Source organism: Panthera uncia (assembly GCF_023721935.1).
Source record: "Panthera uncia isolate 11264 chromosome A3 unlocalized genomic scaffold, Puncia_PCG_1.0 HiC_scaffold_11, whole genome shotgun sequence".
Lineage (NCBI taxonomy): Eukaryota > Metazoa > Chordata > Mammalia > Carnivora > Felidae > Panthera > Panthera uncia.
In genome coordinates, this window is record NW_026057578.1 from 21,074,393 (window position 1) to 21,145,163 (window position 70,771).

The 70,771-nt window shown below is 51.6% G+C and overlaps 2 protein-coding genes across 2 annotated transcripts in view; one reads left to right on the forward strand and one right to left on the reverse strand.

The window, feature by feature from the left end:
* Window positions 1-6,216: 6,216 nt before the first annotated feature.
* TGM2 (transglutaminase 2) lies at window positions 6,217-38,480 on the forward strand. The gene is made up of 13 exons (XM_049650814.1): window positions 6,217-6,342; window positions 9,922-10,101; window positions 14,729-14,971; window positions 18,835-18,953; window positions 21,430-21,558; window positions 22,616-22,793; window positions 26,420-26,555; window positions 27,251-27,354; window positions 29,144-29,386; window positions 31,695-31,967; window positions 35,458-35,618; window positions 36,182-36,318; window positions 37,023-38,480. Exons 1-13 carry the CDS (start codon window positions 6,333-6,335, stop codon window positions 37,171-37,173), a joined length of 2,064 nt encoding a protein of 687 aa, XP_049506771.1. The 5' UTR covers window positions 6,217-6,332; the 3' UTR covers window positions 37,174-38,480.
* Window positions 38,481-66,915: 28,435 nt separating this feature from the next.
* The window catches only part of RPRD1B (regulation of nuclear pre-mRNA domain containing 1B), a 50,742-nt gene continuing 46,886 nt past the window's right edge, over window positions 66,916-70,771 (reverse strand). Inside the window, exon 7 of the mRNA XM_049650815.1 lies at window positions 66,916-69,608. Coding sequence (XP_049506772.1) covers window positions 69,459-69,608 — 150 coding nt within the window. The 3' untranslated portion in view covers window positions 66,916-69,458. The remainder of the gene's footprint in view (window positions 69,609-70,771) is intronic.

The following is a 70,771-nucleotide window of genomic DNA, read 5'->3' on the forward strand; positions in this document are numbered from 1 at the left end:
TGCTTTGTTTTAGAATATTTCCCTTTGTATAAAAACTTGATTCTTAATCTAAAATGGGGTATTCTCTTCTTTTGAAAAATTAACCTTTAATGACATAACGGATACATAAAAACATCTCCCCCTGTAAAAGTGTCCTCAACTTTCAGGGAATACTGAAACCACTTTAAGTCACTGGTACCCACCCTCCGAATCATGGCCCCAACACCCCTCCTGCCATCATCAGCAATTTGGAGTGGATTTTTTCAAACTTTCTGTATAACTTACATTTACGTACTCTACGTATATTTCCTTATTTGTTCTCAAGAAAATGAACAATCATGTGGAAGTCATACCCCACATAATATCCTGCCATTTCCTTTTTTTTTGCTCAACATTATGACTTGGAATCAATTCCATGGCTGTATGCTGAGATTACCTCTTTTTTTTTTTCAACTGCTGCTTAATATTGCCATGCATTAAAAATAAACAAGTAAAAATAAGTAAATCAACCAGTATTTTTACAAACCATGCTATTGAGATACACTTCATGCCCAACAGGATGCATCCGTTTAAAGTACGCAGGTCACTGGGTTTTACTATATTCCCAGATTTGTACAGCCATCACCAAATCTGATTTTAAGATATTTTCTTCACCCCCCCCCAAAGAAACCCCACACCCATCAGCGGTGGCTCCTTAACCCCCTCCCTTCAGCTCCTGACAACCATGAATCTCCCATCTGTCTCTATGGATTTGTCTCTTCTGGGCATTTCAAATACATGGAATCACACAATATGAGGTCTTCTGTGACTGGCTTCCTTCACCGAGCATAAAGAAATTCACGCATGTCGTAGCAGGTATCAACATATCGTGCCTTTTTATTGTCAAATAATCAACCCCCTCTTTTGACGTCTTACTTTCTACCATGCAGGGTGTCAGTTCCCACAGACTGCCCATCAAGCATTGCTCCTGTGATCATCCCCCTTTTACAGATGAGGAAACCAGGGCTCGGCGAGGTGCTGTGACTTACCCACGATCACGCAGGAAAGTAAGTGGCAGAGCGCTGGAGATGAGCCCGGGTCTGTTGAGCTCCCAAGCCTGTGTCCTCGTGGCTGAACCACGCCGTCACTGCAGGAAGCAAGAAGGGAGTGGAGAGCGTCTTGTGAGCCCAATGCGCAGATCACAGAGTCCTTTTTGCTCACATGATGCCTCTGGGTCGCTGTCATGATTGCTGACGGTTGCCCTGTGAGGCTGAACGGAGTGCGAGGGACGTCTTACCCAAGGCTAACCTGACCAAGGTCAGAGCTCCCACGCTGCTTGCTTGCACAGCTTTTCAGCATGTCTCCCTCTCTCGCACCTCCCTCGTCTACTGCTTTTTCTCTCTGATCCTAATTTCTCAGCTTCTGATCTTCGGGGGCTATTACATCAGGCTGGTATGTTACCTCTTTTTTAGGGCTGGATGCCAAGAAAGTGATAATGGGTTGTAAGTGGGGTCGAAGTGGGTTTTCCCATGAGTAGGGCAAATCTTGCTGCCTGAAACGGTCAAGACTCCACTCTCGAAAAGTCGTGCAACTCCCCATCCGACTGTAACCGCCTAGCCGGGACAACAATAATAGAAGTGACTTTCTCCTTGGGAGAGGCTTTCGCCTCCTCTTTGGATCTCCTCCTCTGAGCCCAGTGGGCTGGGGGTTTAGAGTCTCTTTTCATAGGAGACTAAAGCTTGAGGCCACACATCCGGTAGGAGGGGGCCGGGGTTGGAGCTTGGGGTTGCGGGACCCGAGTCAGCCGCTGCCACACCAGCTCACCACTGGTTCCATCAGGCATGCCTCGTGTCCCACCCTGCTCCCTGGTACGATGTAGTACCCAACTGCAAGTTAAATAAAAGCAGCTTCCTACATTTTACAAATTGGGAATAGAGGTACCGGGCCAATATTTACTTTTGTGTAGCATTTGAAGGCTCAAGGGCAACTCTGCTGTTACTTGCTGTGTGGCCCGGGGAAAGTTGTTCACCCTCTCCAGCACCTGGCTGGCTCCTGGTCCCGCCAGGGGCCACTGGCACCATAAATCCTGCCAGTCAAGTCTCTGGGTTTATCCCAGGCTTGAACAAGTCTCTTTCACTCTCTCTTTCTCTCTCTCTCTCTTGCTCTCGCTACCACAGGTCACTTATTCACACAACAAACATCTATTGAGCAGGTGAGTGGAGAGAGATAGATGCACACACTGGTCCTGATTCAAGGCGGGCTGTGACCGTGCCCTTCGGGCGCTGCATATGAGGGAAAGGAAGTCCTGCTCTGGATGGGTTCCAGGAGCAGGTGGCCTTTGGGAGGGGGGCAGAGCCCGGGTGCAAGTGACAGGTAAGAGGGGAGGGCATCCCAGGCAGAGGGCGCAGCTCGAGCAAAGGCCCAGAGGTAGATAACCCTGGGGTGTGTCTGGGGCCAAGCGGTGTGCCTGGTGAGGCTGGAGGGTGCAGATGTGGGCGACGCAATTGGAGGGTATGTTGGGCCAGACCTGCAAGGCCTCGAAGGCCAGGTGAAGAGCTCGACTTGGCCCTGAGGTGTTTCAGCAGGGAGGGAGGCTCACGCAGCCTCTGAAGGCTCCCCTTGGCCCCGCGGCTCCCCACACCGTCAGAGCAGCCCCGTGAGGTCTGCGGTGTGATTGCTGCTTTCACAGAAACAGAAACCGAAGCCCCACCAAGGTGAATTAAAGTGCCCACCGTCACAGAGCCGAAGGGGCATTGCGAGGACAGAGCTGCAGACAAGATGGCCAGGTCAGTTTTTCCATCTGTAAAATGGACATATTGGGAGGGCCCTTCCCAGTCAGGCGCTCTGCTCTCTGGTCCCCACCCCCGCCAGCCACCCAGATCCCAGTCCCAGACAGGACACCCGTTGAAAGGTCACGCCTATGCCTTGACATTTTCCGTGCGTCTCGCCCCCCCTCGTCTTAACACCCCTACCTCATCCCATCCCACCTCAAGGGAGTCTGGCCCTGCCCTCTCTGGGCTCTCTCATGCCAGACACTGTTCATCTGCCATTAGTCACCAGTTGGTAGAGAAATTGAGGCCTTCAAATGCCCTATCATGGTCCCACCCACTACTCCCCTGCCCTGCCCTCCCCGGCTCCTCCCAGCTCAGGCCATCTCTGGCCTGGGAGTTCCTTGTCCTTGGAGAACAGCAAAGCCCAGCCAGGCCCTGGGATCCCAGTCGTGCTGTGTGACCTCAGGCAGTTTCCCCGACCTCTCTGAACCTTATTCTTTTCTTCCTTTCCTTCTTTCCGTTCTTCCTTCAACTCTCTCTGACTCATCCCTCCCTCTCTTACACCACAAACGTTTATTGAAACTACCAGGCACCATGGCTCAGAAGCACTGACAACTGCCCTCGGAAGCCTCACTTACAGAGAGCTGTAGGACTGAACCTGACCCAGGCCCCTGAGGCCCTACCCCTGGGAGGGAGGGGGTGGGGAGCAGGTGGAATAGGACTGACCTCTGAACCATGGAAGAGTCAGCACAGGCTTTTGAATCAACCCCGGGTTCCAAGCTCCCACTTCCTGGGAGCTGTGTGACTTTGGGCAAGTCACTTCACTGCTCTGAGCCCCAGTTTCCTTATTTAACAAACGACGAGCATCGTATTGTGAGATTTAAATGGCACGTCTGGCTGGTACGAGGTTATTCAAAAGTTCTAAGAATTCACTTCTGTCAGGGTTCCTGGGTGGCTCAAGTCGGTTCAGCATCTGACTCTTGGTCGCGGCTCAGGTCATGATCTCACGCTCTGCCCTGGCAGTGTGGAGTTTGGAATTCTCTCTCCCTCTCTCTCTCTGCCCCTACCCCACTCATATTCTCTCTCTCTCTCTCTTTCTCTCTCTCTCAGATAAATAAATAAGCTTTAAAAAACTTTAAAAACCCTCACTTTTGAGGCCTGGAACCTTAGAGAGGTGAAGGACTGATCTCCCTAACGGTGGAGTTTAGGGAGTGACTCAACCTCATCAGTCAGTGACCCCGGGTACAAGATTTATTTGGGAGGCAGAGACTTCTTCTGAGCACCTCTAGACAGTAGACAATATTCTCCGTTGTCTGCAGCCTGTTTTACTCACACATATTAAAACTATTAAAATGGTATTCTTAGTATACCCGTTTTATATAGGAGGAAACTGAGGCTCAGAGAAGTCTAGTAACTTGCCCAGGGTCACACAGCCAAGAGTGAGCCCAGATGCTCCCCTCTGACCATTGCACTGCACTCCTCCCGCGTGGAGGTGAAGGACCCCTGCCTACGCTCTCTGAGGACCTTAAAGCCCATTGCCACCCTCTCTGGGTCTGCCTTTCCTTTAGTAAAATGGACTTTGAATCTTTACTTGTCCAATAAAGTAAGACAAGGCAGGATTTCCCAGCCCCTCTGAACAGATGGGAAAGAGTGGGGCAAGGGTCCCCTGGTCCCCAGGCCTGGAATCAAGTCTTTAAGCCCAGCCTGGGCTCTGGCCACTGCTTGTCACTTCTTGGAAGCCGGTCCCGACCTTTGATTGCTCAAGTCACTGTGTCACTAAGGTGGCCGCGGTTCTATGGAAAGGGCAGAGGAAGGAACAGGAGGCAGCTGTCTGGGTTGCGTACAGGCCCGGGGCTCTGGGCCAGGTCCCCTACCAGGAACAACCCGATGGGTATTCTAAAGAGAGTCGAGTGGGTTCCTGTCCTGGAGGGAGCGCCCAGACGGGTTACAAAGGAAAATTAGTACCAAGTAGAGGAGAAGGTATTATTTCCAAGTGGAAGAGAATGGACAGAAGCAAAATGCACCCTTTCGCCTGGGGCAGGGCTGACATGTGTAGAAACATACAGCCTGCAGTACCCCTTCTACCAAGCCTGACAGTCCCCAGCCCTCCTGTTTCTCCTTGAGGTCCCTGTCCCTCAGGGCCAAGTGTTTTGGGACCCTTGGCTATTTTGCTCCAAAACTCAGGGACCCCCAGTTATTAAGTGCTCGTTACCTATTAGGTGCTCAAAACTCCAGGCCTACAAGAAAGGAATTCTTGCCACCATTTTGCAGAGGGGAGACTGAGGCCCGGAGAGTCAACCTACCTGCCTGTGGTCACACAACTGGTTGGGGTCGGAGCAGGAACTCCAAACCTGGTTTCTTGGTTGCTGTCACTCACCCTGCTTCTTCCTCCGAGCTCTTGCCAGCTGCAGGAAACAGTTTTTGTTACCGTATCTGTAAAAGGGGGCAATTACAAGGTTCACTCACAGGGTTATATTTTACAGGTCAGCAGGACCCATCACCGTGTCGCGAGTTTGCTCCCCTAAGACCCCCGACAGGGCCCATTTGACCCAGGGACAAACAGCCACTAAAGCCACGTGGATGTATTCCCTGCACTAGGTCACACAGGAATGGAAACTAAGGCCAGTTTGGTAGCCCAGATCCATCAATACGTATGGAACTTGTTCCAGAAAAAAAAAAAATTGGGGGAGGCCCACAGGCTCCAGTCTCTCCGGGGACCCTCCCTGCTCAGGCTTCCCAGTGGGTAAGAAGCATAGGAGCCTGGAGAACCAGAGAGACCAGGATGAGTTCGGCCAAGGTGCTGGGTTCCAGGGGTCAGAGGCTGAGTCCTTGGAAGTTTGGCTTTGTTTCTTTCTGGCACACAGTGGATCCGCAGGGAAACTCAGTGGAGGGAGCAGAGGGGAAGAGAGGGAGAGATGGGTGGGGGAGTGGACGGGGTGCTGGATGGACGGACAGATGATGAGATGGGCTGAGGGGTGGACGGGGAGAGGCAGATTATCAGTTTTGCCACAGGAAGTGGTGTGGGTGTGCCTATCTTTGTGGGATGTCTGCATGCCTGCACACGAGCCCACGTCTGCGTGGGGGTCTATCTCAGAGTTTCTGCAGTTTTGTGCGTCTGTGGGTGCCCCGCTCTGCTTGTGTCCACACCTGATGATGTGTGTGTGTGTGTGTGTGTGTGTGCGTGTGTGTGTGTGTACTTCTGTGCCCAGGTGCCTCTATCACCCAGAGTCTGATGATGTGTCCAGGTGCCTCTGTGTGTCCTGATCTAATTCTGTGTCTCTGTCCATTGCCGTCGCAGCCTTGAGTGCTGTCCGCTCCCCCAGGGGGCGCCCTTGCCCAGCTGCCACTCCTCTCCTCTCAGGCTCCTGCCCCCGGGGCACCCTAACTGGCGGAGAGCAGGGCCCAGAATGGGCAAAGGTGGCCCCGCCGTGGCCCCGCCTTCTGGCGCGGCCCCGCCCCCTGCCCGCCCAAAGCAGGCTATAAGTTCTCTGTCCCTCTCAGCTTCAGCAGTGCTCGCCTTCAGTGGTCGCACTTGGAGGGTCCTGCCACCCGCACTTGGAGGGTCCTGCCACCCGTCAGAGGAGCCACCGCCACCACCTGACCATGGCCGAGGGTGAGTATCAGGGTCAGCGCTGCCGCCACGCACGGGCCCGCGCCTGGCCACCCCTCCCTGTCTCAGGGGTCCCCCCTGTGCCATGGTCGGCTGGGGGTCAACACCTGGCAGGCGCTCTCCCCAGTCTGGAGAGCAACAGGAAGGCTGGGCTGGGTGTGAGAAGGGCCTGGCTCCCCCTCAGGCCTGGCCCCGCTGGGGCCTTTCCATCCCCAGGGCAAAATCATTAACCCCTGCCTCCCCGAATCAGACAAAGCAGTGGAACATGCAGGCGTGTTGTAAACTGTAGAGCACTGGACTAGCGGGCCACTGTCACTTGTCCTCGGTCAGTTAGCGGGGCTGGGTCCCTGCTGTGGGCCGGCCGGCACGAAGCTGTGCAGCAGGGTCTGGCCTGGCCTCAGGACACTTAGCTTTGGTTGGTCCCTGCCAGCCGCGGGGAGGAGGCGTGCATGTCGTACCTAGAGGTGTGCAAGTCATGCCTGGCTGACTCCTTGGCCCTGGGGCCAGAGAAGAGGTTCTAGCACCCTCTGGGCTGAGAGCACACATGTTCTCTAAGGTCTCCTCCGGCCCCCAAGTTCTGCAACCCCAGTCTTTGGCCACTTGTCGATTCTCAGTTTCCCCTCCCATAAAACATGGATGGGTTGCCCTCGGTACATCCGTGAGGGCCAAGGGGAGTGGAGTCGGGGTCCGATTAATTTCCTACCTGCTCCCCCACTCCACACACACACACACATACACACACACACACACAGTCGCAGCGGTGGCAGCACTCCTGTCCCAGGGGAGGGGTTTCTGCAATGCAGGGTGTCCGTGGACTAAAGCGGCTGGACCCCGTGACCCGGCTAACTCTTGGCTCGAGTCCATGTGGAGAGGGCCTCCACACCACACTGCAGCCCGGGAAGGAGGCGCTGGGAGAGGGGCTCTGAAGAGGGACATGGGGCATGTGGAGCAGGGACGGGAGGAGGGAAGCTGACCTACCGAGTGACCTCGGGCTACCCTTGTCCCTAGCTGGGATCTGGCTCCCCAACACATGAGATCAAAAACCAGCTCAGGGCTGGCTGTGATGGGTCCTCTAGGTGGCATCTCGGATGCAGTTTCCCATCCCTGGCCCCGAGGGAGGCTCAGTGGGGCTGGGGGACCCTGGAGGTGCCAGCTGTGGATGACCTACCTGCCCCATTACCACAGTGGCCGTCTCCTACAGGGGTCCCGCTGGCCTGGGAGACCTGGGGTCCTTTACTCAGTGCAGAAATCCTGTGATCCTGGAGCTCAGTGCTTCTGCACCTTGGGAGCTGGGCATGACTTCTGGAAATTCTTCTTTAGATAATAGCCCAAGAAAGCACCCCACCTGTCCCAGCCCAGGAACTGACAATCTCTCTATGGTCTTCCAGGGGGGACGATGGTGGTCTCTTCCTGCTTAAGCTCTCTGGAGTAAAAGTTTTCAAAAACAGTGTTTCCTCACCCTAGCAGGCCAGCCAGAAGCCCTCCCGGGCGGTGGGGGAGGTCTCTCCTGCTCTGAGCCCCAGGGGGCAGCTCCCTCGGGTCTCTTCCCAGGCTCAGAACAACACGGGAGTGTTAGGGAAGGGAAGGAAGGAGTGGGGGAGATGGGGAGCAAACCCTGAGCCGTGGAGCGAGGGGCTTCCAGTGCAGGCTCCAGAATCCACAGCCCGGGTTCAAATCCCAATGCCGCAGCTTGCCTCGGAATATCTCCTCCCAGTGGTGATAGTATCTGCATAGGTGGAGTCGTTGTTGTGAGGTTTTGGGGGAGAAAAGCCGTGTCAAAGCCCTCTCTCAGCAGTCACCGGGCACTTGGGGATCTTCCATGGCAGAAGCAGGGCACCCGAGTCGATGGCCCAGTGGAAGGACCCACTTGCTGGGTGACTTTGGGCAGATCCCTGCCCCTGGGTCTCAGCTGGACCGCGTACTCTCCAAGGGCCCCACGGCTCTGAGAGTCCACTTTGCCCACTCTCCCTACGCTGCGGTCTTCTTAATCTTAACCTTGAGCTTGCCAAGATTTCTGAGGTGTGTGCTTCCCTCGGACTCCCCATCCCCACCCATGACCTCTACCCCTGCCTTGGCCTTTAGCTCCCTTTGAAACTACAAATAGAGCTTTCACATAACAAACTTCTGCCCTGGGCTAGGCCCCACTTCCTCTGCTCGTCCTCTCAGCAGCCTTTTGAGACTTCAGAGGAGGCACAGAGAGGGAGAGAGACCCGTCCAGGATCACACAGCAGCACTGCAGAACTGAAAAGCGTAGGTCCGGAAGTCTCCAAACCCTCTGTCATTTTCAAATCTTTTTTATCATGGAGAATATTGAAGACTCATCAAAGTAAAGAGAAGAATATAATACATGCCTGTGTTCTCATCACCCAGCCTCCTGTGGCCGCTCCTGCCTCCCGGTACCCCTCACCTCCCCACCCCTGCCCCTGTTATTTGGAAGCAAATCTCAGACATCACCATTTCACCTGCCGATATTTCAGTAAAACATAAGGGCTCTCTCTCTTTAAGACATGAATAAATTAACCAAAAGTCCTTACTATCGCCACGATTCCACGGGCATTCAAATCTGTGATCGTCTCATGAGTATAATAAACGTTTTAGAATACTTTTTAAAAGACCAGGATCCAGATGAGGCCCGCATAACACAATGGGTCGAAATGTGTCTTCAGTTTCTCTTAATCTATAGTTTCTCCCTTCAACTAATTTTTTTCTTTTTTTTCTTGCAGTTTTTTTTTAAGTTTATTTATTTATTTTGAGAGAGAGAAACAGAACGTGCCTGCAAGCGAGGGAGGGACAGAGAGAGAGGGAGAGGGAGAGAGAGAGTCCCAGGCAGGCTCTGTGCTCTCAGTGTGGAGCCAGACGCAGGGCTCGGTCTCAGGAACCGGGAGACGGTGACCTGAGCTGAAATGCAGAGTCGGACGCTTAATGGCCTGAGTCACCCAGACGCCCCACCTTGCGGTTTATTTGTTGAGACAACCAGCTCCTCTGCCTCTTGTCTCCCAGAGTGTGAATTTTGTCCGATCGCATCCTGGTTCTGTGTTTAACATGTTCCTCAGTCCTCCGTATGCCCTGTAAATTGAAAGCCGAACCTAAAAGGCAAAATCGAACCTCCGCCCAATACTGCCCCACCTCACTTTTAACAAAAGAACCCTTTAATCGTGACCGTGACCGAATAGCTCCTGTTGAGTGAGCATTTGTTATGTGCCAGGCACCGTACTAAGTGGTTCACAGCAGTCCCGTGACAGGTGAGGAACGGGAGTCCAGAAAGTGGACTTGCCTGAGGTCACGATGCTGGAAGGCGGCCAGGACTTCTCCCACCACGCCACAGTGAGCACGACATTGTGACTATGACAGTGAGCACGGCGTTGTGACTATGAGGAAGAGAAGAGTCGTCGGGGAGATTCGGCCCCGGCTGACCCCAGGGTGACAGGGGTGGGTGGGGGCTTGGGAGGGGGCAGGGCGGGTAACCATTATCCAGAGAGGCCTGGCTCCCGGGGATCCCCACATCCACGGAGCCCCGAGGGCACAACTGGCTGAGGGAGGCCACCCCGGCTCAGGCTCACGCCCCTCCTGCTGTCTCCGCAGAACTGGTTCTGGAGAGATGTGACCTGGAGCTGGAGGCCAATGGCCGTGACCACCACACAGCCGACCTGTGCCGGGAGAAGCTGGTGGTGCGGCGGGGCCAGGCCTTCCGGCTGACACTGCATTTCAAGGGCCGAAACTATGAGGCCAGTGTGGACAGCCTCACCTTCAGTGTCACGACCGGTGAGTACCACCCCGTCGCCCCGACCTGCTCTGTTCTGTGATCTCCTGGCCCCCTGACAATGAGGCAGGTGGCCCCGTTCCTCTTTGCTCCCCACCCCCCGCGAGAAGGTCCTAGCGGTCACTAGCCCCATTGTACAGATGAGGCAACTGAGGCCCAGAAAGTGGAAAGGGGACGCCCCAGGCCACCCAGCCTCGTAAACAAGTTTGCTGGGCACCCGGTTCCAGAAAACCTGTTATCGCCCTGGATAACAGCTTCCTACCACAAAGGTCATCAAGATCCTGCCCAAATCAAAACAGCTTTCCAACTCTTATCAACAGCTACTTCCCCCAGTCCACATAACTTGAAGTCCTCTGGGATCGGGCTCACGTTGGCTCTGGGTAGTGGAGAGAACCCAGCTGCCATCTCCCTGAGGGGACAATTTTGTGTTCCCATAGTTCCTTCTCCAGGCCTCAAGAGGGCTGCCTCAGGCTCAGGGGGTGGCAGACCTGGGCTCTGGTGTGGACTGGACTGCCTACCCGCTGTGTGACCTTGGACAAGTTGCTTAGCCTCTCTGGGCTTGAGTTTTATCTTGTGAAAAGCACTCCTGGTAGAAGGTGTTAGGTGAGAAGGGCCAGACATGGCGGGGTGCCTTGTAGACGTTAGTAGCCGTTGCTGCTTTTGCTCTGGGGGGCCCAGTGACGGGTGAAAGGACATTGAGGCCCCAGCCACGTCATCCCCACATGCCCAGTACCCAATCTTCTTTGCTTGCCATTCCTGGGAAAGTGGCCTCGAATGCCAAATCTCTGGATTTGGCTCCTGGTGGGAACCACTCCCTTGAGATCAGCTAGGGGCCACCTGGCTGGGACTCTGCCCAAGGGTGAGAAAGGCCAGTTCTTTCTGAGACCACCGAGGGCAGAGAGAGCAGCAAACAGGCTGCGGCCCATATTTACCTGGGTGGCCGTTTGATAAGGCTTATCATGGTGTTGCAGACCGGCCACGGATATCTCCCCCCGTGCCTTTCCTTCCTTCCCCTCTGCTTCTGGCACAGATACACCTACTACCCAGGGGCAGCCCCCCCCCCCGCAAAACCAGTACCCTTGGGGCCCTTTCTAACTGAACTGAGGAGCATCCGGGAGCCTCTGATCTTTCTAACTCAGTTTCCCTCTCTGTAAAGTGGAAGGTTGTAGTATATGACAGTTATGTGCTGGGTAGGATACCCTGAGAAGAGTCAGGGTCAGGGTCAGGCTTGGGATGATGAGAATCACAGCATCCTACTGTATGCATGCTCGTTCTCGATCTGCCCATCTGGGAAACATACTGAGACCCCATTTTACAGATGAAAATACTGAGGCTCAGAAGGGTCAAGTTACCTGCCCAAGTCCCACAGTAAGTTAAGGACAAAGCAGGGTTCAAACCTGCCCCCAGAATTGAGGCTTTTCACTGGTGAGCTGACAGCAGACATATTTACCTAATCACCATAAGGGCCTGCTGGGCCTCAGTTTGTTCTTCTGTGAAATGGAACAGTAGAGAAACTGCCAGAGGAGGCTACCACTGACTTCCCACCTTCTTTCTCTTCTTTCAAGGCATCTCCTTTCTTTCTTCTTCTCCATTTATCTAGGTGGCCTGGTGCCAGGTAATTAGGCCTCAAGTTCAGGGTTGGGGGAGGGGGTGGGTACAGCTGACCTTCCCATCCCAGCAGCTAATCTCTGTTCTCCAGTCTCTACCAATTTATCTCAAACCATAGCCGGTCTGTGCTGGTCACCTCCACAGCCCTCGAGCAGACACGGAGGGCACTCTATCTCTGGATGCACACAGCTTCCCTGTCTGGGCCACCAAGACCCTCCCATGGGCTGAGGAAGCCTGAGGGACAATACCAGGAAGCCAGGCCTTTCATCTCAAGGCCTGGTTTGGATCAGCACCCAGCCCCAGGCCTGGCCTGAGCACCTTGCTCTTGTGCTGCAACATTCTAGCTTGTGATCAGCCTGTCCTGCCTCCTAAGGGAAACTGAGGCCCAGAGAGAGGAGAGAGCTGGCGAAGGTCACTCAGTGAATGGAGTATGTGGCCTGATCCTACACATACCCGGATGCTGTGTATTTCACCCAGACAGTTGGAGACCTGACAGGCTCTGTTACGGGACACAGACCGCAATAGACAAACACTTTATTATGGGAATAAAGCTGTTTCCTTCCAAGAGGGGACCGAGCTTTGGAGGGTGAGTGGGGTGGGAGTGAGGCCAGCCTGAGGGAGTGAAAAGAACCTTTATGAGGTTAATAGAGGGCTTTCCTCTGGAAGGTTCCCCTCATCCACCCCCCTACTCCACCCAGTCATGGTCTGGGATAGTCCCCAGGACTCCTCAGGTCTCCAGGTCATTTAGGCCCACAGGGATTCCCCGAAGCATCTCTGGCCCCACAAAGATGTGAAACCAAAGCTGATGACTTTTTGAAGCCAGCTTATGTGAGCAGTGGTGGTGCGGGGGCCGGGGAGGGGGGGAACAACCTGTTCTCTCCCCGATCCCCCATCCGGGGACCCTTGGAAGAAAGCAGTGTGTGTGTGTGTGTGTGTGTGTGTGTGTGTGTGTGTTTGTGTGTGCACAGCTGCCCCAGGACGGGAGAAAGGGAAATGTTTCCTGACCTGTCCTTGAGGGTAGTATGTCAATAGAGACAGTGGCTATGGGACCTGGCCCAGGCTATTCCCATGGTGGCCAGATCACTGGATGTCCAAACAGGGACATTTCTGAGAATGAAAGGACACCATTAAGAATTATGCTGGGGCCGCAGGTATAAACTGGGGCTGTCCCAGGCAAACAGGTCTCCCCGCCTTTGTCCCTCGCAGCCTCACTTTCCATATCTGTAAAGTGATTCAGTTGAACAAGACAATTTCTACATTCCACCCCAGTCCTCAAAATCTGTTGTTTGGCCTGGGGATTCTGACTTTTAATAGTCCCTTTTGACGACGCTGAGGAATGCCCACATTTACTGCACAATTACTGCACTAGTCACTGTTTTGAATGCTTCCTGAGAAGTCCTTTGCCGGTCCTCTAAACCGGGCCAGGAAGTGATAGTGACAATAATAAACCAGAGCTATCATTTATTGAGCACTTACTGTGTGCCAGGCACCATGCGATGTACCTCAACTGCTTTAGGCTTTATAATGACCTTACGAGGAGGTAGGTATACTGTAATTGACCCCATTTTACAGATGAGGACACTGAGGCCCAAAGAAGCTAAGTAGCTTGTCCGAGGTCACAGAGCCAGTTTCAGACACAGGATCGACCCTCCTCACGCATGTGGTCCAAGCCTGTTTTCTTCCTGGATGAGAAAATTGCAGATCGGAGAGGCCTGGTGACTTAGCCCAGCTCACGGAGCACTCAGAACCTGAGAAGGGGGACCAGACCCAGGCTGGCTCTTGGGGCCCTGTGCTGCCTGACTTCTCAGGCTTATAGCTGACTCCTGGCACCCAGTCAGGGCCTCGGAGGCCTGTGTCATGCCTGTTAGCTCACGGTTATATTTGGGCTCGGGTGTGGCCGGGGCTGTTGGGTGGGTAGGAGGAGGCAGGGTGCTGGGAGGGAGCCCCTCAGTGAACAAGCCCCCATATTGTTAGCAGCAGGTGGGCAGAGCTACAGGGAGGGAGATGAAAGGATAAAAATAAACTTTCCCAGGCAGCCGCCCAACCAGGCAGAGAAGGTTCTGTTTCTCCTCTCGGCCACCCAAGTCCAGAAAAGATGACCAGCCCCTCCTCGCCCTCCCATGACTCAAACCTGCCTGCCCAGGCAGGGCCCTCCCCGTACCAGGAAAAGCAGGCTCCCTATCTCGCTGAAGCTTCCAGACCCCTCACAAGAGACCATGGGAATGAGAGGCGCCCTGGAGGACAGCCCAGAGCCTAGAGATCTGGGCTCAGACGCTGACGTTGCCCCAGACCCCTACGATATCCTCGGGAGACCCCCTCCTCTCTGAGCCTCAGTTTTCCCATCTGTACAAGAGGTCTCAGGGAAAGCAGGCGGTGGGGGGCGGTGGTTATAACTACCTCCTTGGAGCTGCCTTTGAAGATACAGAGGCCAAAAGCCGGAGGGGGCCCTGGGGAGACAGACACCTAGAGGCTGGATGGGCCAGCACCTACCAGCAAGGGACCTCCCAGACGGGTTCCTGTGGGGCATCAGAGGACCAAGGTCTTATCCTACTCAAAGTCTGGGCTTCTTCTTCTGAAAGGAAGAGCTGGACCCTTGCAGGTAAAGGATTTAGGAGGAAATGGAGCATCCATTGGTGCTACAGATGGACAAACCGAGCCCAGAGAAAGGGCGTGCAAAGTCACGCCAGCCCAGGCAGCGCGACGGAGGCCCTGCCCCAGGTTGAGCGGTCCCCTCCCCCGGGAGACATCTGTCCGGTTGGGAACCTGCTGTGGGCGCGAGACCTGTCACATGCTCTCGCAAAAGCGCCCTGCGAGGTCGGGGTCTGACCCTCGCTTTACAGACGAGGAAACCCAGGCTCAGGGAGGTGAAACCTCTCGCCAAAGTTCCCTCAACGGCCGGCAGCGCACCTCGGCCTCCGACCCAGGCCCGTGGGACCCCCGGCGTGTGCCGGCCCCCGCCGGGTCTGCCGCCGTCCCTCCCTGCCCACGTCCGGCTCACGGCCACTGCCTCTCCTCTGTCAGGTCCAGCTCCCAGCAAGGAGGCCGGCACCCGGGCCCGTTTCCCGCTGTCCGATGCCGTGGAGGAAGGTGCCTGGACGGCCAAGGTGGTGGACCAGCGGGACAGTGCCCTCTCGCTGCAGCTCAGCACCCCGCCTAACGCCCCCATCGGCCTGTACCGCCTCAGCCTGGAGGCCTCCACCGGCTACCAGGGCTCCAGCTTCGTGCTGGGCCACTTCATCCTGCTCTTCAACCCCTGGTGCGCAGGTGAGCCATACGATCCGTCAGCAGGGTACGGAGACGGGCAGGGCCGGGCCCACCCACGGGGGCCACTGAGGGTGGGGGCAGTGGGGCAGAAGAGACATCAAAGCAGGTTGAGCAAAACCCCCTCAGCGCCGCGCCGAGCTCCGGCCTCGCCAAAACCTTGCGATGTGAGTACTCTTATTATTATCCCTACTTATGGAGGAAGAGACAGGCACTCGGACACAAAATGACTTGCCCAAGGCCACACAGCTACCAAGGGATCTCACCCTGTGCCGGAGCTCATGTGTTCCCACCGCACTGTGCCGGGGCACAGACGCGTCTCCGGTTCAGAGCCCCATTCGGGAATGCGGTGCCCAGGGGAGGCCCAGGGCCATGGCTCCACTTCTGGTTGTGTTTCGTGGGGCTCTGTTTGAAATCTCCCCAGACCGGCCTGGGGAGGGGAACCTGAGGGAGGTGGAGGGGTAGGGTAACCAGGAGAGGCGGGCAGGAGCAGTTTGGTTAACTACGTGCCCCTCAATTCTTCCTCTCAATAATCCCACGGGGGAGATTGTTATTGTCCTCGATTCCCAGACAGGAAGCAGGCTCAGAGAGGTCAAGTGGCTTTTGAAGGGTCCTCTAAGTAAGTAAGTGGGCAATGCTGGGCAAAACTAGCAAGTTGCAGGGGACAGCTCAGAAGAAAGGAGGCTGGCTCGAGGAGGAAGGGGGAGGCAGGGGCTGCCACATCCCTTCCCGGGCCTCAGTTTCCCCATCTGACCGACAGGGCAATCAGATCCATTTCTTTCTTGCTCCTGCATAGCACGGCAGAGAGAGATGCCTTGTGGGCAGGCCTGGGAATGGGGAGTCCCTCCTCAACGCTGGGGTCCAGCCACACTTTCCAGCCTCTCCAGCATCAGACGACCAGTTTCTTACTGGACCACTGCTTTTATTTTTTTCTTCACCATTTTGGGACATTTTATAACACATTTGAGGGGAAAGGTTTTTTATTTTCTCTTGTACATATCTTGGCTTTAATTTTTTTTTTTTTTAAGCTTATTTACTTGGAGAGAGAGAGGGCGAGCAGAGGAGGGGCAGAGAGACAGGGAGACGGAGAATTCCGAGCAGGCTCCGCGCTGTGAGCGCGGACCCCGACGCGGGGCTCAAACCCATGAACCGTGAGATCATGACGTGAACTGAAATCAAAAGTCAGGCGCTCAACCTACTGAGCCACGCAGGGACTCCGGCTTTTATTTTTAGGTATAACAGTAAGACATGAGAACATCCTCTTCATATAAGCTTTAAGCATTACAGGGAAACGGCCCCCGTGTTGACTCTCCTCCTTGGGGAGCACCATTATTAGCTGTCTTGGGGGGCTCCTCTCCTTAGATTCGAGTGCATGTGCCTGGAGACATCGCTGCGTTAATGGGTTTCTCTTAAACATAAAAGGATCCCACAGTATACATCAACCTACAACTTATTCCACTTTTCCCCTCTACCATACATCCTGAGGATTTTTCCCCATCAGTGTGCATCCATCTGCTTTTTCTTCTTAAGAGCTCAGAATGTTCCACATCTTGCCAGTGAGGACAGTTTATTGATCTGGCCCTCCACCCAGGGACATGAGGTCGTCCCCGGGAGGTCCTCACAGGGAAGATCACTCATCCTTGCTCACATGCCCTGGGGCCACATGAAATGGTATCTTGGGACAGAAGTGGCTTCTCTGGACCGCACTGGAGATGTGTTTTGATCTCACCAATCTGCAAAGCTTACGGCTAGTCGCCAGCCCTGCCCGTGGAGCAGGAAGACGCCAGTGTCCCCCACTTGTCGACACCACAGGGTCTCAAAGTTCAGGGAACAGGGAGCGGAGTTCTGGGGATGTCCCCTTCCTTTGGCCTTTCCTCCAGCCCTGCCCCATCCCCGCCCCGCGGATTGGGGTGGCTGTCAGCCAAGCAGCTCAGTGACTAAAGTGACCCACATCCCAGGGCGGGAGCCCGGAGGGGACAGTTGGAGCTGGTGATGCTGAGGCAGGAAGTTGGGCTCAGTGGAGGTGTGGGTGTGGGTGGGATAGGAAAATTGCTGTCCCTCTGGGGCCTGCCTCTGGAACCCGAGCCTCCTATCCCCGAGGGGGGTGGGAGGAAAGTTGGGGAGGTGGGGGGCGGGGGTGGGGTTCTCATCCCCACCTTGACCAGCAGAGCTGCGAGGAGGGCACGGTCCCTGCCTGCTGAGCCAGGGTGGGGCCGAGCTGACATGTACTGACACTCGCCCCACAGTGACGAAACACCCTGGGTTTTTCTTTCTCTTTCGTTCTCCCAACCTATCTGCTGACTTACCACTGCCTAGTTCATTTACTGTAAGGCTATTTTTATTGCAGTCCCGGGAGCCAACAGTGCAGGATATACAAGGCAAAAAATACTCGGCCACTTTCACATTTGCTTTCCTCCGTGCAATAAGAGGGGGTTTGCGGGTGGGCCAGACAGCACCCGGGGACCCAAGGGGCCTGAGCCCCTGCATTCTGGGCCAGGGCCACCATATTTTTAGGGACCCATACAAATATATTTTTTTTAACGTTTATTTATTTTTGAGACAGGGAGAGACAGCATGAACGGGGGAGGGGCAGAGAGAGAGGGAGACACAGAATCGGAAGCGGGCTCCAGGCTCTGAGCCATCAGCCCAGAGCCCCATGCGGGGCTGGAACTCTCGGACCGCGAGATCGTGACCCGAGCCGAAGTCGGATGCTTAACCGACTGAGCCACCCAGGCACCCCAAAAATATTTTAATTTCTTTTAAAATCATGAGGAAAAAGTGAATGTTTAGGTCAGAGGATGTGTTTTGACATGTGATATTAATATATTTGTCATTGTACCAATGCAGTCATAAAGTATATTTAAAAATTTTTTTTTTATGGAAGAAGGGGCCCACAGAAGCAAAGATGCCCAGGGCCCACCAAAGTCATGACGTGGCCCTGGATTTCCTCTCCCCAACCTCAGCTTCTTCACCTGTGAAGTGGCGAAGGTAAAGGCCAACTTGACCTTTACGGCTCCTGCCCTCTGGCCCCGACTGCCGCAGCCCTCTTCTCTGCGGTCATCAGCCACAGGCCACTGAGTTCCAGGCATTTCCTGGCAGCTGCACCTTTGCTGTCTCTGGTCCTCTGCTTAGAATGTCATCCCGCCAGGCTCCAAGTATCTAAATCTTAGTCCTTTATCAAGGCGGCATTCAGAGGTCACCTGTTCCAGATGGCCCTCCCGGACCCCCTCAAGGCGGACAGGATCCCGACTCCCCTGAGCCTCGGTGACCCTAGTGGGCTTTCTCTCTGCCTTGAATTACGCTCCTGCTCACACCGGCTGAAGGCTTTAGCTTGCAAAACACCTCCCAGATCTGCATTCCATGTTACTGTCAGGGAGCAGACTTCCTATGGACTAAAGCGGACGAAAAAGGAGAAGTGGTCTCCCCAGGGTCGCCCAGCAAGTGAGGATCGGCTAGGAGGTGCCTGACTCCTGGTCCAGTGTTCCTCTCTCTCTTGTGTTGGCATCAGTTTTTCCACCTGTAAAATGGGGCTCTCAAGGTCCCCTTCTCATAGAGCTCTTGTGGAGATGAAACGTTAACATGTGTGTCATATGCTTTTCGCAGGCCCCGGCAAGGGTTGCATAAATGGCAGCTGCTGCTAACACCTTATTTCATTGATACAGGATTATTCATGAACGATTAATTAATTAATTAAATCATTCCATCCAGAATTGATTAAGTGATTGAATCCTTCACTGATGATTAAAAGATAGAAGGGCCTCCGAGGCTCTGGCCCGGCCCTAGCTTTCAGCGCCTGGCTGCCCTATCTGTGGTGACCCTGTGCCCTGCCAGACCCAGAGCTGAGGCCCCTTCTTTCCCATCCCCAGAGGATTCTGTGTACCTGGACTCGGATGAGGAGCGGCAGGAGTACATCCTCACCCAGCATGGCTTCATCTACCAGGGCTCGGCCAAGTTCATCAACAACATACCCTGGAACTTTGGGCAGGTAGGGCCACATGCTGCCTTTTCCACCGTGTGCTGGGCCCTGGGTCTGAGACACTGAAAGCTTCAGAGGTGGGAGCTGGTCTCGGGGTTGTGACTGCAGGCTGTCAGGGATTCAAGGGCCCCGAAATGGCTGGAGGCTCAGAGAGGGCCCAGGCCAAGCCCGAGATCATACGGCAAAGGGTTGCCCTACCCACCGTGGGAATGGCAGCCCCAGATTCAAGGTGGGGAAAGAATCAGGAGAGCCTTTGGGAATTGTAGGGCCGGTCGGTGCTCCAGGAGGGAGAAAGGGAACATTCAAGGCCATATAACTAAGTAATAAAAATGCTCACTATGTGCTAAGTAAGTCCCGAGAGGAGGCTTTAAACCATCGTCTCGATCAGTGGTTTTCAAACTTGAGTGTACATTAGAAATCACCAGAAAAGTGTGTTAAAGCACAGATCACTGAGTCCCCACCCTTAGTTTCTGATTCAGTAGGGCTGGGTGCGGGCTGAGAATTCGCATTTCCAACTAGATCGCAGATGATGCTGATGCTGCTGACCGGTGGTCATACTTTGCGAACCACTGGTTGTATCAGTCAGCTGCTGCTGAATAACAAACAAGCCTGAAATGTACACACTTAACAACACGTTTACAACTTAACAACAACCATTTATTATTTCTTACAAATTCATGGGTCAACCAGAGCCTAGCTGTCTAGGCTGGGCTTGGCTGACCTCAGCTAGATGGCTCATCCCTGTTCCATGTGGTTCCTCACCTTCCAGCAGGTCATCCCAGGCTGGGGGTTCAAACTAGTCATCTTACTTCCTCTGCCATCCAGCCTCCCATGAAAGTTCTTGAGACATTGCTGAGAAAACTCATGAAGCAAGAGTCCTCCCACTCCTGGCCCTTCAACCTCCTGGTGTGTTAGGGGCTGTTGGCCTTCTGACATGGGATTCACCTTGAGGCTTTTTCCAACAGCCCCTGGGGTGGGGTTTCCATATTTGGGCCTCCAGAATCCTGCCCTGGGGCCACAAAGAAGTCTTCTCTGTGTGCTCTGGAGCTCTGACCTCAGTTTCCCCATCTGAATATTGGGGATAATGGTTGTAAGCATATCTGCCCAGGAACCTGTAGCCTGCTGTGGGATGTACATGAAATGGTGGTATGACCGGGATATATAACATACATCAAGAAGTAAATTGGCTTTTCTTTCCCAGGGCTCTGTATTTTACCCTGACAAACAGAACAAAGCCAAGTCCTTCCTTTCATCCCCCGAGTTCCTGTTTTGGGTCCAGGCTTGTGTTGAGCCACTGGACACAGCCCTTGTGAATCTTCGGGAAGCCATCACAATCCGGGATGATAAGACCTAGAGAAAGGAAGTGAATAAATTGCCCGTGGGGATCAGGGAGATTCCTGAAATAGGGCAAGGTCTGAGCTGGACTTTGGAGGAGGCGGAAATGCGGTCTACTAAGCAAGGGGAAGTGCCTGAGCAAAAGCTCAGAAGAGTCATGCTTAAGAAGAATTTTGTAGCCTTGGGGAGCACTGTATGTGCGAAGGAGCCCCAAGAGATGAAGAGAGAAAAGTCAGCAGTGTCCGGGTTGTGAATGTCAGGCTGATGGCACTAGGGAGCCACAAAAGGGCTCAGAGCCATGGGGAAGCTGTTCTGCAGCATGGAGGGAGGCCTGAGATAAAGTCTGCTTTGGGACAAGACCACAGAGATGGGGAGGAGGGGCCAGGTTGCCTTTGGACTTGTCAGACTAGGTGGTGTGGTGTAATGAGACAAGGAGGGAAGATCCTACTTTTAATAATGACAATGAGGATGAGAAGGTGTGAGCCATACAGAGAGTAGCAGGAAGAACATTCCAAGCAAAGGAAATAGTAAGTGCAAAGGCCCTGGGGCAATGAGTGTGGGTGAGAGTGGTGATAAGAGGTCAGAGATGGGGTGTGGCCCGGATTGTGAAGGGCCTTGCAGCTCACAGGGAAAGTCTAAATTTTATCCTGGGTGCAGTGGAAACGGGAGTCATAAGACTAGATTTATATATATAATTGACCTCAGTTCCAATCAGAGCAGTGTGTGGGGGTGGGGTGGGGGCAGGAGAGGAATCTCATCAGCTCTGCAGGGTGAGTCAGGCCTTAGGGGAAGTGGGATATTTGGCAGAGCAGAGATGGGAAAGGGGCGGTGGCAGGGCCTGAGGTGACTCTGAGGAGAGGGACGCTCCAGGGACACTGTAGTTTCTCCTCCAAATTCCCAGGACCCCCCTAGCCAGGCTCTGAATGCAGGCACATCCCCTTCCTCTTTCTCACACTTTGTCACTGTCCCACCCCACCCCGTCCCGGGCCAGACAAAGCTGGCATCACAGAGATGTGGCAGACCCAGCCTGGACCTCCCTAGTGCGAGAGGTGGACCAGAGAGGACGTAGAGCTGCAGAGCTTCAAGGCAGGCTTCCCGGAGGAGGTGACTTCTCATTTCCCTCATCCTCCTCTTGTTTCCTACAACACAGTTTGAAGACGGGATCCTGGACATTTGCTTGCTGCTCCTGGACAAGAACCCCAAGTTCCTGAGGGATGCCGGCCGCGACTGCTCCCGCCGCAGCAGTCCCGTCTACGTGGGCCGGGTGGTGAGCGGCATGGTGAGTGAGTGGCTGGCCCGCCCCGGGGTCGAGGCCCACGATGGGCCCCAGCGGACTCCTCCCTTCCTGTGATATGGAGGCTGCGCTCCACACTGGGCTCGGTAGGGGAACTCTCAGCTAAGAGTGCGTGTATTTGGAAAGGCAGGATTTACACCAATAAGGGTAATGTCGTGTGGTCCCTAACTCACTCATTCATTCATTCACTCATTCAACAAATAGTTACCAAGTGCCACCTGTGTCCTAGGCACTGGGGAAACAGCCAGGTATAAGCCACGTATGGTCTCTAAGTTCATGGAGCTTATGTTCTAGTGGGTGGGTGGGAGGAGACAGAAATGTCATTAACAGAGACATTAACAGAAATGTCAAGTGAACGAGGGCACAATCCTAGACGATAACGCACGTACTGAAGGAAGCCAGAGGGTGTGAGGGGGTCTAACTGCGGAGTCCAACTTCGGGGAGGAGCTGTGGAGGCCTCCCTAAGTGGTGATCCTTCAGCTGATATAGGAACTCGGAGACGAGCATCCCAGGCAGGGGGCAGTTTGTGCCAAGGTCCTGAGGAGGGAAAAACTTTGGCAGGTTCGAGGAGCAAAAAAAAGAGGCTGGTGCTGCCGGAGTAGAGTGAGCAAGGGGGTGCGGGGTGCCCGACGTGGGCAGGGGTTAGACCACGCAGACCTCATGGACCCCGGTCAGGAAGCTGGATGATATTCCCAAGGCAACGGAGTTTGAGAGGAATGACACAATCGGGGCAGGGGCCAGAGGGGGTCTTCGTAAAACTCAGATCACCTCTTATCACCCTCCTGCCACCCCATGGACAAGTTCACATCTCCAGGGTCACCTTCGTAACCTCGACCCCTCTCCACCTCCTCCCTTCCCCTTCTCTGTCTCCCACCTGGGGCTCCGGCCCCAACCGTCTCCCACATACCGGCCTGTCATACCTTGGTATCTTTGCATGGGCTGTTCCCTCATCCTAAACTCCCTTCCCTGCCTTTCCCCACGCACTGAACTCACAGCACCTGCTTCCCGGGCTCAGTCCCTCCGATGCCCCCGCTGGTTGTAGGTCAACTGCAACGATGACCAGGGCGTGCTGCTGGGGCGCTGGGACAACAACTACGGGGATGGCATCAGCCCCATGTTCTGGATCGGCAGTGTGGACATTCTGCGGCGCTGGAAGAGCTCCGGCTGCCAGCGTGTCAAGTACGGCCAGTGCTGGGTCTTCGCGGCTGTGGCCTGCACGGGTGAGCTGCACGCTGGATGCAGGGAGGGCCTGGAACCGGCGCCGGAGGGGGGCAGGGAGAGCTCTCCAGTGGGAATCAGCAGCCCCCAGTTCTGGTCCTGCTTCTGCCTCCAACACCACCAATGTGCCGTGTGGCCTGGAGTCAGCGGCTGCCCCTCTCCGGTCCTTTGTCCAACAACTAGCCCTCAGGTGGTCATTGGGACCAAGGGATGTCATTTAGGAGGCAGCCTGGGCTCAGGGTTGACGATGCGAGCTTTGGAGCACACCCGACTTAAATATCCCCAGTAATAGTCACCTGCTCTGTGACCTTGAGCAAATGACTTCTTTCTGAACCTCAGTGTCCTCATCTGTAAAATGCGGGTAAAAGGACCTATCTCCTACGGGGGTTGATATAAAGCTGCTCAGCAGAGAATTCGGCCTAGGGCAGCTCTCAGTAAATATTAGCTATTAATAGCTTGACAGTAACAGCAATATCAATGTCAAGAAAGAGAAGGCACTTTGTAAAATGCAGACGAGGAAAGACAAAGCAACGTAAACCCAAGAAGTAAAATGAATCTTTAAGAAATCTTAAAAATTCGAGCCCAGAAAATGCTGAAGGTTGTTCTGGGTTGATGATGGTCCGTATGGGAGTGGATGAGTAGCCTGAACCAGTTAAAAACACAGACGCTGGATCCATGGCCTGAATTCAGATCCCCGCTCCGCTCTACCCGCTGTGTCCCCAGACAATCACGACCTTCTCTGAGCCTCAGCTCTGCCACACGGGACGTAACAACAGTGCCTTTATCCTGGGGCCACTGCGAGGATTGAAAGAGTTAACATGTGCGAAGTGTGTGAAATGATTTCAGATGCATAACAGTAATAACAGTAATTATTTATCTCCTGCTGTATTATTCTCACTACAATTACTGTGCAGCTGTCATTTCTTAGGCTCAGGAAATCTAAGAGGCAGGTCCTGGTTCCCAGCTTCTCTGACTCCGGGACCAGGCCCCAGGCCCAGAGAAGGGCCTCCGGGAGCCCCAGCGCTGTCCTCCACACCAGCGATCTGGAGGCCGTGTGGCCCGGGCTCCCAGCTGGGCTGTCCCTGCTCCCCCTTCTCCACGGCCACACCACCCGTGACTGCCAGCTCCTGAGACCTATGCGTTCCCTTTTCTTGTGCAATCCCAGACCCCTTCTTCTGAGGGGCCCTCGGGTTTTCTGGAGACACATCACCAGCCATGTCCTGGGTCCCCCAAGCTCACCTTGCAGACACCTCCCACCCCTGGGCTGTGATCTCCGGAGGGCTTAGCTGTGGATCTTGCACTGGACCCCTCTCTCCCCAAGGCGAGGGCTGAGTCTGGGTCCCTGCAGCCTTCTCCCAGGCCTGGCCTGTGACAGAACCGGGGAAAACGGGTTCTGGCTTACGTTTGTGCGCAGGCCCTGGGGCCTCTGCCGGGAGCTGCAGGTGGGTGGGGGGTGGGCGAGGCCCAGGGACTCCCCTGGGGTTGGGCTGCCTGTTTGGAATCCCAGCTCTGCCTCCGGCCCCTGGAGGGGTCCTGGGTGGGCTTGGGCAAGACAGCTGGTGTCTCCAAGCCTGTTTCCTCACCTAGAAAAGGGACACAATGGTGACTGACCAAATTCACAGAGAGCTCTTAGGACCCGGGCAGATGTCACTGGTTCAGGTCAGGCTCGGGTTTGTGGAGGAAGGTGGAATTCCTCAGCTGGATCCTGGAGCATTTTTGGAATGTCCACGAGTCAGCCAACGGTGACTGGCTGGGCGTTTGCAGGGACGGGCACCACTGTGCTCTTCTGCCCTGGGCACCGGGGCAGACGATACGGCTCACACCCACTGTCTCTCTGAATCACCACAGCGTTCCCCCAAAGCTGCTATTTATTAGCTCCCCGTAGAGGAGGAAATGGAGTCCCGGAGACCGGAAGTGGCTGCCCAAGGTCACACAGCTGGTGAGCAGCACAGCCAGGGTTGAAACCAGGGGTCCTCGGTTCTGGGGCAGCCTCGCGGCCTGAGACTGTGATGGTGAGACCTCTTGGGACACTGTCTCTTGGACACCGGTGGGCTCCGTGCTCCTCAGGGACAGGCTTCCCCCCACGTCTGGTCTATATTCTGAGGCCTGTGATGTGGTGACGGGGCAAGGTCCGGGGCTGGGACACCAGCCTCTACCTAAGGGCAGCAAAGAGCCTACTGCCCAGGTCCCAGGACAAGCAACCAGGCTGGAGGCAGAGGATAAGCACTGTCCTTCCTCTGTCCCCTCCCAGGGGCCCTCGTGTCTCCTGGCTGGCGTCCAGGGCCATCCCAGAGGCTCTTGTCCGGCCTGATGGCCGGCCAAGGGCGACAGAGCCAAAGTCACATCCTGCCCCCTCACCCCCACCCTCTATCTCAGAGACTCGGTCTCAATCAAGACTAAAAGACAGAAGTCCCCCAGGTTACGTTTAGTAAGGCTTTCCTCACTTTTTAAAAGAGATATTTACTTTCTTTATCCCACCCCGAGAATATGTTACTTTCACAAAACACATAAAAAACACAGGAAAAAATGAGGGAGTGAGAAGACACCCAAAATGCCATGTGTCAGGAGCACCCTGCCCTCTCAGGCATGAATTGTGCCCCCAGCTTCCCTCCCGGCCAGCGGCTGTCTTGTCACCGCAACCTGGCCCCTCCCCCGCCACTAAGACCTCTGTAAACCGTGCCTGGGCGTGAGCACAGGGCCCTCTTCTTCCCCGATGGTGTCCCAACGCAACTGCCGGCCCTGCGTGCGTACCCCAACCCCGTGTCGTAGAGGAGGACACAAGGCCCGGAGAGGTGGGGGGACTGGCCTCGGCTCACGCAGCCCACAGCAGCTGGGGCTTGAATGGAAACCTCTCCCTGCTCCCCACCCCCACCCCACCCCGACACTTGTTCCCTCCTCTGCCTGCTTCACTGTTTGCTCCCTGCCCTGAATCTCCGCGGTTCCTTTGCTCCTTCCCTTACCCCCTTCCTCCTTCCTCTCTCCACTTCATCCATTTGACAAAATTGTCTGTGCCAGGCCTGTCCTGGGGTCTGGGCACCTAAAGGAAGACAGATCCCTCGCTGCCCTCAGAGGACTAGTTACATAATCCCTCACACGCCCTTACGCCCTTACGTTGAGAATGACGATAAATCCCCAGTCTTGCTACGAATGCAAATGAAACAATCTAAACCTGGCAGGTGGCCTTCCAGGCTGAGGGAACAGCATATGCCAATGCCCTGTGGCTGGCGGGAGTGTAGAGAGTGCCGGAGGGACAGCAAGTGTGACCGGAGCGAAGTGTGCAGGAGGCGGTCAGGGGCCAAACCTTGTACGGCCAAAGGCCACAGCCCGAAGTCTGGCCTTGACCTCAGCGGCCATAGGGAGACATCAAAGGCTTAGCAGGGGAGTGTTGATGTCAGACTTGCATTTTGGGGTCTTCTTCTGTTAGCTGTGATGTGAAGAGTCAGAGCGGACATGGGGTGACCGGCGAGGTGGGCACCACCATCCAGCTGAGGGGATGACGCCCGCTCTCACTACCTAGACAATGGGTACAATGCTGCCTGGGATACAGATGGGCATGTGGAGGCCCAAAGCAGGGCAGATGTCTCCAGAGCCTAATCCCTCTCTCCATCACGTCCTCCTCCCACCCTAGTGCTGCGGTGCCTCGGCATCCCCACCCGAGTGGTGACCAACTATAACTCGGCCCACGACCAGAACAGCAACCTGCTCATCGAGTACTTCCGCAACGAGTTTGGGGAGATCCAGGGTGACAAGAGCGAGATGATCTGGTGAGCTGGGGCCCAGGGTCAGGGGTAGAGCCCATTGGGGAGGGTCCCGCGGAATGGAAATCCGGGAAGACTTCTCGGAGGAGGTCACATTTGAATTGGGTTTCAAAGTTGAACAGTATTTGGACAAGGGGGAACAGGACTTGGGGAGGGCTCTCCAGGTAGGGCCCCAGCAGGAGCAAAGGCCAAGAGGAGGGAAAGTCATGAAGTGCATGAAAAGGTGTCAGGGGATTGGGTTTTCAGGAGTCTGGAATGCCAGGTTAGGGGGTCTGGGCTTGCCTCCCAAGGCAACAGGTGCAACAGGTTGTCACCAAAGTCTTCATACTTGGAGAGGGACACAGATGACACCGGAGAAGCTGACAGAAGGAGGCTGGGGTGTGTTCCAGGTGCACAGGGATGAGGCCTGAACCGGGGCAGAGCCCTTGGGCTGGAAAAGAAGGGACAGCAGAGAAGTGAGGAGGTCCCATCCGCTGGACTAGAGGAGCCACCGAAAGCGGAGGATTGTGGGAGGGGGCGATGACAGTGACTCCGGGGTAGCAGCGAGCACCTGGCTAGGGCCCAGGGGAGGAAAAGCAAAGAAGGGTGTCGGGGACACCCTGGGTTCAGCTTGGGACAGGCAAGTGTGGACTGCCCGCGGGAGGTGACAGTGAAAGTCTGAGTTTGAGTCCTGGCCAACGTTCGCTTCGTTTCCCCAACAGGAACTTCCACTGCTGGGTGGAGTCATGGATGAGCAGGCCAGACCTGCAGCCGGGCTACGAGGGGTGGCAGGCCCTCGACCCCACGCCCCAGGAGAAGAGCGAAGGTGGGTGGGTGTGGCCCCCTTCCCCAGGCGGGGAAACTGAGTCCTGGGGAGGACTCCCCCACAGTCACTTGGCCGGTGCTAACCCCAGTGTGGCTGATTCCAGAGACCCCTGACTAGCCCGCACGAGGGTGGGGGCCCTCCGTTGACCGTGTATGTAATTCACACACATTGTGGCAAACAGAGATTATGAAAAGGCACAAAGAAAAAAAAATCAAATGGCATCTTTGTCCTCTTCCCCCGCAGAGGAAGTATCATTAACGTTCACACACAGCTTCTAGTAATTTTCTATTATATACTCGTGTGTATGTGTGTGTGAGAGAGAGAGAGAGAGAGAGACAGAGACAGGGAAAGAAAGAGGGAGAAAGAGAGACAGAACGCCACAGCAAAATTGGGTGAAACCAAATGGATCCTTTCTCAGAAGCATATATATATATTTTTTAACGTTTATTTTTGAGACAGAGAGAGGCAGAGCATGAACAGGGGAGGGGCAGAGAGAGAGGGAGACACAGAATCTGAAACAGGCTCCAGGCTCTGAGCTGTCAGCACAGAGCCCGACGCGGGGCTCGAACTCACGGACCGCGAGATCGTGACCTGAGCCGAAGTCGGCCGCTTAACCGACTGAGCCACCCAGGCGCCCCTCAGAAGCATATTTTTAAATGCATAGAATATATGACCCAGGGTAACAAAGAAAAGCAATTACACCGAGACAGAGTTATCAACGTTTTTTAAAAATAAATTTATGATATAATAATCTATGCCTCACATAACAAGATCTAGGGGTGGAGATAGTAAGGTCCATTATGTACTGGTAGAGATGCATAGAAGTGATATTTCCAGTTATCTATGACAACTATAAAGCGAGATATAAATATCTGTGGTCCTTATGGCTGACAAGTCATAAGTGCATCTAAGACGATGGTTTGTCTGCTTTCACAATCGAAGGAAGTGTTATCAGAATTCAGTGAAGATAAAGATGTGATTTTTTTCCCATCCAAGTTCACGGGCCTCTGAATTCTGTTTGCAGCGCTTTGGGGGTCCTTTGGTCCCTGCATTAAGATCTTGGGCTGCACGTGGCCTTTTGTCTTGGTTCCATCACTTCTCCGTATATCGCCGGCCTTTCTTGATCAGAGAGTTTTTGGTGATTTTAGTTTTAAATTAATATTGCTGCGTTCCGTCGAATGGATATACTGTGGTATAGCTACCCAGCCTCTAGCCCTCAACCTTTAACTGCGTTGAACGGTCAGAAGCAGTTGTAAACCCCACAGAGATAAACACCCGGCTCTCCTGTTCATTCGGTCAACGTGCCCTCCCCGAGAATGTTGTTGGTCCCTGGCTACAGGTCTCTGCGCGGGCAGGAAGCAAGACAGACACACTGCCTTCTGCCGTGTGGCTCCCTCATCGCCTCGGGACGCCTGGCGACACGCTTCTATTTTATTTATCAGACCCTTACATGGCATTTAGCATATGCAAATCCTCATTAGCTGGGTACAAATATCCGCACATAAAACGGGCTTAGGGAAGGGAAGTAACTTGCCCAAGGTCACACAGCTAACAAGAGACCGGCTGAGATTTGAACCCCAGAGGCCGGGCCGGCTCCAGAGTCTCCACTCTTCATTCTTAGTCACTGCTGCCTTCCCAGAGATGGAGTCCCTGAGTCAAAGGGCTGGATGGTCTTGGGATTCTTTGCTACATGTGGTTGAAATGTGGGAGGTTTGAGAGGGTGCCACTCCCCCCCCCCCCCCCTCCCCCCCCCACTCAGCCCACCGTCTCCCCTCCTCCCCCCAAACAGGGACATACTGCTGTGGGCCCGTTCCAGTGCGTGCCATCAAGGAGGGCGACCTGAGCACCAAGTACGACGCGCCTTTTGTCTTTGCTGAGGTCAATGCCGACGTGGTGGACTGGATCCGGCAGGAAGATGGGTCCATGCACAAGTCCATCAACCACTCCCTGGTCGTGGGGCTGAAGATCAGCACTAAGAGCGTGGGCCGTGACCAGCGGCAGGACATCACCGACACCTACAAGTACCCGGAGGGTAGGTGCCCTGCTCCTCGGAGCCTTCAGCACCGCCTTGCACACAAGCAGCTCATTTCACCAGCCAGCGGGCTTGCGTGGGCACGCGCACACGTGCGTGCGCCTGCGTTTTCTTTGGCAGCCTGTGTACGATAATGACCTATGGGTTACTCTCCATTTTACTTTTTTTCTTAAAAAAAAAAAAAAAAAAAGCACACCGGGGGGGCACCTGGGTGGCTCAGTCGGTTGAGCATCCGACTTCGGCTCAGGTCACTCACGATCTTGTGGTTCACGGGTTTGAGCCCCGCGTCGAGCTCACTGCTCTCAGCACAGAACCCCCTTCGGGTCCTCTGTCCCCCTCTGTCTCTGCCCCTCCCCTCCTACCCCCTCTCTCTCAAAAATCAATAAAAATTAAAAAAAAAACTTTAAAAAAGGAAAAAGCACTCTGGGAGACAGTGGTAGACGATTATTCATTTAGGAAAAAGAATTCTGTATTCCATAAAAGGATTCCATTTGGTTTTTTAAGCCTGGCTTTTTTGGCTGGTTTGACTCAAATAAATCTGAAGGGATGACAGTTATGTAGGAGAGGCATGCATCTGAACAGCAAAATTAATGACATCTGTGCTGTTTATTAACAGTATTTATCGTAGTGGCATCTACAACTGAAAATGGGCAAATCCCACTTTTTTTTTTTTAATTGCAACATATGTGGCCTAGAGAGGCTTGAAAGTCCAGAGGGCCAAGGAAGAGAGATTCCAGGAACTCTGTAGTGTTTATTCATGCAGTATTTCACACACGGCTGGGGAGGTGAGTGTGACAATAGATGGGTAAGGAGAGAGAAATGAAGCAAGAGAAACTTAGAGAGCTTCCGTCAGAGACAAAGAGGAAACTGCTTTCTGCATCTCATGTTAAATCAGTAGAGGCAAAAAAGAACACAGCTTATGTTGAAAATTGCTTTTGAGCACATCCAACAGCCAGTTCAACACAGTAGATGTTTTCTAAGCATCTACTGTGTGCCAAGCACAGGGTGTCTTCACAGAGGTCACAGACACCATTGCCCCTGCCTCCATCTGACTCCCACGGACTTTCCAGGGCTGGCTGGGGGTGTGGGTGATAAATGGCCATGCCTTAGCCGGAAGGGACAAGACAGAAGGAAAAGGTGCTTTCCCTGGTCTCTGAAAGGTCTAGAGCTGATGGTTGGATAGGAGACATAGATACGCACCCAGCGACACTGGGGACAAACCTAAAAGGACCCGGGGGGGGGGGCGGGGGCGGGGGGGAGTAAATAGCGCACCAAGAAGGGGAGCTCCACAGGTAGGGAAAGGGAGGGAAAAGATCTCAGGCAGAAGTAATCCCTGTGCAAACACTTGGAGGGGAGAAAGTTTGCATTGTATTACTGTTTACTACCCACCGAGCACTGTCATAGGCTTTGGGTACGGCAAAAAGATAAGTAAAATACACTCTTCGTCTTTGAGCAGCTCAAGAGGGCAAGTACATAAAGAGAAAGCAACTTGGTTAAATAAAAAGCATGATAGGGGCGCCTGGGTGGCTCAGTCGGTTGAGCGTCTGACTTTGGCTCAGGTCATGATCTCACGGTTTGTGAGTTCAAGCCCCGCGTCGGGCTCTGTGCTGACAGCTAGGAGCCTGGAGCCTGCTTCGGATTCTGTGTCTCCCTCTCTCTGCTCCTTCCCTGCTCACGCTCTGTCTCTCAAAGATGAAGAAACGTTAAAAAAAAATTTTTTTTTTTTTTAAAAAGCATGATAGGTGGGACGCCTGGGTGGCTCAGTCGGTTGAGCGTCCAACTTCGGCTCAGGTCACAATCTCGCGGTCCATGATTTCGAGCCCCGCGTCAGGCTCTGGGCTGATGGCTCAGAGCCTGGAGCCTGCTTCCGATTCTGTGTCTCCCTCTCTCTCTGCCCCTCGCCCGTTCATGCTCTGTCTCTCTCTGTCTCAAAAATAAATAAATGTTAAAAAAAAAATTAAAAAAATAAAATAAAATAAAAAGCATGATAGGCAATAGGTACCCGTGAGACTCCAGAAGATGTTGTGATTCACTCATCCTGCGGAAAGAGCAGTCGGAGAAGGCTTCCTGGAGGAGGTGGGGGGTGGGGATAAGGATTTGGGGCTGGGTCTTGAGGGATGTATAGGAGTTTACTTGTGGGAAGTAAATAAAATACTCTTTCATCCTCCTGGCGCAGAAATGTAGACAAGGGGCTCCTTGTGGCTGCTCTGAGTCACCGGGACCCTGAACGTCGGCCTGCCCTGTGCCAGCCTCCTTATCCTTGGTCCTTATTTCAGCTCTAACGGAGCTCTCTCCTCCCTCCTCACAGGGTCGCCAGAGGAGAGAGAGGCCTTCAAGAGGGCCAACCACCTGAACAAGCTGACTGATAAAGAGAACACCGGGATGGCCATGCGGATCCGCGTGAGTCAGAGCATGAGTATGGGTAGCGACTTCGACGTCTTCACCTACATCACCAACAACACCTCCGAGGAGCACACCTGCCGCCTCCTGCTCTGTGCCCGCACCGTCAGCTACAACGGGATCCTGGGGCCCGAGTGCGGCACCAAGGACCTGCTCAACCTCTCCCTGGCGCCTTTCTCCGGTAAGGCCCCATGTTCCTGGAGCACTTACTGACCACCAACCCGCAAGGCACGAGGTCGCATCCTGAGCGCTGGCATGTGCAGTTTTCTTCCCCTGGGTCAGGCCCTGCCCGAGTACTTTGTAACTAGCAACCCGTTTCATTCTTCATCGGAGGTGGCTTCTTGTATTCCCGCATTTTTCAGGTGAGAAGACTGAGCACGGAGAGGTGAAGCAGCTTTCCCGAGGCCACACGGTTAGGGAGTGACAGGACTGGGGCTTGAACCCGTGCTCTTAGCAACTGTACTGTTTTGTCCCGTCTCATCTTCACGTGACCTTCGACTGCTTTCCCGGACTCTCTACTGCCTGCTTCCAGCTAATTCCTTCCCTCTGCCTCCAGTACTGCCCGTGCCACGGCCCCTGAGAGCACCTCCCGGTCTCCTCTTTATCAGCCAGCTTGTTCAGGGGGTTGGCCCTCCAAACAGTGCCACCTCCTGGTTTCTCTATCTTGGGTCCCCCATAGGCACTCCTGGAGACTCACGCCCAGAGCAGACCGTCTATCAGGGTCCCTAAGAATGGGTGAAGCCCTCAGGGGCAGAGCCAATGGCACCGGAGCTGGGCCCCAACACTCACGGCTGCCCAAACACATGTTCCGAGGCCAGCCGGACCTGGCTTTGCCCCTGGCCTCCCCCACCTTCTAAATGTACAAGCTTGGACAGGGTGAGCATGCTCTCTGAGCCTCCGATCATACTCATCAGTCAGGGGGTCAGTAACACGTCCCTCCCGATGGGCCACTGTGAGGACTGAAGGAGACCCTGTGCTCAGGAAATACCTGGAAAGTGTAAAACTGATCATGGGGAGGCAGAGAGGCCTTGTGGGTCTGTCCTGAACACCTGCCGTGCCAGACGATGGCCTCAGTGCCGGGCTCCACGGGTCCTGAGCCCCTGCCAGCCTTGATGGCATGCAAAGGACCCAGCCCTCACCTCTGCATCCGGGCCCCGAGTGTCGGGGGCAGGGGTCCATCCCTGTGCCGTGACCAGGACCCCCGAGTTCTGGTCCCCACCACTCCGTCAATGGGCCGTGGGCTCCTGGGTATTTGTCTTCTCCGTTCCAGGCATCAAGTTCCCCACTCGCACAAAGGCTGGCTGGTGTTTGAAGAGTCGCACCAGCCCCTCTGTGTGAACGTACACCCGTCAGGTTCTTCTCATGCTCAGAACCACTTGAAAGGCAGGAAGTGTCTTTTCTGGAATGTATGGCACGAGGTGAACTGCAGCCCGGGCCAGGGATGCCAGAATAACTTCCTTCCTATTGAGTCACCCTTTGCCTCCCAGTTACCATCTGGGCCCCTGGAGCATTGTTCTTCCAGAGCTCAGCCAAGCCTGTCGGTGTTTCTCATCATCCTGGGGATGTGGTCACAACAGAGAGGTCCATCCCGCCTTGGAGACCCTCCCGCTCCGTGAGGGGCACAGCCTGCAACGGGGACTGGGGGAGGGGGGGAGGAGAGGAGAGGCCCTGTGTGTTGCCCTCAGGCTGCAGGCCCAGTCTAGGGTGCCTGACCGAGGCCTCCAATGCCAAGCTCAGCTGGAGATAGCCACTTTGGTGACCCCACACTTTGGCCGCCTTGCTTGTTATTCTTTGATGATAAGATCTAGGGACTTTCCATGTGCTAATTAATGGACAGGAAACCAGACGCAGGACAGGGAACAGAATCCAGTCATCCCCACCCTTGCCTCCTTGCATGCTTCTCTCCCTTCCCCTTCCTGCCCCCACCCGCCCTCTCTCTCCTCCCCTCTCCCCTCCAGGTGGGTCACTGGGAGTGCAGCCACTGTGGCCTCTGTGACCACGCCCAAAGTACCTTCTAGAACAGGGCAAGTCATGTAAGGAATGACTGAGACTGACCACACAGGTTTTCTTCTCTCAGCCATCATCTGGCCCAAGGCCAAGGCCCTGGTCCCTGGTCCCACCCTAGCTTCAGCCTTCTGGAAAAGTCAACAGTTGGGACCACGTCCTCTAAGTTCCTGGAGGGCAGTGTTTTCCTTCTTTCCTGTGTACCTTTCCAGAGTTTCCAGTCAGTTCCACCAGGCCCTGACCCAGGGATTTTCACTCCTTTCTGTCTTTTTTGGCAGAAGGCTGGGGTTTCTTCCCCCACGTCATCCGCTCAGAGGTTGGGGCCGATTCACCCTGGGATTGAGCAGCTGGGGCACGGGGCACGCTGGAGCCTAGACCTTAACTGGCAGGGAGAAGGTGGTTGTCTGTCGGGCCCTCACAGTCCTACGGATGCCCTGCAGGGAATGTCTCAGCGGTGCTCCTGGGCCCAGTGCCCCCCAACCCTCGCCCATCTCGGGTCTCCGCCAGAGCCCTCGGTAGACAAGAATACCTAGCCGGAACCGAACAAGCATGACTTGGCTTGTATTCATTTTTGCCAGTTACCTTCTATTTATAGTACATGACCCTGGTTTGCCGCATAGAACGTAAAGTGCCCCTAAGCAAGAAAGGTTGAGAAGTATAAAGCGAGTGGACGGAGAGAGAAACAATGTGCAATTGATGAGGCAATACTCAGATGTATAAAAAGTTCCGAGACTGGCTGGAGCCTAGTGGGGGAGGGAGGGGACAGATGGCGGGAACAGAGACAGCGGCATCTCCCATCGTGGCCCTGTGACAGCCAGCGAGGAGAGGTTGGCTGGGCTCCCCTGAGCCCCAAGCCCCAAGCCCGGCCCTCCAGCGCTGCCCTTTCACAGGGGGAGTGGAAAAGGATGGCCACGGTTCTCTGCGATGAAAGGACAAGCATTCAGTGGACCAGCCTGTGGATTCTCAGCCCTGGGCTCCTCGCACTGTTCTTGCCTGCCTCCCACAAGCCGACCTCTAGTGCCCTGGTGCCTCAGTGGCGTCAGAGAAATGGGGCTAGAAACTACACTTCACCTCGCTGCCGAGGGAGGCGTCGGCCCAGCTGGCTTCTTTCTCATCTCGTCATCACTGTGTGGCTTTTGCTCTGAAATGACTTTTGCCCTTAGCTCCTCCCAGCCGGTGCAGCTGTCCCAGGGAACAGAAGAGGAACAGAGAGGGGAAGTCACCTCCCCGGGCTCACACAGCCAGTCAGCGGCCGAGCTGAGCCGGGGCTTCCTTACTGGCACAAGTGTTTCTTCATCTGTAAAATGGGTGCAATCCCACCAACTTCATGGAGGGAAACTGAGGTCCCGAGAGGTGAAGCGACTTGCCCGGCATCGCCAGTTAGCAAAGGTGCAGAGGCGAGATTAGAACCCAGGCCCGTTGGAGCTCCAACACATTCCCTACCAGCCGTTCTCAGCCGTTCTGCCTGCACCGACCCCGCCCAGCTCCTCCCTGGGAACCCCACAGCCCGGGCAGGTGGGGGAAGGGGGGGATCTGCCCATTCGTTCACTAGTTATGTGGCCTCAAGCACATTCTTTCCATTCTCTGTGCCTTGTGGAGATGCTGTCGGAGAGGTGGGGGGCCATGATTCAGCAGTCACGAGTGCTCTCCCCTGTCCCCTCCTGCAGAGAAGAGCATTCCCCTTCGAATCCTCTACGAGAAATACTGTGACTGCCTGACCGAGTCAAACCTCATCAAGGTGCGGGGACTCCTCACTGAGCCGGCTGCCAACAGCTACCTGCTAGCTGAGAGGGACATCTACCTGGAGAATCCAGAAATCAAGATCCGGGTAAGGGCTTGGCTGGGCAGGGTGTGGGGGGATGGGCGGGGCCCCAGGACAGGATCCCAAGATCTCTGATGCCCGGGGCTTCCTCAAATCCTAACTTCGTCAAAGGAAAGCATCGTGAAGCCAAAAGAATTTGGGACGCAGACTTCTAGAAATGAATCCTAGAATCCCAGAGTGGTAGGGTGGTGGGATTTAGGGATCTCAGAACCATGGACCCTTGAAAGCTAAACTCCTAAGGTAAGATCCCCAGGCCCCGGGGCCCTGGTGGGGCAGGGAAAAGCACAGACCCTAGAACAAGGGAGGCACTTTACATATCTCCCCAAGTCGTGTGGAGCCTCGCTGCCGGTCTGTGAAGGAGACCTGGGCAGGTACCAATATCCATGTTTCCTAGATGAGGAAACTGAGGCACAGAGGCGGGGAGTGATCATGCCAGAGCTCAATCGAACAAGGAGCCAAATTGCAGCGAATGCAGAGATGGCCCAGCCGGGACTCTGCCTGCCCTGGAGGGGCGCTGGGCCCCTCTCCCTCGGTGCTGCCCCTGACATCTGTCCTGTACCCTCTTCCAGATCCTGGGCGAGCCCAAGCAGAAACGCAAGCTGGTGGCTGAGGTGTCCCTGCGGAACCCGCTCACCACGCCCCTGTCAAACTGTATCTTCACCGTGGAGGGGGCCGGCCTGACCGAGGAGCAGAAGGTCGTGGAGATGTAAGGACCGGTCACTCCAGCTGGGGGCCTGGGAGCACAGGGCAGGTGCTAATGGAGGTGGGGGGGGGGGTCGCCTTGCCCTATAGCTCCCTCCTCTCATCTCCCACATACCCACGTGTCCACTCCCAACCCCCTTAGGGACACTTGCCACCCCTGCACCCTCTCTGAGCACCCACACCCCTCTAGCTGCTTTCCAGGCCCACGTCTTCACGAACCTCAACCGGTAACACATTCAGTCACTAAGCGCCCGCCTCTGGACACACGGGTCCTCCATTCACCTTGAACGTGTACCTGTGTGCCCTTGTGGGTGAATCCTCATAGGGACATATTTGCATATGTGCACGTGAGCGTAGACACTGTATTTTTACTTTTCTGGTGCAACGTAACTGACACGCAGTGAATAACACAAATCACGTACGTACGGCTCAGTGCATTTTCACACGTGTGGCCCGCCGAGCATACCCACTCTTACCCCCAAGCGCGCGCACACACACACACACACACACAGGCCCCTCTTCACGCAAGAAGCAGATGGCCCAGGCTCTTAGAGAGAGGAGAGTGGGGCCTGTTTTATTCTCATCGTACGTGCACGAGGCTCCGTGCGAAGTTCTCAGTAGACGCATGTCATCCCTGGCCTGACCCCGCCACGGGGACCAGCCCGGGCCCTCCCCCCGTCCTCACCCTCTTGCTCGTTCCCTCCACAGCCCGGACCCCGTGGAGGCGGGGGAGGAAGCCAAGGTGAGGGTGGACCTGCTGCCACTCCACGTGGGCCGCCACAAGCTCGTGGTGAACTTTGAGAGCGACAAGCTGAAGGCCGTGAAAGGCTTCAGGAACGTCATCGTTGGTCCCGCCTAGGGGCCGGGTGCCCGGCCCCACCTCAGCCAGCTGAGAGCCCCCAGCTTGACCCCGATTTTTGTTCCAAGCTAATGAGCAAAATTTGCCCCTTCTTGGGCCCCAGACCTGAGTCTGCGGGGACTCTTTGGAACGGAATGTATTCCTGGCTCCTCTTGTGGTTCCCCACCTCCCTTTACCTGTGAAGATTGTTCTGTGCCTCCACAGTGGGAGCCAAGACTGGCTGCCTGGGGCTGGGGTGGGGGAGGAGCGGGGACCCATGCCTCCCTATGCAGCCCAGATGCCACTGAAAAGCCACTGACTACCCATTCTATTGTTTGATTTACCCCGGCGCCCCTTGGAGCGAAAGAGAGACCGTGCCCACTGACCAGATCCCAAACGATGCACAGGCCCCAGGAGCCCTTGGGGAGACCCAGAGCAGGCACAGGTGGAGTCCCAGGAAAGGCCAGCCCCGAGTTCCCTCCACATTCCAGCAGGCCTGGCCCAAAAGTCCCCCCCCCCCCGCCATCGTGAGGCGCCTACTATGTGCCGGGCACGCCCTGTCTTGCTGATGCTCACGCGGCTCCCAACCCATTTAATCACCACGGGAAATCACCGAGTGGGAGCTGCTTTCTTGACCAAGAGACTGGGGCCCAGAGAAGGGAGGAGGCCCACGCTGCACCAGCGGGGTATTTACAAGGCTGGGGAGTAGGAAGACGCTGGGACATAGCCCAGGACTTCTGACTCTGAGTCCGGCCTGCCGTTCACGGTGCCAGCGCTGACCTGAGAATATCAAAGGGACCATTTGGGACCTGATCCAAAAGGGTGCAGTTGGGGTGAGGTGAGGAGGAGAATTGGAGGGGTCTGAGTCCTAGGTTTGAGCCCCAAGTTCAGCCAGCTGCTGCCTTCCCTCTCTGGGCCTCAGGCTCCTCCCTGGGCAATGGAGTGGCTGCACCAGTTCCTGTGCAAGATTCCAGAGCCTTACAGGACTGAGCCTTGAAAATGATAGCAAGCCCTACTCCCTGGTTCCCCGGAGCCCAAGGCCACCAGATGTCTCGGAGTGTGAAACCCTGACCATGACCACCACCCCCGTCCCCAGCCCTGCCTGGGTCCCCCGTCTGTGCCCAGGCACCTTCCTTCAGACCACAGTTTTGGGGAAAAGAGCCCCAGGGGCCCCTGTCCTACCCACGAGCCTGCACACTGCAATGCCTAGACTTCACGAGAACCTTAGCTGCCTGTGCTGGTCACTAACCAACAAGGTTGGCATCTCAGCTGCCACCTTTGGGCAGGGCTAGGGCCCAGGAGTACAGCCCCTGCCCTGAGGAAGCTCCAAGAGCCCCTGAGCTGTCATCTCTGACTTTATCCCCCGCTCTCTCCACGTGACTGGGCAGGAAGAGGAACGAGGGAGAATTCTCTATCTGGGGCGCGGTCACAGCCTCCAGGGCCCCGGAAAAGCCCAGCGAGGGACTTGGAGAAAGTCATGCTGTTGCACACGGAACTTTCTGCTTTGCTTAGGAAAGAAACACAAAATGAGCCGACATATCTATGTTCTCACAAATGTGCCTCTAATTCTCTTTGGTTTTATAAACACTTTAGGGTTCCAGGCAGGCAGTAGATAACGCTTTTGAGCCACAAAGACTGAGCACTGAAATAAAATAGTTTACTTTGCACATTCAAACAAGGTCTGGTCTGGTTCTTTTACACTTTTGAGGAGGGGAGGTAGGTGAAGTCACTCGCATTGCGACCAGCCACCTCCTGCCTAGGAACCTTTCCTCGGTCTCGGCCCCTCCCCCAGGTCTAAACTTGACAGGCATTCGACGTTCTACCCAATTTGGCTCTGTCTCTAGCTTCTTCTCCCAACAAATCATGTTTGGGTCACGATAAACTTCCCAAAGCCCTCAAAAGACCCTGTGCACCTCTAGCTTTGGCATGGGTATTCCCTGAGCCTGGGGTGCCCTTCTTCTTCCTTAGCCATCTGGCAAACTCCTTCTCATCCTACAGTGCTCAACACCAAAGTCACTTCTTCTATGAAGCCTTCTTAGATTTCTTCTCAGCCTCCCAGAACCCGGGAACATGAACCAATTCAAACATTCATCACAGTGAATTTTGGTTCCATGTTTGTCTATCTGTCCTGCTCCCCATCCTATCTGAAGGATCTCTCTCTCTTTTTTTTAATGTTTATTTTTGAGAGAGAGACAGAGTGAGAGTGGGAAAGGGGCAGAGAGAGAGGGAGACACAGAATCTAAAGCACAGAGCCCCGTGCGGGGCTCGAACTCGCAAACTACGAGATCATGCCCTGAGCTGAAGTCAGTCGCTTAACCGACCGAGCCACCCAGGCGCCCCTGAAGTCAATCTCTTAAATGGACTCCAGTGAATGCTGAATTGATAAACCGATGTATTTCAACTCAGCTCCCGTAGGACCAGTGCTTATTTCCAAGAGAAATATCATGTGGGCCACAAACGCAAGCCATGTATGTAACGTAAATTTTTCTAGTGGCCACGTTAAAAAGAGTGAAAAGAAATCAGGTAAAATATGTCTCAATAGTGTATTTTATTTAACCTAGTATGTCTGAAATATTATGCCAACATGTAATCAATCTGAAAGATATTCGTGAGGTATTTTACCTTCTTATTTGCACAGTAAGTCTTTGAAATGCGGTTTCTATTTTACACGGACAGCCCAGCTCAATTTGGACTGGCTGCACTTCAGGTTCTCGAGAGCCACAGGTGGCTTCCAGACTGTGATTCCGAAAGTACGGGAACTTGGTCACCCATCTCATTCCCCACTGAGCAGCCACTAATGTTTGTTGATTGAAGAAGCGATAGACGACGGTCTCTGTCCCCAGGGGACGCGTGTTGAAACGCACAGGAAGCGCCTAGAAGAGAAATCGGAACGAAAACATGACATCACACGTTCTGGGTACTGACTCCTTCTGTCCCTTGAAAACTACAACTTGTTCCGGCCTAGATGGCCTGAACGTTTTGTCAATTAGTGACCAGCTAGAAAACAGAAAACCGCTGGGCTATTTCAGGCCGAGAGGATGAGGGAAATCGGTTCCAAAGGCGTCCGAAGTGCAGGAAGAGTAGAAGGGAGACGGACTGTTACAAGGCAGCTGCCATCCAGAACAGTCCGAGGCCCCCAAGCCAAGCGGGCGCTCACCACCTACTTTCTGGAGGCGCTCTCACCGCAGCCCTGGAACCAGGGCAAGTCTGTGAAGTCCGCTCAAGTCGGCCTGGCCGTGGCGGGAGGTAGAGGCAGGCTGGCATCTCTCATCGTCCTGCCTTCTCCCCGCTGGCAGATCCCATCCAGAAACTTGCTGGCAAGGGGCTCTGGAAAATATCACGTTCAGGCTTCCAGCCCCCACCGGATAACAGATGGCCAAGCAAGGGAAGGGGGGGTGGGGGGTGGGGATGGAGTGGAGCCGCTGATGCCTATCAGCTGTTCCCTCTGCTAAGAAGAGCTTTACCATCATCTCTGCCTGAGGAACTCTTAATCAGCCTACAGAACCCTGCTCCAAGGAGGCCTCCTCTGTGAAGTCCTCCTGGACTGTGGCCAATGGCCTCAACCTCTGGTTCCCCGGGGTGTATCATAGGTAGCTTTTGCAATACTCGGCAGCCCGGGTTAGGAACAGCCGTTCGAGTGCCCGGCCCAAGTTCTGGAGCACCCCAAGAGCAGAGTCAGGGCACGCTCCCTACAAGGGGGCCACCGAGTGGACTCGGGACTGTCGACTGGGCCTCCCTCCTGAAAAGCAAAGGCAAGGTGCCTCGGCAAAGCCGGCTGGTGCTGAACAGATTCAGAGGCCTCTCCCGACCAGGCCCCCGTGCCTGTCCCACCCCTGAGAGCTCACTAGCCACGAACCCAGGAAGGAGGAAGGCCCTGCTGTTCGTGTAGGCCCATTTAACAGACAAAGCAGATGATCCTGAGATCCGGCTCCCCAAACCAGGGGAGGCATGAGCCTGGGTCCCTACAGTCCAATGCTGTGCCCCGCGCCACGGCAGCTCATAGCCCTGGGGTCGGAGGCCTGGGCTCTGGAGTCAGACGGACGCAGCATCAAAGCCTGACTCTGCCACAGATGTCACGGTGTGGTTTCGGGCAGGTTCTCGGCCTCTCCGTGTCTCCACTTTCTTACCTGTCGAATGGGGACGAGAGGGGGTGTGCTCTCCCGAGCAGTATGCAGGCTCAGTAAAATTGTGCCCATGAAACAGCTGGCTCCCAGCACATTATAATCCTGACAGCCAGCTCTACTCCAGGGTCAGGAACCTTCACGTGCACGGAGTTATTTCCTCCTCAAACAGCCCCAACCAGATGCTGCCCCCATTCTACAGGTTTTATGGTCACAGAGATGGGACTTGAACCAGGGCAGCCTGCCTTCCCCAGGACACACCCGGGCCCAGAGGAAGCCTCATCTGTACCCAAACCCTCCCTTCCCACGGTGTTCCAGGACGAATGCAGCAGAGCCCTTCACACGAGCCCCCACGGTCCTCAGCGGGGATCTGATTGGGTTCATCTTCCCACCCCGAAAAGTCCCTCTCTTCTCCAGCTGCTCTTGCTTACCTTGGATGCCTGCCAGCTCACCCCTCAGGCCTCAAGCCGAGCCGAGAATAACAGAACTTTGAGAGATTCCAAAAGGGAGGAGCCTGGGGAGGAGGGCCAGGCGGGTGCCTCCTAGAATCACACGCACCTCGGGGCCAGGACGGGTCAGCACATACCCTCTCCCGGCCTCCCCGCTTCCCTCCCCCACAGGCCTGGGCAGCTACACAGACACACACGCCGGGGAGGCCGTGAAGCCTGGTATTCTGTTTCAAGAAGAAAAGCCCAAAGAGGCTCATTAAAAGCAGAAGTGATGAAAAAAAAATGACGGTTCGCCCAGCCTTGAGGACAGGGGATCTATAACGACACACAACAACGCAATGAATCTCACAGACCTCAGGTTGAGCAAAAGAAGCGACCACAAAAGACTGTGAGCTACGTAAGTGCGCTCACATGAAGTTCATGAACGGGCGGAACTCTTTTCCCTGGTGGGGCAGACTGGACTAGAGCGCAAGCGCGATGGGGGCGGGGGTGCGCGTGAGGATGGGGTTTCGATTTCCTTCATCCGGGCGCCGCATACACGGGTACGTTCACCTGTCCACACACACCGGTGGTCTTTTTGCATGTAGGGCTTACTTCGATAAAAGTTCAAGAAAACACAGTGCTCAAAGATTCTAAAATTTTGGGGCGCCTGGGTGGCTCAGTCGGTTGGGCGGCCGACTTCAGCTCAGGTCATGATCTCGCGGTCCGTGAGTTCGAGCCCCGCGTCGGGCTCTGTGCTGACAGCTCAGAGCCTGGAGCCTGTTTCGGATTCTGTGTCTCCCTCTCTCTGACCCTCCCCCGTTCATGCTCTGTCTCTCTCTGTCTCAAAAATAAATAAACGCTAAAAAAAAAAAAAAATTAAAAAAAAAAAAAATTTTAAATTTTTTTTTTTTTTTTTTTAAGATTCTAAAATTAAGTCCAAAGGGGGATGGAGAAAAGGGACTTGGCCTCCTGAGTTCTCTCTTTTTCTTCTTCCAGGAGACGAGATGCCAGTAGGTATACCTCCTGGGGCGATTGCGAGGCTTAAGCAAGATGCTTCGTGTGTAAATACAAGACTGTCGGGGCGGGGATCTTGTGTGTCTCCTTTGCTATGAACAGTGCGCGGCCCCTCAGCCACCAATGGGAGTATTGAATGCGTGGACGTAAACAGTGCTTTTACGATCTCAGCTAATCCTCAGGATGGACCATAGAGATTACCATCCGATTTCCCGGAGGGGGAAACTGATTGAGAGATGTAAAATAGCTTACTCGGTGACCTAGCACGTTGATGGCAGAGCAGGAGTTAGAATCCAGTTGGCTCTCCCATGCATCCTACGGAAGACTCTGAAAAGTGGAAGGGAGGACTTGGTCCCCAGATCCCGGACACTGGAAGTGGCAAGCCTCCCCGCCGTCACCACTCCCCCCGCCCCGCCAAGGTCTGAGAAAGCCAGAGCCAGAAGCCTGGGCTCATAACCATAGAGTTACCACAGGACCCAGCAATTCCCCTCCTGGGTATATACCCAAGAGAGCTGAAAACATGTCCACGCAAGAAGTTGTGCATGAGTGTTTACAGCTGCATTGTTCACAATAGCCAGAAAGTGGAAAGAACCCAAATGCCCATCAACTGATCAACGGATAAATAAAATGTGGTAGCCCCACACGGTGGACTGTTGTCCGACCATAGAAAGGAACCGAGTCCCGATAACATGCTACAACATGAACGAAACTTGAAAAAACACTGTGCTCAGTGCAAGAGGCCAGTCACAAAGACCACAGGTCGTATGTACGACGTGCAGAATAGGCAAACATATGGAGATGGAAAACAGATTGGTGGTTGCCTGGGGCCGAGGGCATGGGGGGAGTGTGGGGGCTGGGGGAGGGGGTTGACCCCTACAGGGTTTCCTTTTTGGAGTAATTATAGTTTGAAAAATTGATTGTGGTGATGGGTGGACAAGTCTGTACTAAAAGCCACTGAATTATATACTTTAACAAAAAGTGAATTGCAAGATGTGTGAATTATCCCTCCATCAAGCTGTTTTTAAAAATAACGAACAATGAGGGGCACCCGGGTGGCTCAGTCGGTTGAGCGTCTGACTTCGGCTCAGGTCATGATCTCACGGTTTGTGAGTTGGAGCCCCACGTCGGGCTCTGTGCTCACAGCTCAGAGCCTGGAGCCTGGTTCGGATTCTGTCTCCCTCTCTCTGCCCCTCCCCTGCTCGCATTTGTTCTCTCTCTCGTTCTCTCTGTCACATATAAAATATAAAAAAAAATAATAAAGAGCAGGGGGAAAAAAAATAAAGAAGGCTGAGACCCAGAATTGTAGACATGATTCTGATTCGGGAGGTCTGCCTGGATGAACTTGGGTAAATCTCTTCCCTCTCTGGGCCTTAGTTGCTCCTGCTATCAATGGGGAGAGGAGGGAGTTGGAGCGGAGTTGTGCAGTGCCATTGATTCGGGCGTGTTATCACACTTTTCACAACAGTTGTCCAAGATTATGTCTGCTCGAGTTCGGGGTCTTCCAGAGGCTGGTAAACCCCTTAACCGTTCACTGGGGTCTTTGCAGATCATCTGAGCTCACCAGCGGCAGGCCACATTTAATCAATAGCCTTTATTTTATTTTATTTACTCATTTTGAGGGAGAGAGGGAGAGTCAGTCAGCAGGGGAGGGGCAGAGAAAGAGAATCCCAAGCAGACTTCACGGTGTCGGTGCAGAGCCTGATGCGGGGCTTGAACCTACAAACCGTGTGATCGTGACCTGAGCCCAAACCAAGAGCTAGAGGCTTAACCGACTGAGCCACCCAGACGCCCCCCATCAATATCCTTTAAAGATGCCAGAGGAGATGCTTCTCCAAACATTGGTCCGGGCCACTGCTCTGTGTCAAGAAGGATACCGGAGGCTCTGGGGGGACATCCCAGGTTCCCTCTGTGCCACTAGTCAGTTCTAACTCCACACCAACTCCTTCCAAAGCCATCCTGGAGTAGACAGACAGACAGACAGAAGGACCAAGGGGAAATATCACCCAGGCCGGTTGAGACAGATCTGCCTGCACTTGGTAAGTTAACTCCACTTACAGATGGGGAAACTGAGGCACGGGTGGGTCATGCCCACGGTCCCAGAGCCAGTGACGGAACTGCCATCTGTCCTCTCCTTCCACTCCTTTTGAACAAGCCTAAGTGCCTAGTGTGTGCTCAGCCTGCAGTGCTCACTGGACAGGATGAGAGATGCCCTGGGACTGACACTGAGCAGCTCACCCCAGAGTCCTGGCTGCGTGGCCCATCTCCCCCCTCTCTCTTGCTGTGTGACTTTGAGGGAGCCACTCTTTCCAGACCTCTCTGTCACCCTGGGGCTCCCAATCGATGCCTAACCCAGAGATGTGGTTATGGAGGGGAACGGGTCTTGTAAACTGTAAAAGGCCATGGACGCAAAAGCCAACGGGAACTCTGGCCTCGTGCCTGAGAAAGTCGAGATCCAGGGTAGGCGGCCGAGGCTCATTTATTCGATCAGGGCCTGCTGCAGGTGAGCAGGGGCGGCTGCTGCCTGCAGGGAAGGGGTGAAGAGAAACCTGGGTGCGGCTGTGGCCTGGAGACACCTGGATAGCTGTGAGATACAGAGGAGAGACAGTCACTCAACATCTTCGTCGCCCCTAATATGTGCCAGGTACCCCACTGGGACTAGAGACACAGCAGATCGATGTGTCCTGTGAGCACTCAAGCCGATCGGCAGTGTGAGGTGAGATGTGCCGGAAGGAGAGAAGTAAGGCTCACGATGATGGGGCCACCCTGACGATCCTAGAACAAGAGTGCCGAGCGCCCTTTCGAGTGCATTACTCGTATCAACTTGCCGGGTCCCACAGGTGGGAGTTAGCATGGCCTGCCCCACTCTGCAGGTGAGGAGACTGAAGCCCAGAGAGGTTGTGTGACGTGTCCAAGGTCATACAGCTAGATAATGGTGGAGTTAAGGTCAACCACGCAGGCCAGGGCCACAGCGATTGCTGCTAGCCTCCCTCTCTGTTGTCCTCGGTCTCAGCACGTGGACCCACCAAATGAAGGCAGAGAAGGCCCCCTGAGAAGCTAACGTGATCCTGAGGAGATCCTGAGCCTAGATCCTAACGAGGAGTCAGGCTGGGAAAGGGTAGGAGAGGGGCAGGGCTCAGAGGCCATTTCCTAGGAAGCTGGTGACGCCTAAGCTCCGGGACCCTTGTTCACAAAAAGTTCTTATGCAGCTGTTGTTCACTCCAGGCAGGGAGGGGATCCAGGTTGCTATCAGGAAGCACTTTAATCTAAGCATTTCTGGGAAACGGCCTCAAAAAAATCTCAGAAGAAAGGAATTTGAAGCTTGAAAGCCTCCAGAAATTTGTTATGATTTCTTTTCCCATTCTTAATAAACGTTCACTTTGGTACCCAATTTTATGTCCAAAATTCTATTTTATGTTCTTTTTCTTAAAGACCATCCCCTCAAGTTAAAATGAAAACTACGATGTGATAACACAGCCTACTCACCAGAATGGCTCAAGTGAAAAAGGCTATATGTGTATATAATATCTCTATTTATACATTACACTACACACACACACACACACACACACACACACGCATGCACACACACGCACACACACAGTGTCCGTGAAGATATGGAACAAGAACTTTCCTCTGTAACTGGGAGAGCAGTGGAAATTGGTATGACCACTTTGGAAAAGTATTTGCAGTATCTTTCCTTTTCTTTCTTTCTTTCTTCTTTCTTTCTTTCTTTTTCTCTTTCTTTCTTTAAAAAAAATTTTTTTATGTTTATTTATTTTTGAGATAGAGACAGAGCATGAGCGGGGGAGGGGCAGAGAGAGAGCGAGACACAAAATCTGAAGCAGGCTCCAGGCTCTGAGCTGTCAGCACAGAGCCCGACGCGGGGCTCGAACTCACGGACCGTGAGATCATGACCCGAGCCGAAGTCGGACGCTCAACCGACTGAGCCACCCAGGCACCCCCCCCCCGCTTTTTTGTTAATGTTTATTTACTTTTGAGAGAGAGAGAGACAGAGAGACAGAGCACAAACCGGGGAGAGGCAGAGAAAGAGGGAGACACAGAATCCGAAGCAGGCTCCAGGCTCTGAGCTGTCAGCACAGAGCCTGACGCGGGGTTCGAACTCACGAACTGCGCCATCATGACCTGAACCGAAGTTGGACGCTCAACCGATGGAGCCACCCCAGTGCCCCTCTTTGCGGTATCTTCTAAGCTGAACGCTCATTTTTCCCGATGAGGCAGTAATTCCTCTCCCGGACGTTTACCTAATGGAAATGAGCCTGTGTGCCCTCCAAAAGACACGTGCAAGAACGTTTTAATTATTTTTCATAATATCTCAATGCTGGGAACAACCTCAAAGCCCCACATGAATGCGACAGATACATAAATGGGGGTGTAGTGGCTCTGAGGAGTAGCGTAGGGGTGAGAAGACACGAAGTACGACCACATGTCACAGCTCACTTGAATCTCACAGACGTGTGAAGCAAAAGATGCCAGACACAAGATACACACCGAATGATTTCATTCATGTGAAGTTCAACACCAGGCAAAACTCCTCTATAACGTGAGAAGTGCTTAGCATTGAGGGATGGGTAATAACTAGAAGGGACACAGGGGGGTGGGTGTCTGCTTTCAGTGATGGTCTGATTCTGGAGTTTGGTGCCATTTTACGTGGGCGTGTTCAGTCTGGGGAAATTCTTTGTACTGTATGCTTATCATGGGTGACTTTTTTTAACGTTTATTTTTGAGAGAGAGAGAGAGCTAGCACAAGTGGGGAGGGGCAGAGAGAGAGGGAGACACAGAATCAAAGCAGGCTCCAAGCTCAGAGCTGTCAGCACAGAGCCCGATGCGGGGCTCGAACTCACAAACCGTGGGATCATGACCTGAGCCGAAGTCGGACGCTTAACCAACTGAGCCACCCAGGTGCCCTTATGCATGACTTTTCTATATGCGTGTTATATTTAATGACCCTCCCCTCTCCTACACACATAAATGTAAAAGCTTCAAGCTCTTTAAAACTTGCACCTGCCCTTGAGACCAGAGAAGGATTTATCCTCCAGCAGCCATTGCTCCCGGAGGGGTGTGAGCAGTGGGTGGTAATGACTTCCTTGATGCTTTAGAAAAGCTCCCTCCAGCCTCCCAGGCGGTTGGAGATGGGATGGGGGGGGGGGGGGGGGGGGCCAGGGAGGGGGGAGGGGGGGAGAAGTCTTCCTTGGGGGGGCCCGGGGGGGCGCGGGAGGCATGGGGGGGGGGGGGGGGGGGGGGGGGTGGTCCAGTGAAGGGGGAAGGGCAGAGAAGTCTTCCTTGGTGGGGACCTGAAGGGCAAGGCAAGCATAGGGGAAGTGGAGGGGGGTGGAGAGATTGTTTGGGCACAGAGGAGACTGGACTCAAACAGGGGCAACCACTGTGAGCGGCTGAGGGGTAATGGGAGGGCTGGTCTCTGATCACTCCCCAAAGAGCCAGGCACCCTGGCAACACCAGGCCAAGCTCCACCCTTCATTCCTTCGCAGGCCTGGCCATCCCCGCTCTGGCAAACTCTGAGGGGCCCACAGCCGGCTCCTGGTGGCCCCTCAGACCCTCACGGTGCTGACAGTTTGTCTCTCTTCGGCCATGACTTTGGTTGTTCTTTTTCCTTGTCCCTGTTTTATTGATCCAAGCCTTCATGAGGGCCTCCTCGGGGAAAACCTCAAGCTGGGCGGTGTTATACCCTGCATCTCGAGGTCCCTGCTGGCCCTGGTGAGGTGGGTGGCACTAACCCACGTGATGGGTGAGGAAAGTGGGGCTTGATGAGCTGAGGCAACTTGGGGCCAAGATCACCCACCGAATGAGGAGCAGAGCTAGATTTGACAATAACCTACGTATCCCAAGCACGGTGCATGCATTCACTCATCCGGTCCTCACGATGACACAGTGGAGGAAGCTGCAGTTATTATCAGCCCCTTACAAAGCCTGTTTACGGGAGCCTTGCATCCATGCTCAGAAAAGTGCACCAAGCATAACCGCCCGGTGAGTTCCCACAAGCACCCACCCGTGGGACCAGCACCCGGGTTAACAAAATAGAATGACGGACACAGCACCAAAGCCACAAGTGATAAAAGAGAAAACGGAGGGACTGGGCTTCATACACATTTAACACTTTAGTGTTTCCAAGGACACCAGCAAGAGGGTGAAAAGACACCACGGAAGTTGGGGGACCTTTTGAAGTCATAGATCTCACGAGGGTCCAGTATCCAGAATGTATAAAGAACCCTCGCAACTCAACCTTCAAAAGATCAAATGACCCACTTTACAAATAGGCAAAGGATTTAAATAGGTCTCGGAAGAAGATCTATAAATGGCTAGTCAGCGCATGAAAAGATGCTCAACATCATTAGCCGTTGGGAATTGAAAATCAAAATCACAGAGATCCTAATTCACACCCACAGATGGCTATGACCAACAAGACAGATAATGACAAGTGTGACGACGATGTAGCGCGATCAGAGCCCTCCCAGGCTGCTGCTGGAAACATAAAATGGTGCAGCTAGCTTTGGAAAACAGTTTGACAGTTCCTCAAAAGGTTACACATAGTCAACATTTGACTCGTCAATTCCCCTCCTGCTAGAGTCAGGAAATAAAACCTTACGTCCACACAAAAGCGGAACACAGATATAGCAGCATTATTCCAGTGGCTAAACAGTAGAACTAACCTAAATGTCCGTCAGCTCACGAATGGACAATGTGGGACATTCATATAGTGGAATATTATTCAGCAACCAAGAGGAACATGGTGCTGATACATGATACGGCATGGATAAAACTCGGACCCTTTAGGCTAAGCGAGAGAAGCCAGTCATAAGAGATTATGTACTGTATGATTCCATCTATATAAAATGTCTAGAATAGACAAATAAACAGGAAGTAGATCAGTGGTTGCCTAGGCCCAGGGCGTGAGCGGGGGAAGAAGAGGGGTCAAGAGTATAGGGAGTCACTGCTAAATGAGTACTGTCTTTTTTGAGGAGGATGAAAATGTTCTAAAATTAGATTACGGTGACGGCTGCACAACTCTTAAATATGCTTTAAAACCATTGAATTGCACACTTTAAGTGGATGAACTTTATGGTGGATAAATTATATCTCGATAAAGCTGTTTAAATCTAAAAAGATACTCTCTGCCTTTATTCGCGCTGCTCCCATGCCTGGATTGCCCTCACCTTCTCCTATTTCTCTGAATGTCCAAAAATAGCTGGTTCCCAAGGCCCAACTCAAATGCCATTACAAAGATTGTCTGGACCCTTTCCCATTGGACGTAATTTCCCTTTCCTCTGAACTCTCGTGGCGATTCCCATCATTCACTCAGAGATGATTTATAAGGCACATATCAAGTATCCGGCACTTATTACATTTTATATGATTGTTTAAGTACCCATATCTCATCTCTGCTACGATACGGTAACCTTTTGGAGAGAGGAAATTGTATCTTGCTCCCTTCTGTGAACTCAGAACCCAGCCATGTGACTGGCACACAGAGGCACTCAAGGAAGTTATGTGGAATTCATTCTAAATTTCCTTTTCCTCACATCACCCCTCCCACCAGGAAGCGTAAGGAAATAAAATGGTTGAAAGTAAAAGGATGGAATAAAATATAGCTTGCAAAAGAAGTGTTCCATGACTATATTAATATCAAATAAAAGAGGCTTTGTTGCTAAAAGTATTACCAGAGATGAGAAGGACGCTGTACAATTATAAATGTTTTAATAAGCTATTTTAATCTTATAAGCACCTAATGACAGTTTCAAAATGTGCAAAACAGAAATTGGCAGAACTGTTAGAAATCATCAAATCCAAGTCATAATGGAAGATTCGTTATACTTCTCTCAGAATTTGATTCTCAGAACACGGAAGCAAAAAGTCAGTGTGGATATAGAAGATGTATATATCAGATAGGAATAGGTTATGCAGCAGTAACCAAAAAAGTACAACAAAGATTTATTTCTTACTCACGCAAAGTGCAGCCATCAGGCAATTCTTAGGGCAGATCTCCTCTGTGCGGCGACCCAGGGATCCAGGCATCTCTCAACCCATGCCTTTGTCATCTCAATGTGTGGTTTCCACAGATGCTTTTAAAGAAGAAAAAACATGGAGGTAGCACACTGGCTCTTAAATGCCTTAGCCCGGAAGTTAAACATATCACTTCCATTCATAGCGCTGAAGCTCGAGCTGGTCGCATGGCCTCTCTTATCTCTAAGGGTATAGAAAAGCGTAGTCTCCCTATATCCACCCCAAAGGAGAAGAATCATATAGGAGTGAGCATTTATAGTCTTTACTCAAAGGGTTTAACTAACATGATGAGCAGACTTGACCTAGTGGTTGTATATAAATAACAGCATCCAACACCTTATTTTCAAACACATAAGACAATTTACAAAATTTGACTATAACCTGAGCTATAAAGCTAGTCTCACCAAATTTCAAAGAACCAAAACCACATAGAGCATATTATCTAAACAGTTATTCCTTATAACTGATGTAAATCAATAACAAGATAATTAGAAATTCTCCATATGCCAGGACACTTAAATATACTTCTAAATAACCCATGGGTTAAAAGAAGAACTGATAAAGGAAGCCAGAAAGTATTTTTAATCAATTGATAATGAAGAAAATTCATGCCAACATTTGTAGGTGTGGGTAAATCAGTATGTAGAGGGAAATTTATAGTCTAACATGCATATGTCAGAGAAGAAAAGAATCTGAAAACTGATAAACATCCCCCCAAGATGTTGGAAAAAGAATATCAAAACAAATCCAATAAAAGTAGGAAGAAGTAAATGGTAAAGGCAAAAGCAGAAATTAATAAGATAAGAAAGCAAAGATTAAAACAGAGCTAATCCAACAAAGTCAGAGTTGGTTCTTTGAAAAAGACAGTCAAACTGACAAAATCTTGAATGAAACTTGTCTAGAGAAAAACACAAATGGTCCCCCCAAGCTCCCCAATTTTAGGAATAAAAAGTGAGACATCCCTACAGATACTGCCAACATTGAAGAAAAAAAGAGGATGTTTTGAGCAACTTTGAGTCAATACGTTTGAAAATTTAAATGAAACAGACAACATCCTAGAAAGACATACCAATTTTGACTCAAGATGAAATAGAAAAGCTATATAATCCTCTAACAATTAAGGACATTGAACCAGTTGTTAAAATCCTTTTCCATATAGAAAACTTCTGCTCTGGGTGGCTCCATTGACAAGTCCTATCCAACATTCAAAGAAGAAACTATTTTCACTTTTGACAATCTCTTCCAGAGACTAGAAAAAGAGTGAATAATCTCCAGTTCATTTTATTGGGTTAACATAACCTGCATACCCATACAAGACAAAGTATGGCAAGAAAAGAAAAATATTACTCATATATAGAAATGAAAACTGACTGATAAAGTGTTAGCCACAAAAACTCATCAACTCACAAAAGGATACCACAACTGAAATGGACTAATCCCAGCCATACAAGGTTGATTTGACATTAGAAAATCCAGTAAGGTAATTCAGCACATAAACTGACTCAAGGGTGAAAACCTACATGCAGAAAACGACTTGATAAAAATTTAACTTATTCGTGATTTAAAACTAATTTAAAAAGGGTGGGGGCACCTGGGTGGCTCGGTCGGTTGAGCATCTGACTCTTGATTTCAGCTCAGGTCATAATCTCACGGTTCATGGGATCAAGCTCTGTGTTAGGTTCCACGCTGACAGCGTGGAGCCTGCTTGGGATTCTCTCCCTCCCTCTCTCTCTCTGCCCCTCCCCTGCTTGTGTGCACTCTCTCTCCTCTCTCTCTCTCTCTCTCTCTCTCTCAAAATAAATAAATAAATAAATAAACATTTTTTTAAACTAATAAAAAATGGGAAATTGTGAACAGAAGGGAACTTCCATAATTTGGTAAAGATTATGTCTGCAGCTAACATCGTAAAATATTGCAAGTTTTCCCTTTGGAGATCAGAGGCAAGGCAAGGATGCTCGTTGCACCCGTTTACTCAACAACTACTGGCAGTCTTAGCCAGTGTGGTAAGGCAAGAAAAAGAAATAAAAGGTGTAAGACTTGGAGAAGAAACAAAACAGTAATCTTTTCAAAGTAACGTAATTATGTATAGAGAAACTTCCAAATAACCCGCAACTATGTTGTTTAAATTGACCACCAAGTTTGGTATTTTTATTGGATACAAAGAAAAGTATGTATCTATGCAACAAGCTACTGAATTATTGAACGAAGCTGCTGGGGGGAAGGTTTGTAGAAGAAGTTCTTCTGAGCACTGAGAGATGAACCTATGGGAACAGGCTACTTACTCCATATGGGAGTGAGCTCCGCATTTCCAGAAGGGTGGTTCAAGCAGGAACAGGATGGTGTTGGGAAAAGAATTTAGGCTCATCGTGAGAGGTTTGAGAGGTCCCTCACCAGACCGGGCTGGGGCTCAGTTCTTTGCACAGTCAGTCCTGGGAGGTGGCTTGTCTTCTTTCTCTCTGACTCCTCGCTCTGTCAGCTTAATCCCTTTGGTACACTGGGTAAAACGAGCCAGGATTTACGGCTCCGGGAAACGTGTGTAATGGTTCGTAATCTTATTACTGTCCACTCCCCCCTCCTAGGCTCTGCTTTCAGAGAAAACCCACAACAGTTACTTCTCTTTCTCTTCCCCCTGCTCCTGCCCCACCAGACGTCTCTTCCTAGTTCAAGTTCTCTGGCAGAGGGCACAGGTCTCCTGAGTCTGGCGAGTGTTGGGCTAGGAGCTTCTCCACAAGCACAAACTCAAGGGAGGTCATTCTGTTCAAAGCCTTTCAAGGCTCCCTAGTACCTAAAGTCATGGGTTTTCCCCCGAACACCACAGACCCCATTTGTAAAGTCAAATCCTTCCTTGCTGACCCCACCACACAGAGCGTTTGCTACGTGCCCAGCGTTGAGCTAAGGGTTTTGCCTGTTCGACTTCGCTGAGTCCTCCATGGATCCCCATGAGGCAGGGCCTATTATTAGCGCCGCAGGTCACACGGTAAGTGGGGACTTGGGACCGGAACATTCTCAGTTCAGACCACCCATTCTGAAACACCGTGCTACCTGGTTTGTTTGCTTTGGTTTTTGTAACTGTTTTTCAAATGAAATTTTGCATGGTCCTTTCATGGCACAACCTGGGAGAGGATTGTTTTTGCTGGAATCAGGGTGGGGCCCTGCCTCTTCGGTTCCCCCACCTCAGCCCCTGAAGCAGCTCCCCTAACCACTAAGGCGACAAATCCCTCTTCCTCAGGACAGGGCCACCAAGGAGGCAGACACACTCTGGAGACAGACCGGCAGGTGCTTTCCCCCTCCGGCTACCTCGGACCTTGGTTTCCTCACCTGCAGCGGAGGGGCTCGTAGGCATTCCCACTTGGGCAGGGTTCGCGGGAGGGTGAAACAAGATGGTGAATACAAGGGCCCATCGCCCAGGGGGTGCTCCATACACGTTGTGTGTGGTTACTGGCCGTCCCTGGGGTTTGGGGTAGCCTCCTCGGCACCTCTCTGTGGACCCAACACAGCAGACCCCGGGGCCATGGGCTCTGGAAGATGCCGCAATGCAGGAGCTGAGGCAGCACTGACCCCTACTGGGGACGTGCAGCTGGCACATCACGGGCAGATGTAGGGAAGCCAGGCGGTGAATGAATCCGTTTCCAGGCTGCCCCGGCCCCTCCAGGGCCCCTGCTCTGACAGGCACCACAGGAGAGCTGAGGCCCAGCCGGCAGCAGACCCAAATGTTGGCTGGGCCACTAGATGACTCCGTAATGAACTGTCCCTCAAGCTGGAGACATTGACCTTGCTCCCAGCCTGGAGGCCCCGGGCTCTGCAGTTAACCCCTCCCTCCCCAGCTCCGGGGACGGGGAGGGTGTTGCCTGTGTCGGGGAGGGCTGTGTCTATTATCCGTGGCTGCCTGACAAATCACCCTGAAATCCAGCGCCTGGAAATAACAAATGATGATTAGCTCTCAATTTCTGTGGGTCAGGAATCTGCCAGTGGCTTCACTGGCTGGTTCTCACTCAAGGTTTTCCATGAGGCGGCAATCAAGGCATCAGCCTTGGTGGGGGCCAGCTCAAGGCTTGACTGGGGGGCTGAGCGGATTCCAGAGTCACTTACACAGCTGTCGGCAGGCCTCCAAAGACCCACATCCAAGTGCACCCACATGGGCGTCTCGCGAAGGCCACCTCACACCCAGGCAGCTGGCTTCCCCAGCAGGAGGAATGGAGAGAGCACCGGACAGGAGTCACAGTCCTTCTATAACCCAACCTTTCCCCCCATCGCTGCCGACATATTCTTTCTGCTGCAAGTCATTAAGTGGGCCCCACAGCCAAAAGGGAAAAACACAAAGCTGTGAGAGCCCAGAAGGAGGGGATCGCTGGGAGCCGTGTCAGAGGCCGCCTACGTCAGGGGCTACTGCTGGGACAGATGTGGAGCGGAGGCCGGCTCGCCTTTGGGAGCACCTGCTCCGACGGCAAGGAGGGGGCCCCAACTCCTCCCTCCATTTTTCACCAAGTCCTGGGGACTCGAAATCCCAAAGAGCTCTCCAGTCTGACCTCTCGCTCTCTCTCGGCTGTCATGGCTCCAGCCAGGCCCCCCGTCGTGTCCCACCAGGATGTTGTCACTCCGTCACCACCTCCTCACTGGCTCCCCCACGTCTATTCTGCTCCCCTGAATCCCCACTCGTCCCTTCCACCATCCCCTTATCTCTTCCCAGCAGTACTCAGAGAAGCCTTTTCAAAACACAGGTGTGACCCTGTCTGTCCTTGCTTCTCACATGCTCAGAGTGAAGACCCAAGTCTTCCCCGAGGGTGACAAGACTCTGCGGGGTCTGGCTCACCCCAAATCTCAACAGCCTCTGTTCACAGCAGCACTGGCTCCTGTCAGTGCCTCGAATATGCCTCTGCCCTCTGGCCACTGGCTTTGTACCTTCCGTTCCTCTTGCAGGAATGTTTTCTTGTCGCTTCCCCTAGTGAGCGCCTCATCACCCTGTGGACCCCGGCTCGAGTTCCTTCCCTGAAGAAGTTGTCCCCATCCCGCCCTGACGACGTCGGTGTCCCCCCACTGAAAACTTGTTCTCTTCTCACTGCTCCCTGCCAGGCACACCGTTCCTTTACCTGGCTGCTCGCTGCCTCCTCCAGGATGGTGCGAGCCATGATGGCAGGTTTCTCTAGAAGTATCTGTTGAGGGCTGGCTGGGTGGCTCAGGTGGCTAAACATCCGACTCTTGATTTCGGCTCAGGTCACGATCTCGTGGTTTGTGGGTTCAAGCCCCAAATCGGGCTCTGTGCCGACAGCGAGGATCCTGCTTGGGATTCTCTCTCTGCCTCTCTCTGCCCCTCCCTCCCCCCGCCAAATAAATAAATAAACTTAAAAAAATTATCTGTTGAACTAAAAAAAAATTAAAGCCTTTGTGCAGATAACAAAACTATAACTCTGTGACATAATTCGTTGGAATCCTAGATCTCCAGGGCTCAAAGGGGGCTCAGAAACCAGCCAGCCAACCTCCTTCCTCATTCTGAAGGAGGAAACTGAGGTCCAGAGATAGGGAAGGTCTTCTTGGGCTCAGGATGAGTGAGAGCAGAGAGCTGAGAAGCCAGGCCACTGCTGTGACCATCCACCTGCCATTCTCCGTCTGTCATAAAAGCCCCACCTGCCTTCTATCACCATCTGAACTTCACCACTGGTGCTTCATGAATGTCAGCAGATCACCTCCATCAGCCCCAAGCCCTTGGCACAAAGACTCTGGAAGGCGCTGGGAAGGCCTCTTCTCTGGTAACTTCTTTTCTTAGCTTTGGAACTCCTTAGAGATGCACAGCCAGTCCTGAGGACAGCCATTTCACCCCAAATGAACCACATGTCCCGCTTTTAAAGACTCTCCCTTTGGGTTCCTCCCGGAAAAAACGAGACCATTGGAACTATCCGGGACCTGAGATGTTCTGGGCCAATTCCAGAAGGGGAAACGGAGGCCAGAGTAGACCCGAGACTTTCCCAAGGTCACACAGGGAAGCAGTGGCAGGGCTGGGACCAGACCTCGGGCCTCCTCACTCTCCGGCCCATGCTCCCGTCTCCACAGTGAGCTACAAGTAGCCAGACAGGATTAACTTGAAGTCACCTGCAGGCTCTGAACTCAGGCCTACACATGCTTCTTGGAACAAGGATTCCTTTTCAGACAGTGGTTGGCTTTGCAGAGTCCTGTCACAGGTCCTCAGCAGAGAGGAACTCTCTGCTTGCCAAAGTGGCCAACTGGCGTTCTAAAACCCACAGACACTCTAAAACAAGATGATATTGCAGCCGCTACCGAAAGAAATTTCTGACCGGTATTCAAATTAGTTGCCACCCTTCAAAAAAATGGGGAGATTTTTACGTGCAAATGCAGGGTTCCACCTTTTCTTAGAAAAATCAGACAATCTGGCCGTACTGGCTCTGCCTCCCGGCATGTTGACACTTAGCTAAACGGCGCATTGCCGAGTGCCTGCCCACAGCTGGCCAAATTGCTTCAGTTCCACTGCATCCCCGGCCTGGAAAGCATTTGAGTTTACAGCCTTTATGCTACTGGGTTTGAGAACCCCCCTCTCCACATATTGCCCACCTAAGTGGTCACATAGGCACCATTTGTTGCCTTCAGGGACAGACGGTGCGCTACCAGTCCGTTCCATGGCTGGTCAAAGAGCTCTGGGGAGGAGGGAGAGCTTGATTTGAACCATGGCTTATCTGAATCCATGTATAACAGGCCATGCTATAATTTAATACCACAGCCTAATAAACGTGTGCGTGCCTCATAACCAGAATTCTCCATGCTTGTTTTGGCTGGGGCAGACAAGAAAGCCACTCCTAGGAATAACTTCACAGAATTCCGGCCATTGAAAGGAAGCCCAGATGCCATCGGATTATGGGCAAACTAGGGGCCGGGTCTGGATGTCCCTTTTGAAGTTTCAAGGGCAGCCACGGGCAATATCAAAAGAGGGTTTGGAGGTCCACCTTTGGGCTCCTGAGCAGGAGCCCTGCTCTGCTCTTAGACAAACTGACTTTCTATGACCTTGCCAAGAGCTGTCACCACCACCCATGTTTCACAATCCTTGGAAAGGGGGGGGGGCTGGTTCTTACAGCAACGGCAGGCTGCTGAGCACTTCATTAGGAAGCAGCCCAGGGAATCTGGGCAGACGCTCTTTATAGAGTTCTTGGCAAGCTTCACATTTTGGAACTTTACAATAGCAATGTCTTTTTGTTCCTACCACACTTATCAGTAGTTAGATCTCAAAACCAACAGAAATCCTAGAGTCCAGGACCATGAGATCTGGGAGGGGCCGTGTATGTTTCACATCGTCCAATTCTCTACCCTCATTGAGAATCTCCCTACAGAGCCCGAGACAAGATGGGGCAGCCAACCTTGGTGGGGCAACCAGTCTTCCTGAGGATGGGTCAGAAGTCGTCTCCACTGAAACTTCCGCCTCTTGTCCTCAGTTTTATCCTCAAAGTAAGAGCCATTTTTATGCCTATATTCATCTACGGCCTCCGAGGCCCACCATACTTGCCCTCTCCTTGTCCACAAGCCCTCTCCTTGACCCATTCCTTCCTGGGAGGCCTTGATGTTGAGGCCTGTCCACCCTCCTGCCATTGGCCAAAGTCCCCCCCGCCCCCGCCTTAGCATCTTTTCACAACAGCTGTGACTTTAAGAGGGCACAGTTCCTGTTCCAGGATCTCCAGAGAAGAAAGGCTGGGTCCAGCTGTGCTACATCCCAGGCTCACATGCCCAGAGTTTGGACAGACTGTTTCATATCAGCAAACGGGTTTTATTTATTTCACACTCGTGTAGCTCAGTTTACTCTAGCAATATTGATTCATTAAATCCCCATAAATTTCTGAGACCGAGTCTGTGACCATCCATAGTACGCAGATGATGAAATCAAGATGCAGAGAAGTGAAATCACTTGGCCAAAGTGCCAGTTGAGTGGGGAGACTGGGCCTCGAACTCAGACCACTGGGGTCTGGAGCTGGTCCTCACAGCCATCCCGTGCTGCCTTCCACGCAGTTGTTCGTGTTGAACATGGGAATGAAGGCCTCCGGGGAGAACCGGAAATAGCGTCTTCCTAATAAGTCAGACCCCCCCTGAGATGTGAAGTGACGTGTCTAAAGTCACTCCATTCTGCAGTGATGGAGTTGGGATTCCAACTGGGTTCCAAATTCAGGGCTTTGCTCTAGCCCAGAGCATGCTGAGTGGACAAATTGGGTCGAACTGAAGTGGAATCTGCCGAGGTAGCAATACTACATAGAACCTAGTGAGGGAGGTCAAATGCATTCTAACCCGGGTTTGAGTCCACATACATATCCAAGAGGCCACAATTACTCAGTGAGCCCCTGGGCCGGGGAGAGGAGAAATACCCACCGTAGGTATCCGGCATTTTGAAGAATGACATGTTAGGAAATATAGGGAGACCTCATTAATTCATAACCTAACAATCCAGAAGTCATCATGGTCTAGGGTGGACTGAAGTGTGCATTACATTAGTCCAGAGATGGGATAAGGACCCTTCACAGGCTGTGCTGGGCATAATCACCTTGTTTGGAAATATCCTTCCCTCCCCAAAGGGCTTGCTGCATACATCTTTATTCTGCTCAAGCGTGTGCATCGTAGGGCAGGCACCGGGCTGCTATCTGTTCCCCGTGGTAGGACACAGGGTCCTCTGCCTAGGAGGGAGCATAAGAGGGATACATACAGACCATTCCCGTGTTGGCTATGGGATGAGGGGTGTGGGCCATGAGGGACTGATGCTCACTGTTGAAGCTGATCTTGTCTGTGTCTTCCCTCTCTGAGTAAATGAGTCATTCCATCCAGCACCTGTGTGAGTTGCGTCTCTCTTGGTGACCTTGATACCTGAAACCATGAACTTTAAATATCTCACTCTCGGGGCGCCTGGGTGGCTCAGTCGGTTAAACGTCCGACTTCGGCTCAGGTCACGATCTCGCGGTCCGTGAGTTCGAGCCCCGCATCGGGCTCTGGGCTGATGGCTCAGAGCCTGGAGCCTGCTTCCGATTCTGTGTCTCCCTCTCTCTCTGACCCTCCCCCGTTCATGCTCTGTCTCTCTCTGTCTCAAAAATAAATAAAACGTTAAAAAAAAATAAATATCTCACTCTCTGCCTTTTGGGGTGTTTAGGCTATTTACAGTGTGTGATTACTGGTAAAATTACTGATAATTGAATAATTAAAAAAATTTTTGTAATGTTTATTTTTGAGAGAGAGAGAGACAGAATGTGAGCGGGGGAGGAGCAGAGAGAGAAGGAGACACAGAATCTGAAGCAGGCTCCAGGCTCTGAGCTGTCAGCACAGAGCTCCACGCGGGGCTCGAACTCACGGATGGGGAGATCACGACCTGAGCCAAAGTTGGACACTTAACCGACTGAGCCACCCAGGCGTCCCTCATAATTAAATAATTTTTACGATTGCATCGCATCTCCTTTGTTGCCTTATTAGCTACCACTCTTTTCGTTATTTTGGTGGTTGATTTAGACTTTTCAGTGTACAACTTCACCTATCACATTCTACCTTCAAGTGACATTATAACACTTCACAAATACAGTAAGATCCTTATAATAATATACTTCCGTTTCTCTGATCCCTGCTGATCTTATGCCAGTGTCGTCATACATTTTGCTTTTTTGCATGTTATAAGCCCCCAATACACTATTGTTTCTGTTTAGACAATTATCTTTTAACAATATTTAGATAATAAGAAAAAATGATATACTTCCTCATGTAGTAGCCAGTGTTCTTCTTTCCTTTCTGGAGATCCAGATTTCCATCCGATATCATTTTTCTTCTGTCTGAAGTTGTCCAGGTCTTTGGTGATTAATTCTTTCAGTTTTTGTTGCTTGGAAAAAGTTTTCGTTTCACTTTTATCATTTTATTTATCTATTTATTTATTTATTTATTGTTATTTTTTTTTTTAACTTTTTAAATGTTTATTTATTTTGAAAGAGAGAGAAACCAGGGGAGGGGGCAGACAGGGGGAGTAAGAGAATCCCAAGCAGGCTCGGAACTCTCAGTGCAGAGCCCAACATGGGGCTCAGACTCCTGAACTGTGAGATCATGACCTGAGCTGAAATCAACAGTCGGGCGCTTAACCGACTGAGCCACCCAGGTGCCCCAAATGTTTATTTATTTTTGAGAGAGAGAGAGAATGTGAGTGGAAGAGGGGCAGAGAGAGAGAAAGAGAGGGAGACACAGAATCTGAAGCAGGCTCCAGGCTCTGAGTTGTCAGCACAGAGCCCAACTCAAGGCTCGAACTTCTAAAGTAGGAGATCGTGACCTGAGCCAAAGTCAGACGCTTAACTGACTGAGCCACCCAGGCGCCCCTCACCTTTATTTTTCAAAGACATTTTTGCTAAATACAGAATTCTAGATTGACAGGAGCTTCCCACACCACTCCCTTCTCCTTCAACACTTTAAAAATGTCATGGCCATTCTTTTCTGGCTTGCATAGTGTCTGATGAGAAGTCCGCCGTCATCCTGATGTTTGTGACTCTATGTGTTTTTTTTTACTCATTATCACTGGTTCAGCAACTTGATTATGATGTGTGTTACCATGTGCAGCTCTTTCAGGGTTATTTTTCTTGAGGTACTGAGCTTCTTGGATCTATGGTTTTATAAATTTCATCATATTTGAGGAATGGCCATCATTCCTTCAAGTATGTTTCTCTTTCCCTTTTTCCTTTCCTACCGGTATGTATTTTTGACAGTTGGTATTGTCCCATAGGCTGCTCTGTTCATTTCTTTTCTGGTATTTTCTCTCCGTGCTTTGTTTTGAATAATTTCTAGTTCTGTGCCTTTAATTTCACTCATCTTTTCTTCTGCAGTGTCCAATCTGCTGTTAGATCCCATTCCATTTATTTTAGTTTCAGATATCGTATTTTTCATCTCTCGAAATTTGATTTGGATTTTAGGAATATGTATTCTATTTTTTTCCTCATTATGTTAATATTTTCCTTTATATCCTTGAGTAGTTACCATACTAATAGCAGCTATTTAAGATCTTTGTCAACTAATTCCATCACCTGTGCCATTCTGGATCTATTGACTTATTTTTCTTCCAACTCTGGTCATATTTTTTTCTACTTCTTTACAGGTCTGATCATTTTTCTTTTTCTTTTTTCTTTTCTTCCTTCCTTCCTTCCTTCCTTCCTCTTTCTTTCTTTCTTTCTTTCTTTCTTTCTTTCTTTCTTTCTCTCTTTCTCTCTTTCTCTCTTTCTCTCCCTCTCTCTCTCTTCTTTCTTTTTTGGAACCAAAGATTAAACTTTACTCTGTTGAGTGCTAGGGTTGGTTCTATTTCTTTAAATACAGCTGGACTTTGTTTGGCCAAGCAGTTAAGTTACAGACCAGTTTGAAGTTTACTACCAAGCTTTATTTATGGCTGGCTGAAAGCAACCTTTAGTACTAATTTAGCCCAACTACAAAGGCATGACCTTTCTGAGGATTCTCTCCATTGCTCTGTTTATTACAAGGCCTCTCTACTTTGGCTAGCAGAAACTTCACCTATCTGCAGACCTGTGTGAACTGCAGGAATTATTGGGGTTACTGCTTTCTGTTTGTTCTTTCCTTGGTCTCACTGAGTTTCATCCCACACATGTCCTCTGCAGATTTTCTGCACTCAGTCTCTGTGCAGCTGCCCTGTTAGCTCTCCGTGCAAATTGTAGCCGCCTCAACCTTCCTGAACTCTGATGTCTATCTCCTCAATTCAGTGATACAGTGGGCCTCTGGCTCCCCATCTGTGCACTGCAGATTGGAAGCACCCTCAGTGAGTAAGATGTGGCAGTCTCCTCTCCCTATCTGTTCCCCTTCTCCAGGGACTCGTAGTTCTGTGCTTCCTGATGTCCAGTGTTTGAAAACACTTGTTTTACATATCTACTTTTCCAGTTGTTCAGGGTGGAGGGAAATTCCCATAGCACTTAATCCTTCATAGGTGGAACTGAAAATCTCTACTCGAGTTGTTTTCACTATTGGGTTAAACTTCAAAATATCATTTATCGTTTCATAGATGGTGACTTCACTGAAGGCTGTTAGAGACCTTTAAGAAAATTGTACTTGGAGTAAATTCATGAGTATTCTTGAGTTTTACAACTCTACCAGAATGCCAGGTCTGTCAAGATTTTATGAAAAGCTGAGCTGGGAACCCGATCTTCGAGGTTAAGGTGAATTGATTGAGATACAACCCATTACTGAAGTTAACTCAAAACGGATCAAAGACCTATATATAAGAGCTAAAAGTATAAAATCCTAGAAGGAAATACAGCAGTAAATCTTCATGACCTTAGATTTATCAACGTTTACTTAGATGTGACATCAAAAGAAAATGGAATTCACCAAAATTTAAAACTTTTGTATATTAAAGGACACTATCAAGAGAGCAAAAAGACACCTATGGGAGAAAATATTTGTGCATCATGTATCTGATAAGGGTCTGATATCTAGAATATGTAAAGAGCTCTTCAACCCAACAACAGAGACAAGCCAATTCAAAAATGGGCAAAGGGGCAACAGGCACGTGGAAAGATGCTCACTGCCATTAGCCTACGGTAGGAAAACGCAAGTCACTTCATACCCGCTAAGATGGCTACTACTATGGGTTGAATTGTGTCCCCTCTCAAAAAAGATAAGTTGAAATTCTGAGCTCCAGTATCTGGGAATGTGACCTTATTTAAAAATTAGGTCTTTGCAGGTTTAATCAAGTTAAGATGAGGTCATCAGGGTGGGCCCTAAAAAGAGGTATATTTGGACAAAGATATAGGGGGAGGATAGCCATGTGAAGACAGAGGCAGAGATAAAGGTTAGTTGCCACAAGCTAAGGAATGCTTGGGGCTACCAGAAGCTGGAAGAGGCAAGGAAGGAGCCTTCTTAGGGGATTTGGATGGAGCATGGCCCTGCAAACATCTTGATTTTGGGTTTCTAGCTTCCACAATTGTGAGACAATACATTTGTTGTTTTAAGCCACCTGGTTTGTGGTACACCCAGGACTCAAATATAGCTATGATTTTTTAAAAATGTAAAGTAGTGTTGGCAAGCATAATGGTTAATTTTATGTGTCAACTGGGCGAGGCCACAAAGCCCAGATATTTGGTCAAGTATTATTCTGGATATTTCTTTAAAGGTGTTTTAAGGATGAGATTCAACATTTAAATCGATGGACTTTTGAGTAGCTCAGGTAACCCTTTATGTAGGTGGGCCTCATCCAACCAGCAAATAAATAATATTTAATAAATGAAACACACTGACATCCCCCTTGAGCAAGAAATGCTGTTAGCAGACTGTCTTTGGATGCCGGTGCCACTCTTTCTTGGGTCCCCAACTGCTGGCCTATCCTACAGATTTTGGACTTACTAAGCCCCCACAATTGCATGAACCCACTCCTTAAAATTTCTCTCCCTCTATACACACACCTCCAGCTCTTTGCTTTCTCCTCCTCAGCACTACACCTGCTTGGGGCCACCCCTTGCCTCTTGGCCAGGATCTGAGATGACCCCATGCCAGTTCTCTAACATACGGCCCACGTCTGGTCCTTGGGAGACAGACATGCATCCCTCGCCCTGACAAACTCTAGCAGTGGAGGCTGCACTCAACTCAGCCACCTCTCCCTGCCTCCATCATCAAAGCACTTTGCTTCTAGCATCCCATCCTTTAGGTTTTTCCAGGTAGGGGTCTGTCCTGGGTACTGGATTGTCACCCCAGAGGGGACACATGTGAAGCTCCACAGAAGCCCAGCTCCCTAGCCTGAAGGCAAGGAGCAGGTGGCATCCACTAACTCTCCCTTGGGGGACTCAAAACACACCAATGACCCTCTTCAAAGAAATCTGTACCCCAAATCGTCTTCCTTCTACTCTGAACTCCTGACTCTCTTATACCCTCCGCGAGGGTGAGGAAGTTTAAGTGGGCTACGTCTCCACTGTAAATAGAGCGTATGGTCCAGGCATGTGGTATCTATTGCTGCCTCCCCCAAAACGCCTGAACCTCATGTTACATGTGCACTGAAATACCTACATTCATTATTGAATATAGTAACGCCTACCATCAAGTCCCTAGTTTATTCCAGACATGGCCCTAGGCCCTTTTAAAAAACACCTCCTTCAAAGTGATTCATTGGTATGTTTGTAACCACTTTACCACTTTTATAACTAAGACTTCATACAGATAACTGGCACTTAAAAACCAAAGGAGTGTATGGTGTGGGTGTTTTAGTAAGAGTCTCGGTAGAAAGACTCCGAAAGCTTGGGCATATGGAACTTCAGGTCGGGAAAGGACTTCAGCGGTTAGTCAACCTCATTCATTTCCTTTGAGAAGCAGCTGAGGCACCTAAAGGCTGAGGGACTTGCCCAAGGTCATCACAGTGAGGGGAGGTGAGAGGTAGGCCATCGCTTGCAGTAGCTGCCTCTTATTTGTGAAAAATACTGAATCCTGATCCATACTGCTAATTTTAGTGTTTATCTAACCAGTGGCAGAAATGAAATTTCAATGCCAAATAACTATTTCAGAGTCAAAAAAATGGAACCAACTGGGCTTTCAACACTACATAAAGCTATATGAATCCCAATCTACTGTACAGGAGAATAATGGGTTCTTAATTGAATCTGTGCCTTAAAGTGGAAGAATGATTTTTAAATGAAAAACCCCAAGGAGGTGGTGAGGAGAAATGAGTTTAGCCAGATGAATGATTCTAGCAAAAAGTAAGACGGCAAACCAGGCTGGAAAATAGTTTTTTTTTTTTTTTTAAGACCTCAACTATACAAAATGCAGATTATTTGTGCCCGGTGAACAGTGTTTACTCCCATCTTCTTGGTCTTGGCACTGTTTCTCGTGTTCTGTTCCTTACAGATTCCCGGGGTTTTGTATATGCTCCTCCTTTTTTTAGAGTAACTGTATACAACACAACAGTGGTATTATTATCCTATCTAACACATATTTCCGGGAACCTAGGACTTGCCATATTCAGCATTCTCAGACTTCGGTCCTGCCTTTTTCTCCTGCAGTAAAATCACCATAAGCTTTTAGGGCTGGCAGAGAACCTAGAGATAATTTAGTCCAATACCACATTTCAGAGATAAGAAAACTGAGGCCCGGGGAGGGAAGTACCTGGCCCAGGAAGGTCACACAGAGAGTTAATGACTCTAATCACAAAAGTTAAGCATTTTGACAGATTCATGAACTCTTGGGCAGTCCCATCTTCAGCTTTGAGGACCTCACAGCCGTATTTTGTAGCCTGGGGTGCTAATTAAACCCGAGGAATTATGGACTTACTATTTATAGGTAGGAGTGAAGGCATTAACTAGGCCATGAAACCTGGGGACACAGAAGGAGATTCTGTTCTCCTGAGATTCACGTATCACATTCACCTTTTATATTTTAGGCCTGAACTCCAGCAATGCATACGTTCAACTCCCCTGATTCTGCACTCGGCCTCGAGCTGCATTTAATCTTGAAGGACCACAGGTACTGCGGCATTCTTGTGGCTTAAAACAGCCAACCCTGCTTTTTCTGACAAAGGTTGCCTTCACCCAGTGGAAAGGGTTCAAATCAGCCTTCCAAGACCATCAGTTACTTCAAAAGGCTGTATTTCAAACTGTTTTTCCATTATTTCAAGTTCTCATTAACAGCACTCGGCCAATAGGCTTTCATTGCATTCACAAGTGAAAACAAAGGAGAAAGGAAACGCGCAGAAATGTTTTTAAAGGACATACCACTTGGATTGACAACGATCTCACATTTTGCTCTTTTAAACAGTTCAGAGTGGCTTTCACTGGATTGCCAAACTCAAATCTCTCTCCGGAGGCCTAGCAGTGTGAACAAAAGCGCTGAAATCAAAAACTTCCAAGTTTGAATCTGTCAGAGACTGTGGTAGTGGGGAAAGAGTCATTTAACCTCTCTCCATCCGTTCCCACTTCTGTACAACGAGAATAAAACTATGGAGGTCCCTCTCCGGGGCCCTGTGTGGATTGGCTAATTAAAGCTAATTAAGCCCCTGGAAAGAACCAGAACATACTATGTAAGTGCTGAGTATTTATGGGCCGCTAACAGTAACAAAACTCCTAAGGGACAAGATTCTGTGCAGACGGCAGAATCTCTATTGGTGATTACTAATTACCCACCACTTACAAAGGAAGCACCGGGTGTTCTGTAACAAGGCAGGGGAAAGAAACATCACACAGTGTCGTTCAACAACACCATCTTTATTCAAAAATATATATCTATGAGACATTTCAGAATATACTGCTGCCGCCAATGACAGCCTATACTTCTAAATAAAGTCCTAAATTAATATACAAATTTAAGCTTTAAAAATATTCTTTAAGAAAAACAAAACAAAACAAAACAAATTAGAATGAAGACGTTCTGAGGAATATGACCTAAAGGAGAGGTCCTTGAGGCCTACGGATGCCCTAAAGAAAGAAAACACACAAAACAAAAGCCACCCACCCCACCCCAGCCCACCCCACCGGCCCACCTGGTACAGACAAGGAGAAAGGCTGGTTTAAATTAAACAAATGAAGTGAGCACACATGGGGAGGATACAGGGAGCATGAAGATTTAAAACACAAAAGCATTTCATTAAAAAACAAAACAAACCCCAAAACTAACTTCCTTACAGGAAGTCCACTAGTAACAGGTGTTAGGAGGCCAACACATTCATTTACATAATTGCTACAGTTTCATTTCTTGCTCTTGCTGTTAAGAATCACGCACCAATTGCTGGTCAAACTCAATCAGAGAAAATACAGCGATGGGTGAAATCCATCACGCCGTAACATTGTCATCCAGCTGATCAGAGCAAACATCTACTCTGCCCTTTTGATTTGTGGCTAGTCAAATTTTGCTTCCTTGGTAAAAGCACAGAGAATGTCCCAGATGGGTCCGTTCCACATCAAGCTCGCACGGAGGACTGAAGCAGCACACCATGTGGGGAGGGGCGTATGCGCAGAAAACAGCAACGATTAGAAGCGATCTTGCAATTTTCCTGCAATTTCCCTTAGTAAAGTCACCTACTGCCCTCTGGCCTCTGGGAGGAAAACTTTATAGTTAGAGACTCGTTAATTTAATAATGACAGGACCACAGGCAGTATCAGTAAGCAAACAACATCCAGTCTATATTCAAATCCAAAGAACAGCTTCAATGCTACTATGTTCTACACAGAGTCAAACTGAACACCTGCTAGGACTTTTTTTCACTGTTCTCACTTCATGGCAGACAGAAGAGCTTCTAAAAGGAAAGCCTGCACACTGTAAAAACACAGGCTATGTTTCAACATGTTTAACATGTAAAATTACAAGTAATTGGCTTTTTGGTAATCCTGAAAATAACAACGCAAAATAATGGAGATTCTGAAGCCCCCACTGCTGAATTCCTTTTTATAGCTTATGGATTTCAGCCTCCGGGCCCTGACTCCTGTCATACTACTGGGGCAAACTGTTTTCTGCCCTTTCCAATGTCGAAAAGAAGACTGCCAAATCAGAATGATTTACAGTTAGCAGGCCTAACCTTTACTAAAAGCAAGGTAAAAATCCTTTGTAACTACATTATATAGTCATGATATCAGCTGGCATGATAATGGAATTAAAACCCAAAATTAATATCCCTGACTTCCCCCCTTCCTCTGCCCGAGATGAGCTACTCGGTAACAGCCGATCAAGTACTCCTCCTCCTCCGGGCACAAGGATGTGTGCAGTGGCGTAAACTGACAGACAGACAGACATGCACAGAGCGTCATATCTGCAGGGGAGATACTCAAGTCCACTCGCCATACCGTAGACCTGAGCCCAGTGAAACAATGCTAGTGTGAGCCCTACTCCCCAAAAGACAGGAGTCTAAAAGCAACACCCGTGCAGAGTCCACACTCTTGGTTTTGCCTTTAGCTTTTGGGGTCCACCAGTGCCATTCCTAACAACTGCCTTCACAAGATTAGGGCCAGAAGATCACGTCTTTAGGAACGCTTTCTACGACAGCAGGAACCCTGGGAAGGTGGTCCGTAGGTACCCGAAGCACATAACTTATTTTGAACTCACGTCTGTGATCCCCGTTAGTCTTCCTTCTGAACCGTATATCCCAGGTCAGCTTTGAATCTTATTGCTAGATTCCCTAGTCTGCTTATAAAACAAATGCACTGCACCTGTAACTATACATCACTACAAGCAGGGGAAAGGAAGGATCAGAGATTTGGCAAACTCTTCACGGCAAAGCTGCTTGACAGTCGTGCCTCCAACCTTTGGGGTGGACGGTAGCCAGGAAAGTCAATGACTCCAGAGTGAGTCCTTCAGTGGAGGCCTGCACTGAACTTGAACAAACCCAGCTCCGAAAAGAGAAGCGGCTCTCATGACACAATGCTGTCGGGAGGGACAAGATTCTTCTGAAAACTTCCAGAAGTACACATGATTTTCATAACTTCTTGGGTGTAAAGAGACAGCTAAGAATGGAGAACCAACAGGGGCATGAATACATGAAGTGGGAGACTTTGTATTCTTTCCAAATATGAATCTAATTGGACTCCACTCGCCACTGTTCTGAATTGTGCTCAACAGGAGAGGACGGAGAGGAGATTCAGAGTCAGTGGTTCTTTCTTGAGGCTGCGGGACTGGGATGAAGGAGGGACAGAACCAGGGGCCACAAGTTATTTCCATCATGGTTATTTCCAACCATGACTTGCCCTCTCTCTTCTTTCTGCTGGTAGAGATGGGAATTTGGGGCACGACACCTGTCCTAGTCAGTTGAAAACAGGTCACCAGCAGAGGGCAGGGGGGCCAAGCCTCCTGTGACGTTGGGCAGCAACGAGAGGTCTGGCAAGCTCTGAATATGGGACTTCAGTTCCTTGCGGACCTGGGTTACCCGAGCGAGCTTCTGTTTATATTCCTAAGGAGACAAAGAGAAGACAACGTGGTTAAGTCTGTGTGTGCTGATGATGGTCAGGCCTCAGGAGCCAAGACAGATACTCTCAGCTTCCTGCTCTAGTTCTCTTCACCAGACAGCCCCTCCCCACTTCAGCCAGGTTCGCAAAAGGAAGAATCCTTTACATAAAAAAGGAAAGCAGAGTTCAATACTGGCAATAGTGAATTAAATCGTATTTAACGTAGCACTTGAGATTTAGAAGTAAAAGCATGACATTTTGTGTTTGCATTGCCTTTTACTGATGCTTTTCTATTTCAAAACACCTTATAAAATAAAAGACAGATGCTCAGGCTTTACAGTTATTTTGAGGGTGCCACCTAGACATGCCTAGAAAAATCACTATAAAGCTCCACTTTGTATTAAACTGAGAGAGTCATCCAGATCTATCACCTATGACAAACAAGCACCACAGAAGCTCAAAACACCCACGTCCGTGCCCAGGGCTTCCTCATCCCACACCCAAGTAACCACAGCAAATCCCCAATGAGTCCTTCAGATTGTCTCCCCTAACCACGCCAGACTTCTCTTCCGAAAGCCCAGCTTTCATCCAGTCACCTCCTTGAGAGAGTGAAGCACGGCACCGTGCTAGCTCCATGGCTGCTCAGAGCTCAAGGTCTTTTAAAATTAGCGCCTGCCCAAAAGTATCTCCCACAACTTCTCAACAACCCCCACCCCGACCCCACAACGCACAGGCCACTGCCTGCACGGTCCATTTGTTCAGGAGTCTGCTCCAGCTTCGAGGGGTATCTTCCTTCTCCTGCTCCCAGTGAAATTCTGCCTCCACTTCCCTGCCTACCAACTGAGCTCTGCCTCTTTTAGGAAAACGCTTTCTCTTCCAGTCCCCACCTCCACCCGTTCTGGAGCCCTCCTGTGCACCGAGGTGCATCCGAGCTCCTAACAGGCTGCTCTGAGGTGCTCTTTTCATACATGTTAGACTTCTATGTTCCTCTAAAATATGACTTCCCTAATGACAGGAACTTGGTGTACTATTTTCTTTCCTCCCAACAAAAAGCGCCTTTGGTGAATCTGTATGGAATAACAACCCTGGGCCATTTGAGGTCTGTTTGTGGCCCCTCTTGGGTCTCCTAGCCTCTAGCTAGCTGTGTACCCTCCTCAGTATTTCTGCA

Coding starts and splice junctions, on each gene's coding strand:
- TGM2 (XM_049650814.1), top strand. Junction 10,102..14,728: donor CACCTTCAGTGTCACGACCG/GTGAGTACCACC, acceptor CTCCTCTGTCAG/GTCCAGCTCCCAGCAAGGAG. Junction 26,556..27,250: donor GACAAGAGCGAGATGATCTG/GTGAGCTGGGGC, acceptor TTTCCCCAACAG/GAACTTCCACTGCTGGGTGG.